Source organism: Arachis ipaensis, chromosome B10, assembly GCF_059453495.1.
Source record: "Arachis ipaensis isolate K30076 ecotype BB chromosome B10, ASM5945349v1, whole genome shotgun sequence".
Taxonomy (NCBI): Eukaryota; Viridiplantae; Streptophyta; class Magnoliopsida; order Fabales; family Fabaceae; genus Arachis; species Arachis ipaensis.
In genome coordinates this window covers 100,834,243-100,906,331 of record NC_142435.1, presented here as the reverse complement: position 1 = coordinate 100,906,331, position 72,089 = coordinate 100,834,243, and the positions used below count along the sequence as shown (strand labels likewise).

General features: G+C 38.7%; 4 protein-coding genes across 4 annotated transcripts; all 4 read left to right on the top strand.

Annotated features, from left to right (window-relative positions):
• Positions 1–16,238: 16,238 nt before the first annotated feature.
• On the top strand, positions 16,239–18,474 carry LOC148581079 (uncharacterized). The gene is made up of 3 exons (XM_088492306.1): positions 16,239–16,527; positions 17,168–17,652; positions 17,746–18,474. The coding sequence occupies exons 1-3, from the start codon at positions 16,239–16,241 to the stop codon at positions 18,472–18,474; spliced, it is 1,503 nt and encodes a 500-aa protein (XP_088348432.1).
• A 10,263-nt stretch (positions 18,475–28,737) lies between these two features.
• Positions 28,738–29,334, top strand: LOC148581078 (uncharacterized). The gene has a single exon (XM_088492305.1). It carries the CDS (start codon positions 28,738–28,740, stop codon positions 29,332–29,334), a length of 597 nt encoding a protein of 198 aa, XP_088348431.1.
• Positions 29,335–40,450: 11,116 nt separating this feature from the next.
• Positions 40,451–41,764, top strand: LOC107620524 (uncharacterized). The gene is made up of 2 exons (XM_016322669.1): positions 40,451–41,359; positions 41,597–41,764. Exons 1-2 carry the CDS (start codon positions 40,451–40,453, stop codon positions 41,762–41,764), a joined length of 1,077 nt encoding a protein of 358 aa, XP_016178155.1.
• Positions 41,765–54,714: 12,950 nt separating this feature from the next.
• Positions 54,715–55,535, top strand: LOC148581077 (uncharacterized). The gene is made up of 2 exons (XM_088492303.1): positions 54,715–55,149; positions 55,446–55,535. The coding sequence occupies exons 1-2, from the start codon at positions 54,715–54,717 to the stop codon at positions 55,533–55,535; spliced, it is 525 nt and encodes a 174-aa protein (XP_088348429.1).
• The last annotated feature ends 16,554 nt before the right edge of the window (positions 55,536–72,089 follow it).

Genomic DNA, 72,089 nt, shown 5'->3' with positions numbered 1-72,089 from the left:
ACTCCTTCATTTTCACACATCAAACACACTACTTCTCCCCCTTGGCCGAACTACTAAAACCCCTCCATCTTCTCTATTTCCTCTTCTTCTACTCCCTTTTTTTCTTCTTTTACTCGAAGACGAGCAAATCTTCTAAGTTGGGTGTGGAAAAAGCTAAAGCTTTTTGTTTTTTCATAACCATTTATGGCACCTAAGGCTGGAGAAACCTCTAGAAAGAGGAAAGGGAAGGCAAAAGCTTTCACCTCCTAGTCATGGGAGATAGAGAGATTCATCTCAAAGGTCCATCAAGACCACTTCTATGAAGTTGTGGCCAAGAAGAAGGTGATCCCTGGGTCCCTTTCAAGCTCAAAAAGGGTGAATATCCGGAGATCCGACATGAGATTCGAAGAAGAGGTTGGGAAATTCTCACCAATCCCATTCAACAAGTCGGGATCTTAATGGTTCAAGAGTTCTATGCCAATGCATGGATCACCAAGAACCATGATCAAAGTGTGAACCCGGACCCAAAGAATTGGCTTACAATGGTCCGGGAGAAATGCTTAGATTTCAGCCCAGAAAATGTAAGGTTGGCACTCAACTTGCCCAGGATGCAAGGAGATGCATGCCCATACACTAGAAGGGTCAACTTTGATCAAAGGTTGGACCAAGTCCTCATAGACATTTGTGAAGAGGGCGCTTAATGGAAGAGAGATTCAAGAGGGAAGCCGGTTCAACTAAGAAGGCATGACTTCAAGCCCGTGGCTAGGGGATGGTTGGAGTTCATCCAACGCTCAATCATTCCCACTAGAAATCAGTCTGAAGTTACTATAGACCGGGCTATCATGATCCATAGCATCATGATTGGAGAGGAAGTAGAAGTTCATGAGGTTATATCCCTAGAACTCTACAAGGTGGCGGACAAGTCCTCTACTTTGGCAAGGTTAGCCTTCCCTCATCTCATTTGTCACCTCTGCAATTCAGCTGGAATTCATAGAGGAAGACATCTTCATTAATGAGGACAAGTCCATCACTAAGAAAAGGATAGAGCAAACAAGAGAGCCCACTCATGGACAAGAGCATGAGGAAATTCCTCATCATGAAATCCCTTAGATGCCTCAAGGGATGCACTTTCCTCCACAAAATTATTGGGAGCAAATCAACACCTCCCTAGGAGAATTAAGTTCCAATATGGGACAACTAAGGGTGGAGCAGCAAAAGCATTCCATCCTCCTCCATGAAATTAGAGAAGACCAAAGAGTCATGAGGGAGGAGAAACAAAGGCAAGGAAGAGACATTGAGGAGCTCAAGCACTCCATAAGATCTTCAAGAGGAAGAACAAGCCACCATCACTAAGGTGGACCCGTTCTTTAATTTCCTTGTTCTTATTTTTCTGTTTTTTCGAAAAATATGCTTTATATTTTATTTATGTTTGTGTCTTATTACATGATCCCTAGTGTCTAAGTGTCTATGCCTTAAAGCTATGAATGTCCTATAAATCCATCACCTTTCTTAAAAAGAAAAATGATCTAAAAACAAAAGAACAAGAAGTACATGATTTCGAATTCATCCTTGAAACTAGTTTAATTATTTTGATGTGGTGACAATATTTTTTTTTTCTGAATGAATGCTTGAACAGTGCATATTTCTTTTGAATTTGCTGTTTATGAATGTTAAAATAGTTGGTTCTTGAAAGAATAATGAAAAAGGAGAAATGTTATTGATAATATGAAAAATTATAAAATTGATTCTTGAAGCAAGAAAAAGCAGTGAATACAAAGCTTGCGAAAAAAAAAGGCGAAAAAAATAAAATAAAATAAAATAAAAAGAAAGAAAAAGAAAAAGCAAGCAGAAAAAGCCAATAACCCTTTAAACCAAAAGGCAAGGGAAAAATAAAAAGGATCCAAGGCTTTGAGTATTAATGGATAGGAGGGCCCACAGGAATAAAATCCTGGCCTAAGCGGCTAAACCAAGCTGTCCCTAACCATGTGCTTGTGGCGTGAAGGTGTCAAGTGAAAACTTGAGACTGAGCGGTTAAAGTCGTGGTCCAAAGCAAAAAGAGTATGCTTAAGAATCCTGGACACCTCTAATTGGGGACTCTAGCAAAGCTGAGTCACAATCTGAAAAGCTTCACCCAGTTATGTGTCTGTGGCATTTATGTATCCGGTGGTAATACTGGAAAACAAAGTGCTTAGGGCCACGGCCAAGACTCATAAAGTAGCTATGTTCAAGAATCAACATACTGAACTAGGAAAATCAATAACACTATCTAAATTCTGAGTTCCTATAGATGCCAATCATTCTGAACTTCAAAGGATAAAGTGAGATGCCAAAACTGTTCAGAGGCAAAAAGCTACTAGTCCCGCTCTTCTAATTGGAGCTAAGTTTCATTGATATTTTGGAATTTATAGTATATTCTCTTCTTTCTATCCTATTTAATTTTCAGTTGCTTGGGGACAAGCAATAATTTAAGTTTGGTGTTGTGATGAGCGGATAATTTATACGCTTTTTGGCATTGTTTTTAGGTAGTTTTTAGTATATTTTAGTTAATTTTTATTATCCTTTTATTAGTTTTTAAATAAAAATCACATTTCTAGACTTTACTATGAGTTTGTGTGTTTTTCTGTGATTTCAGGTATTTTCTGGCTGAAATTGAGGGACCTGAGCAAAAATCTGATTCAGAGGCTGAAAAAGAACTGCAGATGCTGTTGGATTCTGACCTCCTTGCACTCGAAGTAGATTTTCTGGAGCTACAGAACCCAAATTGGCGCGCTTTCAATTGCGTTCGAAAGTAGACATCCTGGGCTTTCCAGCAATATCTAATAGTTCATACTTTTCCCGAGATTTGATGGCTCAAACCGGCGTTCCAATTCAGCATAAAAATTCTGGCGTCAAAACGCCAGAACTGGCAGAAAAGCTGGAGTTAAACGCCCAAACTGGCCCAAAAGTTGGCGTTTAACTCCAAGAAAAGTCTGTACATGTGAAAGCTTCAATGCTCAGCCCAAGCACACACTAAGTGGGCCCAGAAGTGGATTTCTGCATTAATTACTTATTTCTGTAAACCCTAGGCTACTAGTTCATTATAAATAGGACCTTTTACTATTGTATTTTCATCTCTGGAACACATTATGTAACTTTTACGTTCTGAGACCTCCATGGGAGGCTGGCCACTCAGCCATGTCTACCCTATTTTCACTTATATATTTTCAACGGTGGAGTTTCTACACCCCATAGATTAAGGTGTGGAACTCTGCTGTTCTTCATGAATTAATGCAAAGTGCTATTGTTTTTCTATTCAACTCAAGCCTATTTCTTCTCTAAGATATTCATTCGCACACAAGAACATAATGAATGTGATGATTATGTGACACTCATCACCATTCTCACCTATGAACGCGTGCCTGACAACCACTTCCGTTCTACATGCAACAAGCTTGAATGTGTATCTCTTGGATTTCTAATCTAAGATTAAAACCTTCGTGGTATAGGCTAGAATTATTGGCGGCCATTCTTGAGATCCGGAAAGTCTAAACCTTGTCTGTGGTATTTCGAGTAGGATTTGGGATGGGATGACTGTGACGAGCTTCAAACTCGCGAGTGTTGGGCGTAGTGACAGACGCAAAAGGATCAATGGATCCTATTCCAACATGATCGAGAACCAACAGCTGATTAGCCATGCGGTGACAGCGCATTTGGACCATTTTCACTGAGAGGACGGGAAGTAGCCATTGACAATGGTGATACCCAACATACAGCTTGCCATGGAAAGGAATATGAATGATTGGATGAAGACAATAGGAAAGCAGAAGTTCAGGAGGAACAAAGCATCTTCATACGCTTATCTGAAATTCTCACCAATGAATTACATAAGTATTCCTATCTTGTTTTATGTTTTATTCATATTTAATTATCAAAACCTCATAACCATTTGAATCTGCCTGACTGAGATTTATAAGATGACCATAGCTTGCTTCAAGCCGACAATCTCCGTGGAATCGACCCTTACTCACGTAAGGTTTATTACTTGGAAGACCCAGTGCACTTGCTGGCTAGTTGTGCGAAGTTGTGACAAAGAGTTGAGATTACATTCGTGCGTACCAAGTTGTTGGCGCCGTTTTAGAGATCACAATTTCGTGCACCAGTGACTTAAGCTTGGTAAGTTCTGTGGATGAAATAAGAAGAGAATTAGTGATGAATCATGAAAATGATAATGATTATGAGATTGTTAGAGAGAGTGATGATGATGATGATGAGATTGTTGATGAGAATGATGATGCTTATGAGACTGATAAAGAGAATGATGATGATTATGAGATTGTTAATGAGAATGATAACGATTAAGAGATTGATATTAAATATGATACTGATGGTGATATACCTGCCTGGGTAGAAGCAGTGGCATTAATTCCACTTGCTCCGGGTTTGGTTTGAGACTCCTGGGGTAGATACAGTGGTTAGCCCCCACTTGCTCCAAATCGAGGTTGATTTAAGATTTGTGAAACTATCTGAGTTTTGGATTTCCTTGGGTAGATACAGTGGGTCGGCTCCACTTGCTCCAGGTTGAGATCCGAGATTCTATTAACCTTGCGTCGTAAGATGTGGCCGGACACTTAGACCTTTCCGGATGAGCTCTCCCCCATGGATATTTTATTTTATTGGTTATGATTTTGAGCTTGGGGATGCGCACTCACGGGACTGTGCAATGGTTAGCTACCAGGACATGTCGGGTTGGCTTTATAACCGACAAATGATATCATCAACCATAAGGCAAGCATTCATCATTTGCATATGTTTGACTTGTTTGAGTTTGCCTATTTGTTTTGGATTGCTAAACTGTACATATATGCTATGCTACCTGATTAAGTGCTACTTGCTTTACTTGTACTTTAATTGTGTATTACTTGTCTGTATTGCTTGTGTTTGTACAATTGAGAGGTCCCTCATGCTAGTGTCGGTTGACGCTGAGGGCTGTTCTTGTTGAAATGAAATAAATGAGATGATTGATTAACCATGATGAATATTAAATGAGATGATTTGAGCCCCCTGGGTAGACGCAGTGAAGTGATTTCACTTGCTCCAGGTGAGGATATGAGGTATTGATATAGAATTGCTGAGACAGAATAGCTGGTGATGGTTTTGTTTATGATTCTGATTGGTTGGAGAGTTAGAAAGTTGAGAAGCATGAGGAAGATGAATTAGATTTAGCATACCCTTATGACAGTTGCCTATTTATGGATTAGTGAGAACATAGGATGAATATTTGACGAAGTGAAGTTTAGGATGCTTAGTGAGTTTTTATTATAGCGCATTGTATTTATTTGGCACTTTTACCATACTAGGAACCCATGGGTCAGGGGTTCTCATTCTGTATATATCTCTTGTTTTTCAAATGCAGGTCCAGGTGCTCAGCAGTGAGCTGTGGTTTGTCTGAAAGACGGCGAAGACCTCTAAGATCTCTTATTTACATATTGCTTAGATTCTCTCCGCTTTTGTTTTTAAAGAACTCATGCTATGTATTTAATCCTTTTGAAAACTTGCCTATAGAGGCCCTTGTGTATCTTTTGGGAGAGATTAGGAGATATGGTTGTCAAACTATTTTTATACTGTACCCTAGCCGGCCTAAACTTCGCGGGTCGCGACTAGTGGCTAATTATTTATGTTATATATCTATATTTTGTTTTATCTTATTCTTCTCGATGGAATTATTGTTACATCGTCTCAGTTCACACTTCTTTTAGTCAATACTGGAGTGTTACGATTTTGCGATTTTATTTTTACTCCTTTTCAAACTTCTCGATTAATACTCCTTTCAATTATATATATATATATATATATATATAAAACTATGTATTAAAAATCCAACTTGAGAGTCGTACTACCTTATTATCATTGACTTATGACTCGAGCATAAGAATTTGAATATTAGGGTGTTACGAGCTTCTCATGAAAGAATGCATACATGATATGAGGATGAGTGTCAAAAATATAGAGAAATATGTGGAGTTGATTATCAAGCCTCAGGAAGAGGAACAAGCAAATTCCTTCCCAAGAGATACAATGTAAGATCCTATAGAAGAAAGTGAGGAAATCAATCAAAAGAGTTCATACTCCAGTGAAATAGAGAACTCTCTACCCTCACACATGGAAGAAGAGGAAGACGCAAAAACAAAGAAGGAAGATGCCCAAACAAAGGAGGATGATACACAAACAAAGGAGGAAGCCATGCACACTCCATGCTTGCACATTCCAATCATTTTGGAGGAAGTCATACAAGTCCCTTTAATTCTATGCATGCAAGCTCCTAAGAAGAAAAATCTGAATGCACTGCCCACATTTGAATTGAAGTCTTCTCCCACAATACTTGAATATGCTTTCCTTGGTCCTAATGAATCAGAGAGTTGTATGGAAGTTGCTTTTTGATGGGTATCATTTTTCTCTTCATGTCCACTAAAATCATTTCTCTTAACTAACTAGAAGAAGAGGAAGAAAAAGCAACAATCAACCGTCAAGCTAGTGACGTCAAAGAAGCGCTTGTTGGGAGGCAACCCAACAACTAGTATCCTTGGTTTTACAGTTACTTTGGTTTTAATTTTATAGTTATTTTGATTTTAGCATTATAGTTATTTTAGTTTTGGTTTTAAATTACTTTATCTCAATTTTTTTAGAATTCTTCTTGTTTTACATGTGTTTTGGTCATGCAGAGTGATTAGAACAGGAACAGGAGCAATTAAAAGGAAATTTTGACACCCTGGAGTTTTTCTTTGCTTGGAGACAAGCAAACTTTTAAGTTTGGTGTTGTAGAGTGCGCTCTCTGTTTATCTTATCATCAGTGGCACCATGGGGAGATGAATGTTCTTCATGGAGGAGCACAGGTGGAGGAATGAGATGGCCACCAGCATAACTGAGGTGGTTGAGTTCCTTTCATTCTATTTCCCCTTTTGTTTTTATTTTGTTGTCTTCTGTCTTCTGTTTTCTGTTACTTTGATTGCCTGCATGATCTTTAGTACTTTCAATTCTTAGATTTAGTTTCATTCTATTATTTGCTTTTAGTTAAAAAAAATTGACTCATGTACCACTCACTGAGCTTGAATCTAAAAAGAAAAGAAAAGAAGTGATGTATTGCATGAGAAATTGAGTTTATATTTAAGAGTAGTCTTATTTACTTAAATGTGGTGGTGTTATGTGTGATTTTGAATGCATGATATGAACACTTCATATTTAAATTTGAATCAAAGGATGTTGATGCATGAAGAATAGGAATTTAGAGAACTAGTATGAATTCTCTAAATTAAACAAAAGCTTAATCCTTGAAGCAAAAGAAACAGCAAAAAATTTAAAGAAAAGCAAGGTCCAAGGCTCTGAGCATCAATGGCTTGGAAGGTCAAATATGATTAAATTCTCAAAGAGTTGTTTTCCTATCCATATGCTTGTGGTGTAAATGTGTCAAGTAACCCTTGAGACAGAGTACTAAGAGTCAAGATCAACTGCATTTAACAGAGTATGCTAAAGACTTTGAGCACCACTGTCTGGGAGTAATTTAAAGAAAAATCAGAACTAAAAGAGAGTTCCCCAATTAAGTGCTTGTGGTGTTTTTGTGTCAAGTAAAGCTTGAGACAAAGTATTTAAAGTCACGGCTAGACTCAAGGTGCAAAGCACCAAAGAAAAGAGAATGAAAGGAAAATTGATGTTTTCAAGGATTAAACCAAAGTATAAAGACCAAAGAATTCATAATATTATCCGGATTCTAATTCCAAATGACAATGACATTCCTCTTATTCAAAGGATAGTGAAATGCCAAACCTATTCAGAATTACAATGTATAAACTCCACTTTAAGAAGAGATAGGAGCTTAATTGAGTTATCACTTCTCATGCAAATCCACATCCTAAGTTGCAATAGTTTTGGTTGCTTGAGGACAAGCAACAATTCAAGTTTGGTATTGTGATGCGTGAGCATATTTTCTATCTTTTCCTAGTGAATTTGCATTTGAATTATTAAGTTTAATCAAGATTTAAATATCTTTTAGCCACTATGGATGCTACTTTGAGTTGTGTACAATTCTATTTATTTCAGGTAGCATTCGGATAGATTTGATGGAGTTTCTGCAGAAAAAGAGAAGAAAGTGAATGATGCTGTCAACTCTGACCTCCTAGCACTCCAACGGAAATAACTTAAGCTACAGAGGTCCAATTAATGTGATTTTAGTGGCATTAGAAAGCTAACTTCTAGAGCTTTTCAACGATATATAATAGTATACACTTTCTTCCTATTTGGTACAGTGAAGGTGGCGCCTAACTTGGAATTTCCCAACTTCGGCGCCATAGGAAGGGAGAAGCCTCAAGTTTCATTCGGCCAAGGCAGCGCCTAACTTCACTTCCAGTTCAATGGAGAATAATGGTCCCCATGTTTCATCATGGCCTTCACGAGTGTTTTAATTCATTTTGATTAAAACTTTATTTTATTTTAAAATAGGAAAAGATATTATTTAGTTTTAGAAAATATATTTTACATTAATTAGGATTAGATATGAAAGGAAAAAGAATCAGCCCTTCGGGCTCCTCTCTTCTCTCTTATCTCATTCCGCACTTTACAGTTTTTAGAATCCTTGTTTTCTCTCTGAACCATGAGCAACTAAACCTCCACTGTTAAGGTTAGTAGCTCTGTTTATTCAATGGATTAATACTATTACTATTCTATTTTAATTCATGTATTTATTTCAATTTCAAGAATTATTTTCATTCTTTATCTTATGAATCTGGGTAAAACGGAAGTATGACCCTTGTTCTAATTGAGTTCTTGTAAAACTTGGAAAAGCTCTTTGCTTGAACAACAGCTTGAAAAGAATTTCTCCTAAATTTTTAATTATCTGGACTTAACGGGATACGTGACATATAATCCTCTTATATTTGGATAATTAGGATTTCTGTGGCATATAAACTAGAATTGAACTTAACCCTCTAATTGGAATCAAGTGACTAAGGAATTGGCAGTTGATGAAGGTTAGAGGAGACTAAAAAGGTCTAAGGAATTGGGGTTTAGTCACATATAGCTTGCCATGAATTGAATCTTGCATGATTAAAATAGTTGGTAAGAAAAGTTAATCCGGAAACTAAATATCTCTGAAACCTTAAATGTTTTCTCCCATATTATTCAAACACCATTTTCTTTTTTTCTAACTAAGTAAATCACGTAATCATTATTGCTTAGTCCATCAATCCTCGTGAGATCGACCCTCATTCACTTGAGGTACTACTTGGTACGACCCGGTGCACTTGCCGATTAGTTTGTGGGTTATAAATTCCACACCACCAGACAAGGGGGCCAGAATGGGCGTTCAATGCCCATGAAGAGCAACCAAATTTGGCATTAAACGCCACACAGGGTATCCCTAATGGGCATTCAACGACCAAACAGAGCAGCATTGCTGGCGTTGAATGCCAGCAAGGAGGCAGAGACCTGGCATTGAGCGCCAGGAAGGAGGTCCTCTATGGGTGTCCAACGCCCTATGAGGAGCATGAAGCTGGCGTTGAATGCTAGCCAGGAGCAGGAGCTGGGCACAGAATCTCCACCTACCCCATCTTCTTATCTCTTCTACTCACATTCTTCCCTATATACCCTCAACCAATCACATCCATATCTCTTCCCAAAACCATCATAACTCCCACCAACCCCCACCCACTTCAAATTCAAATATTTCCCACCCAATTTCCCCCTCACATTTGAACCCTACCCCATCTCACCCTTATAAATACCTTTTCCTCCAACCCTTCATACACACACCTCATACACTAAAGCCCGAAACATTCTCTCCCTCTTTCTCCCTCTATTATCTTCTACTACTCTTTTCTTCCCTTTTCTTCCATTTTTTTGCTCGAGGACGAGTAAAGATTTTAAGTTTGGTGTTGGAAAAGCCTTGCATTTTGCTTTCCATTCACGTTTATGGCACCCCAAGTCGGAGAATCCTCTAGAAAGAGGAAAGGGAAAGCTATTGCTTCCACCTCCGAACCTTGGAAGCTGGAGAGATTCATCACCAAAACTCATCAAGACCACTTCTATGAAGTAGTGGCAAAGAAAAGGGTGATTTTTGAAGTCCCCTTCAGGCTCAAAAAGAATGAGTACCTGGAGATCTGACAAGAAATCCGGAGGAGAGGTTGGGAAGTTCTAACCAATCCTATCCCGGAAGTTGGAATCTTGATGGTGCAAGAGTTCTATGCTAATGCATGGGTCACTAAAAACCATGACACTAGTGTGAACCCACATCCCAAAAATTAGAACACCATGGTCTGAGGGCGACCCTTGGATTTCAGTCCAGAAACTGTAAGGTTGGTGCTCCATTTGCCAAGAATGCAAGGAGACCCACATCCTTACACTAGAAGAGTCAATTTTGATCAGAGGCTAGATCAAGTCCTTTCAGACATTTGTGTGGAAGGAGCTCAGTGGAAGAGGGATGCTCAAGGCAAGCCTATCCAATTGAGAAGGCTTGACCTCAAGCCCGTAGCTAAAGGATGGTTGGAATTCATCCAACGCTCCATCATCCCTACTAGCAATCGGTCAGAAGTGACCATTGACAGAGCCATCATGATTCATTGCATCATGATTGGAAGTGAGGTAGAGATACATGAGGTAATACCTCAAGAATTGTACAAGAAAGTTGAAAAGCCTTCCACCTTAGCAAGGTTGGCGTTTCCCTACCTTATCTGTCACCTATGCAATTTAGCTAGAATTGTCATAGAAGGAGACATCCCATTGAGGAGGACAAGCCCATCACTAGAAGAAGGATGGAGCAAACTAGAGAGCCTACACATGCACTCCAACAAGAGCATGTGGAGCTGCCTCAACAAGAAATTCCTAAGATGCCTCAAGGGATGCATTTTCCTCTCCAAGGCTATTGGGACCAATTGCCTACTTCTATAAGAGAATTAAGCTCCAACATGGATCATTTGAGGATGAGACATCAAGAGCATTCCACCATCCTCTATGAAATAAGAGAAGATCAAAGAGCCATGAGGGAAGAACAACAGAGACAGGGGAGTGACATAGAAGACATCAAGTGCTCAATTGGATTCCAAAGAGAGAGTAGTAGCCGCCGTCACTAAGGTGGACCCGTTCCCTAAATCCCCTATTGCCTATGTCATTTTTTCTATTTTCCATGAATTTTGTCTTATTGTCTGTTTCTTATGCATGATCATCTTTATCTTATGTCTTAAAGCTATGAAATATTCCATATATCTCTCACCATACTTGAAAGAACATTTTAATTGAAAAAAGAATAGGGAGATACTTAAATTTCGAGTTATATAATAAGAATAGTTCAATTATCTTAATGTGGTAGCATTGCTTTTACTTTCTGAATTCATGAATGAACAGCGCATTTTTTATGTTGGAGTTAAGAATGTTAGCTTTTAAAAGAATGATGAAAAAGGAAAAGTATTATTGGTGATCTGAAAAATCCAAAAATTTCATTCTTGAAGTAAGAAAAAGCAGCAAAAAGCAAAAAGCAATAAAAGAAAAAAATGCATAAGCGAAAAAAAAAAAGAAAAAGAGAAGCAAGCAGAAAAAGAAAAAGCCAATAGCTATTTAAACCAAAATGCAAGAGCAAGGGTCCAAGGCTTTGAGCATCAATAGTTAGGAGGGCCTAAAAGAAACAAAATCTTTGGCTAAACAGTTCAAATGAGCTGCTTCCCTAACTATATGCTTGTGGTGCGAAGGTGTCAAGTGAAAAGTTTGAGACTGAGCAGTTAAAGTCGTGATCCAAAGCAAAAGAGTGTGCTTAAGAACTCTGGACACCACTGGCTGGGGATTCTAGCAAAGCTGAATCACAATCCGAAAAGGTTCACGCAGTTAAGTGTCTGTAGCGTTTCTGTATCCAGTGGTAATACTAAAAAATAAAGCACTTAGGGTCACGGCCAAGACTCAAAAGAAGCTGTGTTCAAGAATCAAAAAGAACTGAACTAAGAGAGTCAATAATATCATTGATGAAAGGAATTTGTTGTGTCAGTATAGAATTTCTCAATTGAAGTCTCGTTGCAAGTATAGTTCTAAACCAACAAACAATCCTCAATCAAAATTTTGTTTGTCACAAGTACAAATCCCAATAGAAATTTACCGAAGTATTCAAATCTCGGATCGTCTCACAAGGAATTGCAATGAAGTGCTCAATTATTGGCTATGAAAATGCAACGGGGGTTTGATTTGTAATTGGCAAGAAAATATAAAAGCAAAAAAGTAAATGACAATTAACTAATAAAGGAAAAGAAAATAACTCTTGGCTAGACATAGGTAATTGAGATCACCATCCTTGTCTACAAACTATATCTTGACAATTATGAGGAACCAAGCTCATTAAATGTACTTCTATGCTTGAAGTATGTCAAATGGCTTGATCAACATCAATCCACAAGTCCTAACCTAGCTACGAATTGACTTAGTAGTAGGCTAGTGTCAATGGTTATCAAATTGACCACCAAAGGTTCTCAAATCACTAATTCATTGAGACCCAATGACTCAAGGTCACTTAATTCCCTTAGCCTAGGCCAAGAGTAAAGAAAACTACCCTAAAACTAGTGCAAACATTTTATCAAACACCTAGAGTGTAATAAATGTAAACATCATAAAATGCAAGAATTAACAAAACCCACAACTAACATAAGCAAGAATTCAACAATAACAAGTGAAGTAAACATCAAAAGGCATAGAAATATAAAATTGGATGAGAAGAAATTGAGATCCAACAATTATTCATAAACATAAAAGAGAGCAAAATAAGAAATTAACAAGAGAAACTAAGAAGATTAAGACAATAGAACACTAAAATATAAAGAGAATTGAAATCAAAATAAGAATTGAAAGATAAATTTGAGAGAGATTAACCTAACTTTACCCTAATTTCTATCCTAAATCTAGAGAGAGGAGAGAGCCTCTCTCTCTAGAATTCTACCCTAAAACATGATGAAAAACTAACCTATGACTACTTAGTTCATTCCCCCTTCAATCCTTGGGTTCAATAGCATCAGAAATGAGTTGGATTAAGCCCAAAATGTCTTAGAAATCGCTGGCCACGAGTTGCTCAAGATGGCTCACACTGATCCTGCGACACGTGCACGTGGAACGACGCGTATGCGTCACCAAACGCAAGGCAACTATGGCAAATTTTAGAATAAATGACCATTTGTACCCATGAGAGATGAAAACGCTGACATTTGTACCCATGATAGCTTGAAACTAAAGTTATACCCATGATAGATGCTCTCCGTGTGACAAAAATGCCCTGACTTAGATCTGAGCTTAGTTCGTGGAAATCCGATCCTAGGTGGCACTCCCTTCCTTATCTTCAACCCCTCTCTCTCTCTCACTCACACACTCTCTCTCTCTCTCTCTAACTCTGCACTTCGACTTCCCTTTCTCCACCATTCACACCTCCGCACTCTTCACTCTCCAAATCCCACTCTGGCCCCTTCTTCCTCAACACTCGCTCCCTCACCATCCACTCTGCCCTTTACGCCGACGAAGCCATCATCTTCTCCCTCCCCACCACCTCTAACCCCATCAAGGATACCCTCCTCACTCTCATGCTTTCCAACCACTATTCCTTTATCCTCACCTTCTCCACCTCCCCTTCTTCTTCCGTACTCCAACGGCTCTTTCCTCCACAAATCTGCAACGGCTCTTTCCTCCACAAATCTGCAACAAAACCCACCCACAAATCCTCAGCATCCCTTCTGAGCTCTTCGAAAAATATGACTAGGAAAGGTTTGATCTTTTGGTGCTATCGCCGAGTTTCCCTTACAGCGGAATGGAGAATCCAAAGATGGTTGTCACAGGGTTTTGGAGGTGAACCAAGGAAGAGTAAGATTTGAGCTTTACCTCTCACAAAATTAGGGTATTCAGGGTTTTGCTGGAGCCATTGTTGGCATTGTTGATCCCAATCGGAGATCTTAGGGCCTAGGGAGAAGGCGGCGGTGGCGTTGGGACTGAAAGGGGTGTCGTTGTCGTCGGGGTCGGAGTCAGAGTGGATCTCAGCGAGAATGCGGTTGGTCTCCTCGATGAGGCTCTGGTTGCGGCATCAGCATCGGAGGAGGAGAGGTTGACACCGATGGTGCTGGAATGAATGAGAGAACTCATGCTTTATCTGTGAACTAATACTATATATTGATACCCTTTATTGTAAAGATTCTGTTTTTGGTTTTTGGATTTGGATTCTCTCATTTATGAGTTCTCCGATGAGAATGGTTGTGTGAAATACTGAATATGGTTCTTATTTTTGTTTCAATCACAGATTGCTTTCGTAGAACTAGTTGATTTTTCGAGAACCAAGACTTCCATTTTTGGATAAAAGCAAGTCTCTTTGAATTCTTTGCCTTGAGTTTTTTACTCCGAAGGATTATAAGAACTAGAAAAGTATAGGAATTGGTCTAACGAGAAGGTAGATAGAATTCAAGAGCTTTAGCCATGTCTATGGCATTACAATGGGTTGTTACCTCCACCAGCTTAGAGGTCTCGAGCTCCATGGGTTTTCTTGACTCTGTCCGAGAGGTGAGGCTCTTAGATTCTTCCAAGTTTATGTCCCGGGACTTTGGTTCAATTCAACCAAAGAGGGGTTGAAGAGTATCAGTGAGAGAGAGAGGGGTTAAAGATAAGGGAGGGAGTGCCACGTAGGATCGGATTCCCACGAACCAAGCTCATATCCAAGTCAGGGTACTTCTGTCACACGGAGAGCATCTATCATGGGTATAACGTTAGTTTCAGGCTATCATGGGTACAAATGTCAGCATTTTCATCTATCATAGGTACAAATGGTCATTTGTTCGCAAATTTTATATCATTTTGAAGCCACAGATGTTAGCTTTCCAACACAACTAGAACTGCCTCATTTGGAGCTCTGTAGCTCAAGTTATGATCGTTTTAGTATAAAGAGGTCAAGATTGACAGCTTAGCAATTCCTTTATTTCTTCATGAGTTCTTCCACTTTGCATGCTTTTTCTTCATTCCTTCAATCCAATCTTTGCCTTCTAAATCTGAAATCACTTAACAAACATATCAAGGTATCGAATGGAATTAAAGTGAATTAAATTTAGCTATTTTAAGGCCTAAAAAGCATGTTTTTATACTTAAGTACAAATTAAGGAAGAATTACAAAACCATGCTATTTTATTGAATAAATGTGAGAAAAGTTGATAAAATCCCCTAAATTAAGCACAAGATAAACCACAAAATTGGGGTTTATCAATCATCTGGATTATAAGTTCCTAAAGATGCCAATTATTCTAAGCTTCAAAGGAAAGTGAGATGCCAAAACTATTCAGAAGTGAATAGCTACTAGTCCCGCTCATCTAATTGAAATTGAGCTTCATTGAAAACTCTGAGATTTATTGTATTCTTCTCTTCCTTTTAATCCTACTTTGTTTTTGATTTCTTGGGGACAAGCAATAGTTTAAGTTTGGTGTTCTAATGAGCGGATATTTTATACGCTTTTTGGCATCATTTTCATATAGTTTTTAGGGTAAAAAACCTAAACAAGCCAAAGTCAGAACAATTTAACACAAATAAGCCAAAGTAAAATCTGATTCATCAATCAACCAAAGCACAATTACATGTAGTTCGAACCTAGCTGCTTCGAACTCAGTTTACATGTAATTCGAACCATGTAGATTCGAATTAATCATTGACACCCAAAGCCACATAATTCGAATTCAGCTGATTCGAATTACACAGCATCATGTAATTTGAATCATGTTGATTCGAACTACTTCTATGCACGCCATGCAACGTAATTCAAAATGGCTTAATTCGAATTACATAAAGTGTATTTCGAACCAGGCTGGTTCGAATTATAAAAGAGCAGAGTTGTATATATATGGTGTGGACGTGAGTTGCTCTCATTAGAGGGGTAAAATGGCTAGTGAGGAGAGTTTTGTAGTGTTGGTTCACCACAAAGGATCGATTAAGAGGAAAACATGTTCTGGAGTGAAGTTCCTCTCTGTATTATCGTGAGGCCTACGACTAGGTATGATGACCTTGTTAGCTCTGTACTGCTGAAACTTGGTCTGGAAGGTGTAAAACGGATTAAGAAATTTTTATATCGCATTCCAATCACAGTGCTCCAAGAAACCGTGAAGTATGATTGTTTCACGATCGGGAGTGATGAGGACTTGCAGGTCATGTTTCATTGTCGCCGGCAGTTTCCGGAAGCGAGGACACCAGAGTTGTTGGCAAAGTTGGTTGATGTGGTATCCAGCTCGGGGGATTCGAACTGAAATACCCCCATGGTAGCCGTTTCTAGCTCCAGACCTGCCGTTGCTTCTTCCTCCGTCCCTGTGTACGAGCCATCCGTCCAGCCTGTCACCTCCCCTTCGTTCGCTGTTGATCTCAAGGGTAGTGTAGGTGACGAGGTTGGAATAGGAGAATTTCGGCCTACCTCTTTACAGTGTGCTGCACCGGCTGGGGTTGGAGATGGATTGTTGGATGATCCAGAGGATGATGATGTGGAGCCGGATATGATTGCTGATGACAGTGGCGATGATATCGGACCAAGTGAGCCTGCAGGGGCGGGAGGTGGTTCTAGCTCTGGCACACAGCAGTACCCTCCACATTTTTCATCTTTGGACTTGGATGCCATGAGGCAGAAACGGGGTTCCTGGGCAACCTGCTGGATTTGGCGCTAGAGATGCGAAAGGGTTTGCAGGTCTGACAGAGTTCCTGGTTGGTCAGCAATTTCAGGATAAATATGAGGCCCTGTTAAGTGTCAAGACTTACAGCATCCGTCGAGGGGTACAGTACAAGGTAGTGGAGTCTGACTATCGCCGGTATGTGGGCAAGTGTTCTGAGTTCGGGAACGGGTGCACATGGTTGATTCGGCTAAGTCTCTGGCAGCGCAAGGGGGTTTGAGAGGTCAAATGGTACAATGGACCGCATACGTGTCTCGCGACCTCCTTCTCTAGCGACCACAGGAGTTTGGATTATCATGTGATCTCGGCATTCATTATGCTAATGGTTAGGGCTGATGCATCTGTCAGCATCAAGGTGCTCCTAAATGCCACGGCCGCACACTTTGGGTTTAGGCCGACGTACAGGAGGGTCTGGTTGGCGAAGCAGAAGGCTGTTGGGCTCATCTATGGTGACTGGGATGAGTCGTACAACGAGCTCCTTAGGTAGGTGTTAGGAGTCCAGTTGACGATGCCTGGTACTATTGCAGTCCTTAGGACGAGCCCTGTTCGAGTTGGTGGACAGCTGGACAAGTCTCAAACTTATTTTCAGAGACTGTTCTGGACGTTTCCATCGTGTATCGAGGTATTCTATCATTGCAAGCCGTTGGTTAGTATTGACGGAACCCATCTGTATGGCAAGTATGGGGGAATGTTGCTTGTCGCGATTGTACAGGACGGGAACTCCAACATACTCCATGTTGCATTCGCACTAGTCGAGGGTGAGAATGTCGAGTCCTGGTCCTTCTTTCTCTCCCACCTGCGTCAGCACATGACACCGCAGCCGGGTCTGCTGGTTATATCGGATAGGCATAATGGCATCAAGGCCGCGCTTGAGGCTCCGGACGGAGGATGGCTACCTCCTTCTACATACCGGGCATTATGCATTCGACATGTAGCAGCAAATTTCGCCCTAACCTTCAAGGGCAAAGACGCAAGGAGGCTTCTTGTGAACGCGGCATATGCTAAGACCGAGGTAGAGTTCGATTACTGGTTTGATATTCTGCGGTCTGAAGACCCGGCGATGTGTGACTGGGTGAACCGGATTGAGTATTCCTTATGGACACAGCATTGTGATGAGGGCCAGAGATTCGAGCACATGACGACGAATATATCTGAGTGTGTGAACTCAATCCTCAAGGGTTTCAGAAACCTCCTTGTGTACTCGCTGGTGAAGGCAACATACGGAAGGTTGGCCGAACTATTTGTCCGCAAGGGGAGAGAGGCTGAGGCCCAGCTGGGTACCGAACAACAATTCAGTCAACACTTGGTGAAGTGTATCGAGGCCAACTTGAAGACAGCGAGGTGCTTCACGGTGACTTTGTACGACAGGGATAACTCGGAGTTCACCGTCGTAGAGACGACTCCGACTGGTTTGTTCTCACTGGGTAGCTACAGGGTCTCACTTGGATCTCAGACATGTGACTGCAGCTACTTCCAGGCACTTCATTTCCCGTGTCCGCACGCACTGGCATGCTATGCCTACTCACGGCTTACTTGGCATCCTTACATCCACCTGGTGTATCGTCTTAGTTCGATTTTCAGTGTGTATCGGATGGGATTCACACCTCCCATTCCAAAGGGTTTCTGGCCACCATATGACGGGCCGACAGTGATCCCAGACCCGAACAAGAGGCGTGCGAGGGAGGGTCGTCCGAGGTCCACTCGGATACGGACCAATATGGACGAGGCATATCCGAACCGGCCAAAGAGATGTGGCCTTTGTCGGCAACCCGGACACACACGTCGGTGTTGCCCACAGGTCGGAGGACCAGAGCATACAGGGGGACATGAGTAGATATCTTGTTAGCTTTGGGACTTTTTTTATTTCACTTTGGCATTTAGATTCCACTGTTATAGGTTTCCTTAGTTGTAGTTGATAACTGATAGAATTTGCTAAAGTTAATGCGATGTACTTTGCATGGGATAATAAGTAATGAATATGTTCCGTTTCCGAATTTTTGTGTGAAATGTCCGTTGAATACAAAAGACATTAAATAAATCCACAAATTAAATGAATACATGATGGGGAAAATATCCTAGAAACTGAAAGAAACGATGAACAGCCATTTTCAAAGTATTATATCATGATAAAGCAACAACATACTGAAACATAAATAATCAAAGTACAAGTTGGATCATAGAAGTACATCAAAGACAATAATAAAAGACAATAATAAACATTGCTAACATACAACAATGAACATGAACAAAAGTCATACAATATACATCAATCATCTAAACAGATGCGAACCAGTGAAGCAACGACGGGGAACCCGTGTCCTGTGGCCTCTCCGGATAAGCGGCTCCTCGTCCTCGATCTCATCTTCGTCCTCATCCGGGGCAGGCTGTGCAGGTGGCCTAGGCTGGAGGGGTGCCTCAGACGGCCCAGCAACTGAATGTGACGCAGTAGTATAGGCGGAAGGAGGGGTACCACCCAATGCAAAATGGTCAGCAGCAGGCATCGTAGGAGGCTCGTTTAAATCGACATCTAAAGGTGCATGTGTGCCGGAGCTCTGACCACGCCGACGGGCGGCATCATCCTCCTGCATGATGGCAGTAATCTCATCTAGAAAGTGTGACCCTCCGAAGTCCGCATCAAACCCATCACCTGCTAGGAAGTATGAAAACATTGTCCCCGGGCTAACCCATGGCGTAATCTCCTAGCGGCCCTAACCCAAGTCCATCATCACCCTGGTCAGCCCCGTCACCCATACCGGACCCGTACCACTCGCCTCTATGCCTGCCCTAATGGGGACTAACACCCCAACTGCAGCATGCCCACCAGCGTCCCCCCCCCCACGGGCCCGTGCTGATCTCCATCGTCGTCATCACCGTGAACATCCGCCGCATCACACCCTCTTTGTCTACCTCCGTGCCCACTTCGTCTTCCTCCACGTCGACCGTCCGTGTCACCCTCGTCCATAGCCTGGTCCAGCCACCTCCACTCACGCTGGCTACGTCGTGTCCCCACACGAGCTCTCCTCTCGACCCGACGCCTATCCGGCACGTCGTCCACATGATCCATATCAGGAAATCGCCCAGCACCCCTCTGCGACGCCTTCACAAGAATAGGAACGGCTCTCAGATTCCCCAAATACATCTCTGGTGATAAGAACCTCTTTCTATGTTGACTCCACCAATCCAAGAAGTCATGTGAGAGTCCAGGGTCTGCAACAACATCGAACCGGAGAACATGGTCCGCACGGCTCTCCCAATGAAGATGCCAGAACTGCAAAGTGGATGGGAACCAACGATCACCGCCTCTCCCGTCCTTCGACATCAGAAAGTCGATGTTCAGGGCCGGCTGTAGACGGGGCTGGACTCCGCCGAACTACGGTAAAACCCTATCTATCTGATGCCACTCTATCACGGAAAAGTATATCAGTGACATCACAGCCCGCCACATCGCCGTATGACGAGGCTCCAACACCTCTGGATGCACAACCTGCAGTACCTCGGGGGAGCTATACGGCATCCAGATAAACTGCAAAAAGATTCCAACATTGTCAGCCCAACTCATGCTCCAAAGTCATAAGGTTTAATTAATTAAATAAACATAGTCGGTTGGTATACTCACATCCCTGGCCTGTAACATGTCTATCCTCAGTCTCCACATCTGCACTCTAGGTCCCTTCTCGCTACCGGAAGGGTTGTAACCTGACCACCAGCATCTCACATCGGTGTTATAGCTAATTAAAAGTGTGACAGATTTGTATAACATAACAAGCATACATGGAATTAGCTATTTTAACTTGAAATAGAAAAGTCCGAGTAAGGTACCTCGAGGCCAACGGCCAGCTGCACGTATCATACCCAGTAGTGCCTAAACCTAGGAAAGCGCCAAAAGATTCAGGACTAAAGTAACTGAAGTGGGCTCGCTAACTTCACCACATGTCTGTTTGCCACTCGGCACATGCACCGATACAACCATGCTAGTGCTACAGACCCCCAGCTGTAGGTACCCATCTCCTCAAGCCTATCTACATAGGGAAGCCATCTGATGTGAATGCAGTTGCCGGACTTGTCAGCAAACAGCTGAGTACCCAACAACATCATGATATAGGCACGAGCAAAGCGCCGCACAGTCTCCTCATCGGCTCCAGCGGGGCACTCCCCAAAAGTCTCCTGGAACCAGTTGCAGTTTACAGCGAACTTCTGAACTTGGCTCAGAGGAGGAATCACTCCAAGCAACTCCTGGAACCACACCCAAGCAGGACGGCCACCCTGGATGTATATCTAGAAATCTATAAGGCAACCACTGACATAGCGCCCGTCCACTGGCAACCCCAACTGGTACACCACGTCCTGAAGTGTGATCGTGCACTCTCCGAACGGCATGTGGAAGGTGTGCGTTTCCGGACGCCACCGCTCGACGAATGCACTGACAAGGGGCTCATCTAATCGGAACCATCTATCGTTCAGTCTCGCAAGATGGTATAATCCGGCCATCTGCAAGTACGGAATGTATCTCTCATCTAGTCGCATGCCCTGCTGCCGTGCATGCTCGAGATACAACACTGAGGCTGCACATTACATGGACCGCATAATTATAACCACTTCCAAAATCACAAAAAAAAACAACTAACAACATAAACCACTTATGGAAACCACTAACAAAAACCACATACAAAAGCGATATAATAAACTACTACCAAAACCACATGCATAAACCGCTAACATAAACCGCATACATAAACCACGTGCAAATCCACTTTCAAAAAACACATGCAAAACCACTAACATAAACCGCATACAAAACCACTAAATAAACCACATCTAAGACCACCAACATAAACCGCTAACATAAACCATCAACAAAACTTATTTACAAAACCACTAAAATCAACCGCACGCAATACCACTGACAAAAACCACTAACAGAAACCGCTAACTTAAACCGCCAACCAAACCGCAAACAAACCACTTCAATAAACCACATGCAATACCACCAACAAAAACCACATCCAGAACCACAAAAATAAAGCACCAGGAAAAAAACCACTAACCTCGTCGTTGATGACCCCGGCAATATGAGCCACTCCATCCAACCGATATAGTCTACCTGGATCGTCCCCCATCAGCTAAATAGTCTGCTCGAGCCTTTGTCAGAGCGAATCTGGGTCATTTTCTCTAAGATTTGGTGGGGTCTGAGAGTGGGGAAGTGATCCGAATGGGGTGGATTCAAACTCCTTTTATAGCCAAATCTAGTGTAATTCGAAACAGGTCAATTCGAATTACTACTAGTGGCAACACAAGGGTAGTTTGAATCAACAAGGTTCAAATTATATAGGGTTTCATGCTCAAGCTAATTCGAATCACTTTGTATCGAATTAACAAGCTGTAATTCGAATTGCATCAATTTGAACTATGTTGAATTCACGTGTGCATGTAATTCAAATTGCATCGATTCGAATTATGTATGTTTCACGTCTGCATGTAATTCAAAGTAGCTTGTTTCGAATTACATTCAATTCAAGTTCGACATATGCTGATTCGAACTACATGAATTTGTGCAATGGTTGATTGGTGAATTAATTTTTATTTTGACTGATTCATGTAAAATGTTTCTCCCCATGGCTTATTTATGTTTTTACCCTAGTTTTTATTATGTTTTGTTTAGGTTTTATTATATTTTCATAGGTTTTAGTGCAAAATTCATATTTTTGGATTCTACTTTGAGTTTGTGTATTTTATGATGATTTCAAGTATTTTCTGGCTGAAATCGAGGAGTTTTGGCAAAGTCTGATCAAATATAGAGAAAGGACTGTAGATGCTGTCAGATTCTGACCTCCATGCACTCGAAAGAGAATTTCTAGAGCTACAAGTCCAAATGGCACGCTCTCAATGGCTATGGAAAGCTAACATCCAGGGCTTTCTAGAAATATATAATAGTTTATACGTTTCTTTAGAAATAAAGGCCCAAAACTGGCATTCAACGCCAACCACCAACCCCATTCCTAGTGTCCAACGCCCAAAAGGGAGCAGCTGGTGTCCAATGCCCATTTAGGAGTCCAAAGCTGGCGTCCAATGCCCAAGAGGGAGTACCAACTCGTGGCTTCACTCAAGGTCAGCCCAAACACTCACCAAGTGAGCCCGGAAAGTGGATTTTTGCACTACAAGACTAGTTTATCTTATTTCTATAATTCTTAGTTATCAGATTAGTATATATAGAACAAAGATCACCCTTGTTCAGGACTTTTAACCTGATCTTCTTCCCCCACTTTTACTTTCGAACATTATTATACAGTATGAGTCACTAACCTCCTAGGTTAAGGTTAGGAGCTCTGCTGATTCTTATGGATTAATAATATCACTATTCTATTTCAATCTATGCTTGATTCCATTCTAAGATGTATCTTCATTCTTCATCCTAATGAATTGGGAGTGTAACTTGACTGTCATCCATATTTTACATGGGTTCTTGCGAGTCTTTGACGGGATAGTATGGAACCACAAGCTTGATTATACATCTCTTAGACGGCTAATCTACGACTTCGTTGGGTACTTGGAGACATCAGTGCAGCCGAGGTACGAGGCGATTAGGGCCTTTGTAGTATAGGCTAGAACCAGGACACAGCATTCTCTGATCCGAAAGATTCGACCTTGTCTGTGGCGCTTTGAGTAGGATCACCAATGGAATGGACTGCAGGAGCTTCACCCCCCTTCAGATTGGATGACCGCTGACCCGGCATTTGATCTGAAGCAGAGGAGGCTAATGACCACTAACCTGGCGTTAGTCATTTACAGCCTGCCATGGAATGAATCATCAGAAGTTGGAGTAGATGGTGAGAAAAGTTTATCTATAAGGAAGAAGCATCTCCGAAGCCTCAACCATTCTCTCATCACTGATTTCACATCTATCTAGTAACATTTTTTTTATTTATCTATTTTATGCGTTTTTCACAACAACTATCATCTTTTCGAATCGCCTGACTAAGATCTACAAGGTAACCATTGCTTGCTCAAACCAACAATCTCTGTAGGATCGACCCTCACTCACCTGAGGTATTATTTGGACGATCCGGTGCACTTGGCGGTCTATCTGTGCGAATATTATGGAGTCAATTTCGTGCACCATTACCAAAAAAGGTCTATTGTAACATTTCTCATAATATTACTATAGAAGATTTATTGTAACATTTTTACTAAATATTATTAAATCTTTAGAAAAATATTAGTAAAACTCTTTAGTAACATAGAGTATATTTAACATTTGTTAAAATGTTACTAATGTACATAAGTAACATTTTAATATGATTTAGTAATATTTTTTAAATGTTAGTAAAAATTAAGTATGTAGTAGTGTTATTAGTAGATATTCCATTATGGAGTAAGACAAAAATATCTGTGATTATACACTGTGATAGTCAGGCTGCTATTATTAGAGAAAAGAATAAGATTTACAATGGTAAAAGCCGACACATAAGAATGAGACACAACATTGTGAGACAACTTATTGAAAGTTGCGTAATATCCATGAATTTTGTAAGATCAGAAAAGAATTTGGTTGATCTTTTGACGAAACCACTTGCTAAGACACTAGTGAGTGAAACATTAAGGGGATGGGACTGATGCCCATTGAGTAAAACTATATGATTAATGCTCAACCACTCTTATTAGATCTTCTATGAAGATGGTTCAATTTGGTCAACGAAGTCATACAAGTTTTAGGGGTACTGTTGCTTCGTTTGTTTTCTGCCATACATATGAGATGTTTGGTGATGAGTTCCTCCCTAAGATGTAAGACAGTACTAATACAGTTATAATGCTTTATTGTTTCACCATTCATTTGAGATGATTGGTGATGAGCTCCATAATCCCAAAATATGGGGGTAGAAATGTTTACTGTAGTGCATTGTTAATGGATAAGAACAAGTGACAGTGGAGATGAGACCGTCTCTTATGAGTTTGGCCATTTAACTCTAGAACTCTCATGTTATTAGGATATGGTGCATGGTTGTTAAAGCGTAAACCACCAATAGCAGCATTACCTAAGAGAATGTTTTGTGGACTTGTGGATGTACTCTAATCGTTATCTCAGAAGTATAGGTTCAAAGAGTTACTCTACCACATTTATACAAGTTCAAATCCTTTTGGATAATTCATTGATGCAAAATATTCTTAACCTCTTTTTGTTCTAGATTTCTCAAAGTTTGAAACATGTGGGAGATTATTGTGTTTCTAAATTTGTGTTTCAAACTTAGTCCCATATAAAAAGGAGTTATGAAATTTTAAGCGTTTATATATTAGAATTGATTACCTATAAACAAATAAAATTTAATCAAATTGATGGGCCTTCACACATATGGACTAAACTTGCTTATTCTTGGATTTTAATTTTGTAAAATAAACAATTGATTATTGGTCTCCAAATTGTAAGAATAACATTCAATTGTAACATTAAAGTGGATTAATCAACAAGAACCCTAGTGAAACTAGTAAAATTAGCGAAACTAGATGATATAAAAAGAAATAAGCAAACACTACACATATAGTCATTGACACACACAAAATTTCTATCTCTCAACTCCATCTCTCGCTCTCGGAAACTTCAAGGCAAGCTAAACCTTTATTCATATTAGCAAGCTTTGCTTGTAAAAATTTTAATTAAGAAAAAGAACGAGATTGTGCTACTCCCAGTGTTTTAAGAATATTAGTGTGGATTGTATTCTTGATGATCCACGTCTAATCTTAGAAGATTTCCATCGAAGCCATTCCACCTAAGGGTAGGGCAGTAATAAATCCTTATGGACAATGCCTAGCACGATTTGTGGTAAACTCATTCTAATATTTCTTTAATTTATTTGACTACAAAATTTTATGTGTATTTAAAGTAGCTAAAATATTATTTTAGAAATCCATTTTCAAATATTTTGCACCATCAACTCTCCCTCTTTCTAGCTCCTCCATCATATTTGAGTATTCGTCTATCACACAGCCATACCACACCACAGAACACGCCGCCCAGATCACTTTTGTCAAGAAGACTTTTCATACTTCACTTTGAATACTCCATAAACCACCAGACTAATTAACCATCGGCTCTAATACCACTTGTTGGCTCACTATGGGGAGCTCTCAACTACCGGAGAGACTTCGGGAAGGATCTAAATGAGAGAACACAAGATGAGAAAATATCACATCCAACTCAAAACCTTAAGGTGTCAAGTTAATAGCTCTCTCATCTTATAAACTTCTCACTTTTTTTGTTTTTTTCCAATGTGGGAGTAATTCATTACACTCTTCACACTTGCTACTTATGAGTTACTGCTTCAATCCACTGAAGTTCTATATTTCAAACTTTCTGTTGATCAATTATTGGTAGAACAGGGATGAATTCAGGTTGGTAACAACGAAGAAAGGTGACCTCAAAAGTATCCCCGGTTATTGTTGGATTGCGAAACCTCCATAACCAGTATCATTGTAGAGCTTTGCTAGATAATCTATAGTGTGCCACCTGTAATTTTTGGACCTCTAGTACATTTCTAGAATTCTAAACTTTTTAAACAGAAAGGATCTACCAATAACCACAACCACCATCGAAAATAGAAGTAGTCTCATATGCTAGAATGTGATTTAAATTTCGTTGAATTACTATTAGCTTTAGATTAGAATAAAAAACTCTTGATGAATTATTCATGTTTGTTTAGGTTTGAGTTGCATTTGCAATTGACTTTTTCATTACAGAGTCTTTCAATATTAGCACTAGCATTAGAAAAGATACGAATTTAAAAATGTATACAATTGATTGTATGAATTGAAGTTGAAAAAGGTATGTTGATTGACTAGAATGAAGAAAATGAATTAACAAAATGCAATTTTCTTTACTTCAAGTGAAAGCAATAAAACTCCTAATGAATTAAAATTTATCCAATCTCTATTTTCATTTTTTTCTATTACTATTTTTCTCATTACTAATATTTAAATTGTCAGTTACTTCCTAATTACTATTATTTTTGTGTAGTTTGATTCTAGTATAGTTCGTTTTTCGATAATTATCTTTTGATGAATTATACTTTGGCACTAAAAGAATAAAAAAAGTAGGTACTTGCAAAAGATATTCTGACGCTCAAATCAGTGTATAAACAATGAGTTCTTTCTTAAAAGTAATTCTCAAATCAGTCTCATACCGTTTCTTTCTAGTTACTCCTTTATATAATCGGAGTTAGTATTAGGATTTGTTCACCATTTCTAAATTATATTAATAATCAATAAATTATATTAGAACGTTTTAACATTAATTGATCAATCTCATAATATTTAGAGCTGAGTTATAATATACAATTGATGGCTGATCTATAATATTTAGAGTCGAGTTATAATATGTAACCCATCTATAACGTTGACGGACGTTTAGGCTTATTATTCATTGTTAACGTCACCTTGAAGAAGCCCAAATTTCAATTTGTTACCTACCCGCCTAAATATGTCTTTTCGACTTTGTTTCTATTTTCTAAACATCATTATACCTTTCTAATTGACTTTTCAGTAATTTACCAAAAAAAATTAAAGTGCAAACTACTATAAATTTACCAAATTCAGTGGTCATTAAAGTGCAAACTACTATAAATTTACCAAATTCATTTATGTGGACCTTTAAAGTCTTCATGCCACATTTCTATCATAAATACCAGAATAAACATTTAATTTAAATTAGTTTTCAAAAAAAATTTATTATTCTAAAAGTTTTCAACAATTAGAAATACCTTCAAATTTTTGCTAACAACTAATTCTCCATATCTTAAAAAAATAATACTAGGTATATAAAAAATTAATCACTCATATAAAATATATATTAAAAATAACTTAAATAATATACGTATTCATATATAAATACACGGTGATTGATTTAGTGACCATTTTTTATGTAAATAGAATTTTTTTTTCCTAAAATAACACTTTGGAGATTAATGTAGATCATGGAGTCAAAATTCGAACTCCATTTTGGATTAATTGAAAATTCATGGGCTGGGAATTATGAGTAAAATTTTTGGGATTATTTTAGTCTTTTACTAATGTTTGTACATTTTTTTTAACGAAAAGAAGTTGAATTTAAATATTTCTAAGATAAACACTTGTAGTATATAAAGAGTTTTGAATTAGCAGATATTTTATATTTAATATAGTTTTGAATTCAAATCAACATATATTTTTGTTTCGAGGTGTACTTAACGAGTCGTGAGTAAATAAGCTTTGGAAATGAAGTTGGAGACAGAGTCGAAAATAGCTTCAAGTTGGCTTTGGGACGACGGATTGATGGGGTATTTTTAAAGGACTTTGATGCTTAAATTTGTAAGAGTCTAAGCAAAATAAATGTAAAATGGATCGAAAAATACCTGAAGTGTTAAGAGTATATTTATAGAAAAAAAAATCATCGCCTAAAGAGATCTTATCTGATAATAAAAAAGTTATTTTTTTTGAAGGGTATTTATAAATTTTATTAATTAATAATATTAATATTATTGATATTATTATTAATATTATTAATATTAATAAACGGTTACTAACTGTTTAGTACTATTTGGTTGAAGGGACACAACTTTTTAAGAATTGTGTATGTTTAAAATATTGTGCCTATTGGCTAAAGGGACACTACTCTTTAAGGATTTTGTATGTTCAAAATATTGTGTTTATTGGCTAAAGGGATACAACTTTTTAAGAGTTGTGTATATTCAAAATATTATATCTATTGGCAATAGAAAAGACACAACTATTTGTATACGTAAGTAATCATAATTGTTACGTGCAATATGTATAAATAAGTCCTTATCCACTATTTCAGATTTGTAGTACTAAGTGTACAATTTACTCAACCATTAAGAGGTTTTCTTTGTTCAAGAGAGTTGAGAATTTCTTACTATTACTAATTAAGAAATTCTTAGGTTTCATTGTATCCTGGGAGAGTATTGTCATCAACCCTATAGCAACTAAGTGTGGGGACAAATATCTCTCTAAAGAAAGCGATCTAATCGTGCCTTGAAACCACTATACAAATATAAGATTTTGTCATCTTACCATCTTCATATACCCAATAATTTTAGAGAGATATTTCTTGAAGATGGCACAAGATCAAAACACTACGTTTAAGGTCATGAATCAAGAGTTTGTCAAATTAGATCGCTTTGATGGAACGAACTTCAACCGTTGGAAAGACAAGATGATGTTTCTTCTTTCAGTTCTCAATCTTGCATATGTGATTGACCTAAAGACTACACCAATTGCCGATGCCGCTGAAAATTCCACACCGGAAGAGAAAGAAAAGATTGTTCAACTGAAAAAGAAATGTGATGAAGATACTTTTGCATCTCGAGGCCATATTCTCAATACTTTGTCCGACCGACTCTATGATCTCTACATGTCAATTCAATCACCATTAGAGATTTGGAAATCTTTAGAAGAAAAGTACAATACCGAACGACAAGGAACAGATAAGTTTATTATGATAAAATATTTTGAATTTTTTATGAATGATACTATGCCTGTCATGGATCAAATTCATGAATTACAAATCCTTGTAAGTAGACTTCGTGATCTACAAGTGGTGATCCCTGAATCATTACAAGTTGGAGCAATTATTTCAAAATTGCCTTCATCATGGAATGGTTATAGGAAGAAACTTTTACATCTTGGTGAGGACTTCACAATTGAGAAATAACTAAGGCATATACGTATAGAGGAGGAAATTCGAAAACGTGATGTTGTGTATCTTTCTCAAAGTTCTAAAGTAAATCACATTGGTGAAAACAACACCAATAAGAAGAAAAGAAAGTTCTCTAAAGATTCAAAACAAGATAAGAAGAGACAAAGAGAGTGTTATCATTGTTACAAGAAAGGACACTATATCAAAGAATGTAGACTTCTGAAAAAAGAAGCACCAAAAACCAACTTAGTGGAAGAGAAGGATCTAATTGCTATGGTTGTAGAAAAAGTACAAAACATGCATATTGGCATGGTTACAGAAGTTAACATAGCAACACAAGGAAAATCACTTGAATGGTGGTTAGATTCAGGGGCTAATGTTCACGTTTGCAATGATCACAACCAATTCAAAACATATGAAGAAGTGAACAATAGAGAGGTCTTAATGGGCAATGACAACTCAGCCAAAGTTTGTGGTCAAGGAACTGTTGAATTGAATTTTACATCTGGAAAGAAATTAAGTCTAATAAATGTACTTCATGTTCTAGATTTGAGAAAAAAATTTAGTTTCTGCTAGTCTCTTGAGTAAGAAAGGATTCAAAGTTGTAATGGAATCTGATAAAGTAATCTTGCTTAAGAATGATGTATTCGTAGGAAAAGGATATTGTACTGAAGGCATGTTTAAACTTAGTATTACTAAAGTGAATGTTTCCTTGTATGTTATTGATTCTTGTGATTTATGGCATAGTAGATTAGCACACTTAAATTACAAATCAATTGAATATATGCAAAAGAATAACTATATTGATCTTAGTAACAAGGATTTTAATAAGAAATGTGATATTTGCATACAATCCAAAATTACTAAGAAACCTTTTCCTAAGGTTGAAAGAAATACACATTTATTAGAATTGATTCATAGTGATATTTGTGAGCTAAATGGCAATATTACTATAGGAAAAAAAAGATATTTTATAACCTTTATTGATGATTGTTCTATATTTACTTATGTGTATTTGCTTAGAAATAAAGATGAAGCTTTTGAAATGTTTAAGAAATATAAAATGGAAGTAGAAAATATGCATGATAAGAAAATAAAAGTTCTTCGTAGTGATCGAGGTGGAGAATATTTTTCTAATGAATTTGATCACTTTTGTGAATTACATGGTATTGTGCATGAATCTTCTGCTCCATATACTCCGCAATAAAATGGTTTGGTGGAAAGGAAAAAACCGTACCTTAGTAGATATAGTTAATTCAATGTTACTAAATGCAAAATTGCCTTACAATTTGTGGGGTGAAGCATTATTGACATCATGTCATATCCATAATAGGATACCATCAAGACATAGAAAGGTTTCTCCTTATGAAATTTGGAAAGGAAGGAAACCTAATTTAAATTATCTTAAAGTGTGGGGGTGTTTAGCCTTTTATCGAGTTCCTGATCAAAAGAGAATCAAATTGGGGCCAAGAGCCATAAAAGGCACTTTTATAGAATATGCTCAAAATTCTAAAGTATATAGAATATTAGACTTAGTGTCTAATATAGTTGTTGAATCAAGAGAAGTAAAATTTATTGAAAATAAATTTATCAATGATTCAACTTCTAATTCAGAGTATCTCCAAAATGATACTAATATTTCACAAGAAATAAATAATCAAAATAATAAACGTCTAAGTGACAAAGAGTTGATTGAATCAAGGAAGAACTTGAGAGTAAAAAAAGAAAAGGACTTGGGTCCAGATTTTATTTCTTCTCAGGCTATCACCTTTTTGGTAGAAGGAACTAGGAATTCTGTAACAAACAAGATTCCTATTGTTATGAACATAGAGGGTGATCCTCAAATATTCAAAGAGGCTATGGCTTCAAGGGATTCTGCTTTTTGGAAAGAAGCAATAAATGATGAAATGGACTCAATATTATCTAACAATACTTGGGTCTTGGTTGATTTGCCTCTAGGATCAAAGCCTATAGAATGTAAGTGGGTATTTAGAAGAAAGTATAATACTGATGGTTCATTACAAACCTTTAAAGCAAGGTTAGTGGCCAAGGGGTTTAGACAACAAGAAGGTCTAGACTATTTTGATACATACGCACCTGTGGCAAGAATGACTTCTATTAGGGCTCTTATAGCATTAGCATCCATACATAAGCTTCATATACATCAAATAGATGTTAAAACGGCTTTTTTAAATGGAGATCTTAATGAAGAAATTTATATGGAGCAACTGGAAGGCTATGTGCTACCCGAAAATGAAAAGAAAGTTTACAAATTAATTAAGTTTTTGTATGGGCTAAAACAAGCGCCTAAACAATGGCATGAGAAGTTTGATTCAGTGGTGTTATCAAATGACTTCTCACATAATAGTGCGGATAAATGTATTTACTCAAAATTTACTAAAGATTATGGAGTAATCATTTGTTTATATGTTGATGATATGTTAATCATCGGAACAAATTTAGAAGGAATTCGTATAACGAAGGAGTATCTAATTTCTAAATTCAAGATGAAGGATTTGAATGAAGTTGATACAATATTAGGTATAAAGGTGCATAAGAATGAAGTTGGCTTTACTTTAAGTCAATCTCATTATATCAAAAAGGTATTGGAAAAGTTTGATCATCTCACAATTAAAGAATCCAATACGCCGTATGATCCTAATCTTAAATTAGAAGGAAACATGGGAAGACCTATAGCACAATTAGAATATGCTAGTGCTATAGGAAGTTTAATGTATGCAATGCATTGTACTAGACCTGATATAGCATTTGCTGTGTGCAAATTATCAAGGTTTACAAGAAAGCCTAACAATCAACATTGGAAAGCTATAACAAGAGTTCTTGGTTATCTCAAGAAAACCATAAACTTGGGATTACATTATAGTGATTATCCCGCAGTTTTAGAAGGTTATTCCGACGCAAGTTGGATTACAAATCTTAGTGACAACAAATCCACTTCATGATGGATTTTCACCATAGGTGGTGGAGCAATAAGTTGGGCCTCAAAGAAATAAACATGTATTACACATTCTACTATGGAGGCTGAGTTTGTAGCTTTATCAGCCACAGGTAAAGAAGCGGAATGATTAAGAAATCTGTTATATGATATAAAGCTGTGGCCACAGCAGACGACAGCCATTTCAATCTTCTGTGATAGTGAATCAACCATGTCTCGAGCATATAATAAGGTTTATAATGGAAAGTCTAGACATATAAGTTTGAGATATGAATTTGTGAGGCAACTAATAGATGATGGTGTAATTACCATTACTTATGTAAGATCTCAAGGAAATTTAGTAGACCCTTTGACTAAAGGTTTGTCAAGGGATAAAATCAAAGAAACTACTGCTAAAATTGGATTAAAAACTATTATTGCTAAATTATGGGAACCCAACCTTATTCTAGTAGACCACTAGTTTCAAGGTTTAATGGGTAATAACAAGTTATTTAGCAATTGGAGCACTAAGGTATAGGATTTAGTGCTATTTACAATAAATTAGGAGGGTAAGTTTAAACTCTTAATGGAATGATAATATTATCTATCAAAAGATTCCACCTATATGACTATAAGAGTGGTCTAATCGAGAATTTTAGAGGTTTTATTCTCGTAAATATTCATGAAACCAGGATGAGCACAAGACCATATAAGTGCTTAAAATTGTAAACTCTTAAACTTGGAGGGTATAAGTAATGTGTGTGATTTTTATAGGTTTAATCGATTAGACACCTATTACTTCGTTAAAACTTTAAAATTTACACTAAAAGAATGTTTAATCTTAGTGACACATTCTTTATGCATATACTTGTATGATATTTAAATTTTGTAAATAGTGGAGATTGAAAGGTATTTACAAATTTTATTAATTAATAATATTAATATTATTGATATTATTATTAATATTATTAATATTAATAAACGGTTACTAACCGTTTAGTACCATTTGGTTGAAGAGACACAACCTTTTAAAGATTGTGTATGTTCAAAATATTGTGCCTATTGGCTAAAGGGACACTACTCTTTAAGGATTGTGTATGTTCAAAACATTGTATCTATTGGCAATAGAAAAGACACAACTATTTGTATGCGTAACTAATCATAATTGCTACGTGCAATATGTATAAATAAATCCTTATCCACTATTTCAGATTTGTAGTACTAAGTGTACAATTTACTCAACCATTAAAAGGTTTTCTTTGTTCAAGAGAGTTAAGAATTTCTTACTCTTGCTAATTAAGAAATTTTAAGTTTCATTATATCCTAGGAGAGTATTGTCATCAACCCTATAGCAACTAAGTGTGAGGACAAATATCTCTCTAAAAAAAGCGATCTAATCGTGCTTTGAAACTACTACACAAATATAAGATTTTGTCATCTTACCATCTTCATATACCCAACACCCCTGTTGCATGCGAGGTTACATACTACAAAGTGGACAATTACCACACTATAATATACGTAACCGAAGTAGTAAAAAGGGAGTTCTTACTTTCTCTTCAACTCAAGTCAGACCCAAATCGCAGGACTCAAACTCTTATTTGTCCAGATAGGTCAACTCGCATGCCTTGAAACGCCCTGGCCATGGTTTGGCCTCATGCATGAACTTGAGCGAGGCCCATACATGATGAAAAAATTCTATCTTATCCCTTTGTAATATTTATTTAGGTCAGGACATGAATAATTTTCAATATCAAAAACTTCAATTAACCAAATAAAAATTAATAAAACATAACAATATTTTCTTGATAAAATTAAATAAAAAATATCATTTATTAAAAAATTAACAGCAACGCTCAACTTCAAATTTTTCCTGCTTGCCCTAAATTAAACCAGAAAAAAAAAACAAATAATTCAATATTAATCCAACCATCTCCAAGATTCTAAAACACTAAAAGGAATATTAGCCGTTCAATTACTAAGCAAAAGAAATATTCTAACATTAATAAAAAATATTAGCTCAAAATATTAGCTAATATTAATATAAGTATTGGTCTCTTAATATTTTTCTTTAAATATGTTTTGAAATAAATATCTGTAATTAGGATTAAAAATAAGTTAAATTAGTTTATGAGTCGACTCAAACTCGTTTCATTAAAAATTTGATAAGCTGAATTTATAAACTAAATTTAAACTTAAATAAGTTTAATTCATTAATTCGTAAACTAGCTGAATTATACATATTACTTTTAATTATAATAAGATAATTCTGCACAAACACATAATTACAATATTCATGTTTATTAACAATGAAGATGCATTTTTTTGTCATATCTAAATTATAATATTTTTATTTATTTTATTTTAAGCTGAATAGATAACAAGTTTAGTTGAATTATTATTTAAGATAGAAAAGAGTAACATGTCTATATGTTAATATTTTAAAATAACATTTTAACATGTTAGAAACAAGAGACTAATTTGAAGAGTGTATTCAAATTGTCTAAAATGATACGATATAGAATTGTATTTTTAGGGACTAAAAGAATCGTAATAATAAAGACGTAATATTTTATAATAAATATTCAGATATACTAAATAATTCTAATTGATCCTAATTGATCCTAATTATATTCTAACACTTTATATATAATTTTGATATCCAGAAGACATAAACTATAAGATGTATGTTATAGTGTCTATAGTTACAGTGGTTATGATAGTTATATAATTTTAGTAATATTTAAAAAGTATTATTAAAATCAAAATAATATTTTTTAATTTAAAAATAAAAATAAAAAATATTAATATAAAATAATGTAACTTTAATTTTAATAATATTTTTTAATTTTTTTAGCCCCTGTAAACATCATTATTATAAGTATTATAGACTCCACTAAATATAATTAATAGATAGAAACGATATATATATATATATATATATATATATATATATATATAATTGATAGATTTTTATATATAAGTCATAATTTATTCATATAGAATTATATATTATGATCATGTTATTTGAGTCAATTTTTTATAAATTTTTAGTGAGCCAAAGTTTTATTTTCGTCGATTCTTAATAAATTGAACTAATTTTTATGAGTCAAACTTAAATTTAGTCTGATTCAACTCAATCAAACTTAGTTTCAATTTTACTTGCAATATATAAAGAATTTTGAATTAACAAATATTTTACATTTAATATAATTTTAAATTCAGATTGACACATACATATTTTGAATTTTAAAAACTTCCATCAACAAATCAACAAATAAAAATGAATAAAATATAACAATTTTTTGTTGTCGAAATTAAAAGGAAATATCATTTATTGAAAAATTAACACGCCACACGCAACTTCAAATTTGTATTGCTTGCCCTAAACCAAAAAAGGAAAAGGAAATCAAAGCAAATAACTATGATGCACGGACACGGAGATGGACATGAACACAGACACAAAATACGAGATACGATATTACACAAGATACGTTGACATACTAATTTTAAAATTTTATAATACACAAAGACGCGACATACATATATATAAAATATAAAGTGTTTTTTAGATAAATCGTGATAATATTTTGATATTTTATTGATATTAAAACATCATGTTTTATTTTAATTATATAAAATATTTTTTTGTTAATAAATAATAATATATACTATTTCTAAATTTATTTAAAAAAAATACATGTTAAGAATAATGTTGGACACACTGACACGTGATGGTATTTAGGTGTGTCCAAGTGTGTTCGGCAAATAATTTCTTAGTTTTATTAAGACACGGTTGGACACAACAGACATGCGTGTCGGACGAGTGTCGATGAGTGTCGTGTCCGAAATGTGTCCGACACGCGAACACGGCAACTCAGCGAAATATCCGTGCTTCATAGACAAATAATTTAATATTAATCCAACTAACCATGCTTTAGGCTACATTTGTTTATAAAGACAGGACACTGAAACAGAGATACAGAAACACAAAATTATGTTTAGCAGATAAGATATGAACAGAAACACTGAATTAATATATTTTGTGTTCATCCTGACAAAAATGACATTAAAACACTAATGAAAGACATAATTTATTTTTTATAATTTTTTATTATTCTTATTAATTTTTTATAATTATACTTTTTATTATTATATATTTTTTTTAAATTTTTTAATAAACAAATGAGAATAAATTAAACTTTCATAATTTATTTTAATTTATCATCAAACAAAATATAAAAATACTAATTTTTATATTTCTATCCTTTATATCTTAGCTTGTTGTTATATCTTATCTTATCTTATTCTCAAAACAAAACCAACCTTAGATCCTAAAATACTAAAAAGGAATATTAGCCATTTTGTGCAAATAACCACTAAGCAAAAGAAATACTCTAAACCACATGTGTATGTGCTATTAAAGTCAAAGCATAGAAGCCAATGCTATCATACCAATTCATTGTCGTACAAGGTATGACATATATTGATATATAGCTTCAACCAACTTGCCAACACCTTCCATCATTTAAGTTCGTTTAGTTTGTACGAGTTACACTTCAACCACAAATCAAAAAGTTGTTTCATAAGCTTAATTACCCAAAATTATGATCCTTAAGTGAGTATGTGCTTTAAATTTGTAGGACTATAGTCTATATGTTGATATCATCAATATTTAAGTTTATTGCTACCGTCCACATTGATAACCCAATTTCTATAAGAAGTTGTGCCTATTCTTTAACGAACTTTCTTTAGTATGGTCATTAAAAAGAGCTACCTATAAATCAAATAAATTCATCACGTGGAAATAATTCTCTTCACATAATTTATCTTTTTCTTTAAGTTAATTAATCTTCTTTTGTGTTTATCATATCACAAAGTACATAAGATATATACATCTGATATAAAAGACCTCTAACACAAATATTTAGAGCTTTCATATAAAATAACAGAGTCTGAAAAACTTGCACGATCAGTAACGAAAAATGTATTGTTATGTGTAGAAGATAAAAAAAAATTAAAAATGAATATTTTATGTCTTTTTGAGGCATGAAACTTTTTTGTATCTCTATCCCTATTTTCACAACCAAATCGTAAATTTATATCTCTACTAATTTTATATTTGTATCTCAGAAATAATATTCAAACACAATCTAAAAAAATTAATCCTGCATATAATAATAATAATAATAATAATAATAATAATAATAATAATAGTTTCATTTAAAATAAAAAATGCAAACTGCTATGAAGAAAAGTGTGCCAAAGTAATTAATACTATTGTTAGATTTTATTTATTTTTTTTTGATAAATACATAACAAACACTTAAATTTTGTAATTTTTCATGTAAACATTTTTAATTGAGGAACTTAACAAGTATCTTTAGCAAAATCCCTTAAATTATTGTTGATTGTTGTTTCTGCAGCTACACGCCTACACCCCCTTAATTTCTTCTGACAGTTCCCTATTATAGTGTCTCAACGTGTGCATTATTATTCATCAATATTTTTCTGCATTAAGAATTCAAGCCATGTATCATGGCACTTTTAGAGTATTCTATAATAAATACTTGCAACATAGAGTACAAAATTTTAATATGTAATTTTATTATTGTGATTTTTTTCATAAAATGATTCATAATATTTACACATAACATCTTGTATAGAGTTTCGAATAAGTGGAGCGTTTCAAATCTAGTTAAATTAATTTAGTCTGAGAATATATATTAAATTGTATTCAGAGAATGAGAGAGCGAGAGCGAGAGAGAGAGAGCGAGAGAGAGAGAGCGAGAGTCTGGGTGGGAAACATTGGGAGGGGTAGATCTAGGGAACATGACAAGGATCCTAGGGTTTGGAATCGAGAGGAGTATTGGCGATTGGAGAATGAGTCCTTCACCGTTTTTGTGAGTAATCTCCCTGAAGACATATCAAAACGAGAATTGTTCCATTTGTTCAACTGGACGGGACGCATCAATGATATATATTTATCCCAAAAACGAAAAAGCGAAAATATTTACATGTTTGTTTTCATTTGATACACAACGAAAGGAGGGGCGTTGAAAGCTATAGCGGAGATGAATCGATTGCGGCTGAGAGGTAAGAATGTGTTCGTAGGGGAAGCAAAGTATCGAAGATCATCAGGGGTAACTACCACGAGAAGTGGAGAGAGAGGTGCGGGCACACAAAATCCTTTGGCTCGGAAACCACAAAACGAAGTAGTACCGAATGATGCTGGATCATCTGGCCGTGAGTTACGGATGAAGGAAGCCGATAAAGACCCACACAATAATGGATGGACGAAGAAGCTAGAGGTAGCAGTGGCAGAAGAAAATTTTGTTTGGCTGCAGCGAAGCCTTGTAGGGGGGACGACGAAGCCTATTAAATTTGACTCTCTGAAGGAAACGATTGCGAAGAACATTCCTAATGTTGTCCAGGTCAGGAAAATGGGAGCATACAAAGCTCTATTGACTTTCGATAGTGCTGTACATGCTGAAGAAACCTACACGTTGAACATGAATCGCCTACTCCACTTGTTCCACAGTGTTTGGAGGAAGGAGGAGTCGGAACACAGTGAAACTCGTAGAGTATGGCTTGAGTGCTTCGGACTTCCATTACATACATGGTCTGTGGATACTTTTAAAAGGATAGGAGGCCAATGGGGCGAAGTAGTTAGGTGTGCCAGAGAGACAGAATCGTGCAGTTCTTTCACAGTAGGTCGTGTACAGATCGATACGTGTCTAATGGACATAATCGAAGAATGGGTCCATATCAACGTTGGCACCAGGGGATATGATGTTTTCGTAAAGGAAATTGGATATGAGCCGTGTGACCTGCACTATACTGAAAGACTTGGTGATCAAAAGATAATAAACAGTGAACAAAGAAATCACGGCAGAACGAGCAAGGTGCCAGGAGTGGATTTGGTGCAGCGACATCAATATGGTTCATTAGATGAGGGCGATCATGAGGAGGAGTTGATGTTACTGGTAACACGAGGAGAGGAAGATGACAATGGCAGATTAGAAATTCCACACAATTTTTTGAATGAATGGACTGATGACAATAATTACCATAATTGCTTGAAAATCATAACTGATCAAGTAATTACTGGCGATAATCAAGGAATGGCATATTTGGGGGGAGGTACCGTTACAGGGGAGGAGGCAGGGTCTGAGAGGACAGTCACGTGTGTTTTAAATGGATTAGCACATGGGTCCACTAAGGCCAAACAGAAAGCAGCTCCACCAAATACAGTTTGGGCCAGCAACAAAATTAAGATGGTTAAGGGGGTGAAGGGCCAAACAGGCCCAACATCAGCTGAAGCAAGCGAATCTGTAACTGGGCCTGAGTTGGGAGTTCCGGGTCGGGTGCTGGCCGAATCACGTAACAACGCAGGCGACTGGTGTGGTTGCAGTGCCAACAGCAAGTGAACCCTCGAGGATGACGCAGGCGGGGGCGTTGGGGCTGGGCACGAGGGACGTCGACAGTCTCCGCTCCTTGACAACACCCAGCGCCGTGGTGTAGTTTCTCCCACTCTCACTGAAGAACTCGGGCTGGGAGGGCTGGCATGTGAAGACCCCGTCTCCAACGATGGCTGCAAGACAACAGATTTGGCGGCAAGAATTGCTATTAGGGCGAATAAAGATGAGGAACAGAATCTGGGGGAAGCAGGAGAAAGGATAGACTTGGCTGTGGATAATGAAGAGAAAGGTGTGAAGGTAGTTGGCAGCGGCACTCAAGGGAGGCATGTGAGTCAAGAGGGGTGTGCGGCGGCTTATGTACAATTCGAAGCCGACGTTGATAGAGGTCAGGTAATTGCCCAAAGTGGTAAGGAGGTGGCTGTAGGGCGCGAGGAAGACGGTAGTGAAGGGAACGAGTGTGGGGAAGAGCTAGGAATGGCATGCGCAGAAGACGGTGATGCTCACTCTTCAAATTTGGAGGAACAGATGCTAGAGAACAAAAGAACGTGGGAGTTGGCAAAGGAGTCAGGTGCCATGATATACAATGAGGAGGATGACATTATGGCAATCCTCCAAGCACAAAATGAAGAGATAGATCGTAAAAGGAAAGCAGCAAAGCAGAAGGAGAAATTGAGACGCTGCAGACCCAAACATAAAAAGCAGGTGTGTTAGAAGCTTTTTAAATGATCTTTTGTTCTTAGAATGCTAGGGGGTTGAGGGGTGATGGAAGTTTAGCATGGTAAAGAACCTCAAGAATAAACATAGATTAGATCTGTTGGGCTTGATTGAGACTAAACGGGAGATAGTGACGAGATATGATGTGGCAAGAATATGGGGGCAGGATAGTGCGGGTTGGGAATATGTAGGATCTGAAGGTGCAGCAGGTGGAATTCTATTAATATGGGATGAATCAGTGTTTAAATCGAATAATTGCTATAAAGGGGAGAGATGGCTATGTGTTGAAGGGGTCCTGGTGAAGAGTAGTTTCAACTGTGCGTTTTTCTTGGTATATGGTGCACATGACAGGGATGCGAAGTTGAAGGTGTGGGAAGAGCTGAGCTATATAGCTGGGTTATGCCAGGTGCCGAGTTGTTATATGGGAGATTTTAATGAAATAGTAAATGTGGAGGAGCGACAAGAAGCAGATGGGTTATCTCGGTTTGCGGAAGAATTCAAGGATTGGATACAAGATATGGAGTTAGTGGACTTGCTGCTCAATGATCGTATGTTCACATGGTTTTGGGGACGATCTTGTAGTCGTATTGATAGAGCTCTGGTTAGCCTGGAGTGGTTAGAGCAGTTTCCGGAGACGCGGATACAAGATGGACCGAGGGGATTGTCAGATCATTGTCCTATTATATTAGAAGACAAAAAACAAAGGGGAGGTCCAAGGCCATTCAGAAGCTTAGATTCCTGGTTTACACATGAAGGGTTCCTCAGAATGGTGAAAGAGGAGTGGAGAGGATTGGGGCAGATTCAGTTCACAGATAAATTGAAGGCGTTGACAGTCCCGTTGGGGAGATGGCATAAGGCCAATTTTAGTGATATGGACAAGAAGATTACGACCTTTGAGGAAGAAATTAAGAAGATAGATGATATGGTGAGCAGTGGAGTGTATGACGGTACGATGGAGGCTAGACGAAAAGTACTGGTCACTTGTTGTGAGAGGTGGTATGTGAGAAAAGAAATTTATTGGAAGCAGATGTCCAGATCGTGACAAGCCAAGGAGATTGACAAAAATACAAGATATTTCCACAATATAGCTTCAGCAAGAAGGAGGAATAACAGGATTGATACATTGCTAATCAATGGCAGACTGGTCAGGAATCATGCTAGGATAAAAATTGTTATTAGAGATTTCTATAAGGATTTATATCAACAGGGAGAGTCTCCTATGATGGGATTTAGGGATGATCTGGTGAGGAGGATAGGTCAGGATGATGCGAAAAAGTTGGAAATGATGCCGTCTGCTGATGAGATAAGGGAGGCTGTGTGGGACTGTGGGACTGTGAGTCTTCTAAGGCACCTGGCTGTGACGGGTACAACATGAATTTCATAAAGAGGTGTTGGGATGAGATAGGGCCGGAATTCACGACAGATGTGATTGGGTTTTTTCAGACATCCAGGTTACCGGCAGAGTCCAATATCACTTGGGTGGCGCTGGCTCCGAAGTTCGTTGGTGCAAAGGAGATTAAAGACCTGCGGCCTATTAGTATGGTTGGGTGTGTATACAAGGTAATTTCTAAGGTATTGGTTAGGAGGATGAGACAAGTAATGCCAGAGCTAGTAGGGGAGACCCAGAGTGCCTTTGTGAAAGGGAGGAAAATACATGATGGGGCACTTATTGCGTGTGAAGCTGTAGGCTGGCTTAAGAGGAGGAAGAAGGAGGCAGTGATAATCAAGCTAGATTTTCAAAAAGCTTATGATAGAGTCAAGTGGAGCTTTGTGGACTTAGTACTGCAAAAGATGAGTTTTGGGCTTCGATGGAGATCGTGGGTTATGGAGTGTCTGACGACAGCTTCTATGTCAGTATTGATAAATGGTTCGCCATCCAAGCCGTTCAAGATGGAAAGAGGATTGAGACAAGGTGACCCACTTTCACCTTTCTTGTTTGTACTGGTTGTAGATGTGCTACATCGGATGATTGGAGAGGCAATCAGGAACGGTCGTAAATCTTTGTTGTTAGTCGGGAGAGATAGTGTAGAGTTATCACATCTTCAGTTTGCGGATGACACAATTTTGTTTAGTCCACCAGAAGAAGAGACCATAAAAAACTACAAGCGACTCTTGAGGTGCTTTGAGTTGATGTTAGGGCTCAGCATTAACTTTGACAAGTCGAGCCTGATTCCAGTAAATTGTGAAGAGCAGTGGGTCCACCGCATGTGTCGCTTGTTGGGTTGTAAAGGAGGCTCCCTTCCAGTTAAATACTTGGGAATCCCTTTAGGAGCAAATCCGAGCATAGTTGTAAGAACCGGACCGGACCGACCGGTTCGACCAGAAAATTGGTGAACCGGACCTATAACCGGTCCGGTTGAGTGATGTAACCGGATAAGGAAGAGAATCGTTTTGGGCCGGGTTGAACTGGCCGGTTTTAATAAAAACCAGAAAACCGGCGGTTTCTGGTTAACTGACCGGTTCGAAAATGTTTTTTTTTAATTCCTTTTCCAAAACGACGTCGTTTTGGTTTATTTTTAAAAAAAAAAAGAAAAGCCCTACGGGTACCCCAGCCCCAGACCCCACCCCCAGTTTCCGCTTTCCACGTTTCTGATTTCCCCCCAACCCTAACGGCGCCTAACCCTCTCCGCCTCACCTCACTCTTTTACGGTGTCACCCAGCCGCCAGCCGCCAGCCGCCTGCCACCTGCCGTCATCCTCTTCGTCTCACCGCCGGCCTGATCTCTGAAGGAACTAAGGAAGCAGGAACAGCCGAACAGAACAGACCCGCGGGTGTCCATCATCGCCGTCGTCGTTGCCCCGCCGTCGCCGTCGCCCTTGCTGCGCCGTCAAACTCGCCTTTGCTGCGCCGTCGAACTCGCCCTTACTTCGTTCTTCTACTCTGTCAAACAGGTTAACTCCAGTTCTCCTCTGTAGTCTGCTCTGTTCTGCACTTCTTGCTGTTACAGTGTTATGAATATGCTTGTTGAAATTTCTGGGATAAATATGCTTGTTGAAAGCTTCAATCTATGAAATATGAATTATGTTGTTTTGTTGATTTGTTCTGTGTTTCACATGCTTGTTAAAAACTTGAAAATTTGTTGTTTTGTTGATTTGTTCTGGAAATATGAAATATGAATTATATGCTTGAATCTATGAAATATGAATATGCTTGTCTTGCTGAATAGGAAATTTAACTATTTAAGATTGCTTGTTGACTAATGCTTGTCTAGGTTTCTAGGATGAATATGCTTGTGCTGTGAATTTATGAAATATGAATTATATGCTTGAATCTATGAAATATGAATATGCTTGTCTTGCTGAATTATATGCTTGAATCTATGAAAATTTTTTTTTATGTGAAACCGGTTTTATCGGTTCAACCAGCGGTTTATCGGTTGAACCAATAAACCAGTGAACCAGTAACCTGACCGGTTCGATTACCGGTCCGGTTCTTACAACTATGAATCCGAGGTTGGTAAAGACCTGGAAGCCCATAATAGACAAAGTGGAGGAGAAGCTCAGCCTGTGGAAAGCAAAGGTACTAAACAAAGCTGAGAAATTGGTGCTAATCAAATCAGTACTAAATAGTCTACCAATATACTATCTGAGCTTGTTTAAGATGCCAAAAGCTGTTGCTGAAAAATTGATATCCCTACAGAGGGGATTCCTGTGGAGGAAGGATGATGGAAGTAATGGGATGGCACTAGTTAAATGGGAAGTGGTGCAGGCCCCTAAGAAACTGGTGGGTTGGGAGTTGGAGATGCTATGATTCGTAACACAGCTATGTTGTTTAAGTGGTGGTGGCGCTTTTTCAAGGAGGACTGCCCATTGTGGAAGAGAGTGGTGTGCTCCTGTAACAATCTAAGTCCTAATGAGCTACTATCAACTCAAGTGCTACCTACTAGGGGAGGTCCCTGAAAGGATATATGCCAGCTACAAATAACGAATCAACATATAAGGGAGAAGCTAGTTGCAGGGTTGTCCATGGAGGTTGGTGATGGGCGGCGTACTCGTTTTTTGGAGGATGTATGGTTACTCTGTGGATCGTTGAAGGATCGGTTTCCCAAGCTTTTCTCTGTTTCAAACCCATGTGGATCTGTCATAGGGGATTGTGGGTTCTGGGACGGATTAGAGTGGATTTAGAATTTTCAATAGAGAAGAGAGCTTTTTCAATGGGAGTTGGAACTTTTGGGTCAATTACATGAGGTGTTGAGACCTGTGACACTAATAAATAATAGAGAGGATCGAGTGGTGTGGAAATTTGATAGAAAAGGTATTTTTTCAACTAACTCATTTGTGCAGGTTTGGCAGGAGGAAACAATCCTAGAGGCGGTCACCAGTTATAGCTTCACCAAGACTATCTGAAAAGGTCTAGTTCCACCTAGAGTGGAACTGTTTACTTGGTTTGTGCTGATAGGTAGAGTGAGTACAAAAAGTAGACTTAGCAGGTTTGGCATTATTAGCCAGGAAGATAATATCTGTGTTTTTTGTAATAAGGAGGTGGAGCATGTACATCACTTGTTTTTAGGATGTGGATTCGCCTGGCAGGTGTGGAGTGCTTGGATATCGATGTTTTGCCGACAGTGGTCTTTTCCTGACTCCATGAGAGAACATTTCTTATGTTGGACAGAGGAACCGAGGAGAAAGGAGGATTGAGATCAACGATTGAGAGGCTTCTGCGCCGTTGTTTGGAACATCTGGTTGGAAAGAAATAGAAGAATATTTCAGAATGAGAGCAAAGGTGTGGAAGAGATAATCAACATGACGATGATGAACTACAACGAATGAAGAGGTGTAGATCCCTTTGGTTGTTGATGGCTATGCCAGAGATAACATGAGGACTTTTCTTTGTGTTGTTGTCGCACTGTTTATAAACTTTTGTGCTAATGTGCTCTGTGTCAGTTAGTACTGATGCTCCACTGTTTTATGTTGAACTTTTGCTTTAAAAAAAAAAAACTTATATTTCGAGTTTTAAATATTTCCATCAAATGAAAGCATTTAACATTTTAATTAGTAAAGCAAAACATTTTTTTATGGACACATGTATGTGGTTAGGTTTTTTGAGATAAGTTTCAAATTAAATAGTTATTTGGATTCTCTCAAATTCTTTTAGCTATAGGAATTTCATTTAGAAATCTTCACATTATTTTATAACATGCAGTGATACTTTTGGACAAAAATGACTAAGCTAAGTTGTTTGCCACTAAATGGATTCTCGCTTAATAGATTAGATGATGAAATTATTAAAGTTCTATTCATTTGTTTATACATACATCCTTCTAAGTGAGGTTACAACTTACAAGCAATGTATGGGAAAAGGAAATGGATAAGGCACGTTTGCTGATTCCACATAGATGTAACATCAACACCAGAAAAACAATAAACATCAGTTTTTTTTTTTTTTTTTAATTATTTCCGGTTGAAAAGGTTAGGCGGGAACCCAAATTCTTGAAATCTAGAAAGACAAATAATACATTTTTTTTTCTGAGTTTGTCAAAAAAATTGAAATTGAATTTTTAATTAACTACGGATGAAATTCAGATAAAAATCAGCCCACTTCCACTGAAATTACTCTAAATGTTTCTTTTTAAAAATTTAGATACTAATGAGAAGATTGATAAAATGATAAATTAAAAAATTAATTATTATTAATTAAATTTATAATTCTATTATATATGAATTTTATTATTTTAATTTAAAAATAATTAATTTTTTATTTTATTAATTTTTTTACTTTAGAAAATTTTGATTTTTTATTTTTTTTTATGATCACAACAAACATTAATATTAAATATAATATATGGCAAAATATAAGTCTCGTTGATTATTATACAAAATTTACTTGTGTGAAATTTAAATGGATTATCTATCCTTTAAAAAAATAATCATGCATCTTTATATAAATAGATTAACTCTAAATGATTATAATATTATTTTTTTGAACAAAAAAAACTCAACACACTAGAGTAAAGTAACAAAGTCAGACATTATAAAAATAAAAAATTAAAATTAGAACACACATAATATTAATTTATTATCATTTTTAGTATTGTCATCAATAATCCAAATTGATCAATACCATTTTACTCCTTGTAACCCAAAAACCTTTTCTTTTTAATGACTCAACACCTTCCTCAAAACATGGTAATAATTTATAAGTGTATATATGAGATATTTCTTATTTCTTGAACTAACTTTTAGAATTAAATTAGATAAAATAATTCAATCTGAATTTTAATAATGACATAAAAGTCTATTAAGTTTAATATTATCATGTCACTCATTAAGAGTAACAAACGGGTTAGACTCGTTGAACAAAATCTATCACTTAAGTAAAATAGGCCAATCTATGACCCTACCTAAATGTTTAATTTTTAAAATGTATTTGATATAAAATAAAATTTGAGTAGAAACAAGTTTTTTCTTTTATTTTAAAAAACTAACACTAAAATTTTTTAATTTAACCTAAACTTAAACTAAAAAATTTGATGAATACCAAAACGTAAGATGAAAATAACACCAACTCTAAGATTCAATTGTTTATATATTGTATTTTAATAACAAAATAAAATATTTAAAAAAAAAAGTGATATTCTTACAAAGTTCAATAACTTAGGATTCAAAATATTTTAAATAACATATTTAAATTTAATATTACAAGTTTACAACATTTTTTTAGAAAAAATGGTAGGTGTTCATACCCTAACCCAACACTAAGGTCCAAGTCTAAATAAATCAAAAAGGCCCAATTTAAAGATTGGCCTTTGCTACCAACTGACCTCCTTATAAAGAGGTTGGACTGAATACAGACTCCACTCCAAAGAAGTCGGGATCGAAGGATAGCTGGCAGATAACACTTATTCAAATAAGTAACTGCCCTTAAAATCTTTCAACCCACTTCCAGGAACCATATCTCAACTTCTCTAAGATAAAGGGACGGTTATCCACCTTAAAAGATGGAACTACTCCAATGGCGGTTATTGGTTCACCACTATAAATACACTGACACCCCTCAGGTATCTCTAAATTCCAATACTCTAAAAACCTGCTAAATTCTTTGCCGACTTAGGCATCGGAGTGTCTTTGCAGGTACCACCCCCGCCATTCCTTCATACACACAAGTCGGACGGCGGTGGCTCCCAGACGCAAACCAAGTTGGAGACCACCTCCTCCTGACGTTTGGGCTAACCTTACAAGTCCAGCCCATTAATCTCCGGTTACCCATCGTAACATTGGCGCCGTTGCTGGGGACCCGAGAGATCAACCAGTGATGGTGGACGACTTGAACGAGGATGGAAACACAGCGTCTGATTTTGAGAAAAAGAATCAAGACATTGGTAACGACGATAGAGCTATAGTCACCCACCAAGGGGGACTAACCAGCACAGAGAAGGCATCTCGGGGGTGAAAGACTCGAAGGGAAACTCATCCGAAGGGCGCGAATAAGGAAAAAAGGGACAACCCCATGCAGCTGACTTCATGGGATTGTTCCACGGCCACCAAGGGCGCCTGGAGCAGTTGGAGCAAGAGCTTGAGCGATAGCGAGAGGCAGAGAGAAATTTGAGGAATGAGATCGAGCGATGAAAGGAGCTTGAAGAAAAGCTCCTAAGACTAGAGTCCGCTCTCTGAGGTCGAAAATCTCGCAATAACCGAGAAGACTCTCCGTTAGGAGGAGAAGATCCGTTCAGTGAGGACATAATAAGGGCAAAAGTTTCAAGGAATTTCAAAATCCCTGATATGGACCTCTATGACGGAACTACTGACCCAAAGCATCACTTAAGCAATTTTAAAAGTCGGATGTATCTAGCCGACGCTTCTGATGCTACTTGCTGCAAGGCTCTCCCGACAACCCTAACGAAAGCAGCGATGAAATGGTTCGATAGCCTCCCCCCAAGGTCGGTCACTAGCTTCGACGACCTCTCACGGAAGTTCCTTATGCGATTCTCCATCCAGAAGGACAAAGTGAAGCACGCACCGAGTCTCCTAGGAGTAAAACAGGAGGTCGAAGAACCTTTGAGGGACTACATGGAAAGGTTTAACAAAGCGTGTTTGAAAATTCAAGACCTGCCCACGGAGGTAGTGATTATGGGCCTAGTAAATGGACTCCGAGAATGCCCCTTCTCCCAGTCCATCTCGAAAAGGCATCCGATCTCTCTAAGTAATGTACAGGAGAGAGCTGAGAAGTACATCAACATGGAGGAAAATGCCAGACTGTGAGAGCCGAACTAGCGACCTGGGCACTCTCACTCATCAAAAGAGAAAGAGAGGGAGCCCAAGAAAAAGGAGGAAGTTGGCCCTGAAAGGCCCAGGAGATATCACTCCTACACTCCTCTACGAGTTTCCCTAGTTGATGTCTACAGAAAAATTTGTCATATTGAAAGACTACCTCCCCCTAGGCCCATCAAAAACAAAAAGGGGGGAAGTCGTAGCGACTACTGTAAGTACCATAAACTATATATTCACTCAACAAATGATTGTTACGACCTAAAGAATGTGATAGAAAAGCTATCCAGAGAAGGTCGGCTTGATAGATATCTCATGGAAAGGTCACCATCATGGTAAGAGAAAGCGAGATGACGAGGACCGAAGAGACCCGCCACCACAGACCCCGGAAAGACATATACACATGATCTCAGGAGGGTTTGCTGGAGGTGGTCTCACAAATTCATCTCACAAAAGACACCTGAAGGAAGTCTACCAGGTCGGAGGCGAAGCTCCCGACCTCCCAACCATCTCTTTCACTAAAGAAGATGGGCAAGGCATCATTCCAGGACAAGATGATCCAGTTGTGATAACCATGATCCTTGCCAATTCCCATCTACACAGAACCCTAGTGGATCAGGAGAGCTCAGTCTATATCCTGTTCAAGCCAGCGTTGGATAAGCTAGGACTAGATGAAAAGGAGTTAAGAGCTTACCCCGATACCCTATATGGGCTGGGGTGTAACGACCCAATTTCTGGTACGTCATGATCATACTAGAAACTGAGCGCTACCAACTTGTCTTCCTAATTATTATCTATTATTTATTATATGAGCCTGAGTCATTGTTAAAAGCGTAGTTAATTTGCGGGTTTTTTTTTTTAAACGTTTGGATTAATAAATAGAATCATTCATAAGCAATTCACAAATAATAATAGATAAAACGGTTATAAACAACCACACATAAATACATCTCAAGCAGTTGAAACATTCCGTGATCCAGCTTTATTAGAGTATAGCCTTTTAGTTAGAACACCCCTAGATATAGCTAAATAATATATATATATATATATATATATATATATATACAACATCCCAGGCCCTGACCTGTTCAAGAAGTCCCTAAGCTGGCACTCAGGCTAGCCTAGACTCTATACTCACCTAGTCCCTCTAAACTACTAAAGCGAGGGAAAGTATGTTTTAAGTCTTCAAAACTCAAGTCAGGTGGAACGTCATCAAAAGGTGGAACATCATCTTCTACTCCTCTGCACGACCAGATATTGCCATATGACATCACTCCAGTACCTCATCAAGTAGCCACATAACAAGAGTCTTGTACATAGGATTTAGGTTAAAGTTCGCATACAAACGGGGTGCAGACGTTGGCCGGTCTCACCGTATATACATATGAACAGAGAACGGGATTCAACCTAGACTCAGAAGACTACCTAGAGCGGAATCCTCTTTATGAACGGTCATCAGCGAACTACGGAAGGGTACCCAAGCTTCCATCTGAAGGGGGAATGGAGAGAGAAGGGGTAAGAACTGGGGAGTTCTTAGTAGGGTCGGGGTTATTAGTTAAGTTCATTAATTCCGTGTTGTTTAGCAGATAAATAGCAGAATACTGAGAAGCAGTAGATAGAAGATACATATAAATAGAGGAAATAGAGAAAATAGAAAACAAAACACAAATAGAAAAATACAAGAAAATACAACACAGACACAGAGAATAGAATACAAATAAGGAAAGCATACATTCATACAACAATCATAACGGAGGAAAATGCACAGCCAAATATGATGCATGTCTAGCCCTAGTGCAGGTAATGAGCTCATTTGTCGGTTACATACCTGCTCCCAACGTTACCCAGCAACCTCTGTCTGGATAAGGCTTTCCTGTTGGCAATATCCACTGCAAGCAACCTTTGTCTTGCAGGGTATCCACTGCAAGCAACCTTTGTCTTGCAGGGCGGCACTTATTAGCCGATATACGCTCAACAGACTCACTATAAGCAACCTCTGTCTTACAGGAGCAACAACATACTCACTGTAAGCAACCTCTATCTTACAGGAGCACACTTATCTCGATACCTCTGTAAGCAACCTCTGTCTTACAGCAAAGCATTATAGCAAGGTATCCCAGGAAAGCGTTCTCAGTGGTCGTACCACCATCTATCTGACTGCCTCTCTGCAGCAGATTCTTACATAATCATTCTCATTATCATCATTCATTAACATTCTCATCATTCATCATCACTTTCACATTCTTATGTAGTACTTCTTTCTTTCTCTGTTCAATCATGCTATACAAACTCTACAGCTTTTACTTTTACAACATCTTAACTCAAACCATTTCTCTTTATCACAATACTCTTTTCTCTTTGTCTTTTTACTTTGCTCTGATTACTCTTTTCTCTGTATCCCTTTATTCTTCTCTGGTTACTCTGTTCTCTGTGTTTCTTTACTCTGCTCTGATTTCTCTGTTTAACGTATGTATTTAAAGCTTATATAAATTTCGGTATGAATAGTTAGTCTGTCCCAAGTATAGATTCATTAAGTCTATACTGAAACAGTTTAACTTTTCATATAATACCTAACCCTATTCGCAATTCCAGAGCTAACTATGTTGCCCTAGTTCGTTCATTAGTCTCTGTCTGTTTTTCTGTCATTAAAACTTTACAGAGTTTTCTTTGGTTCTTATATTTTCTTCAACTTTTTATCTTTCCTTTATCTTTACCTCACTAATATGTTCTTACCGCTCCCTAAGTGTTTTATGAAAGTAATTATGAGATTCTGTGTTTAAAGTTGTCTTTCTAAAGCTTTTACAGAAAACTGCCTTTTTTGTATTATTTTATTATTTTTATTAAAATATTATTTTTAATTAAATATTATTATTTAATATTTTATTATTTTTTATTATTTTATCATTAAATTTTCGAAAATTAACTTACTTTTACTTTTAACCTTTAAAATTCACTTTTTACCACCCGTAACTTTTAATATTTCTACTTTAACCACCCTGACTTTCAGAAATTACAAAATAACCCCCCAAACACCATATTAATTACTTCCTTGCCCTTTTATGAATCAAAAAGGTGTTCTTCATTGTTCTTCATCACACTCAAAGTGTTCTTCATGTTCTTCATAAATTCTTCAGATTCCTTCTCTGTTTTTACCCGTTTTTCAGTCTTTTCAGCAACCGATTTTTACTATAATTCATAATAAATTAGCAGCCACTAAAACCCCATCTTTTCTACATGATTTCAACACAAATTGAACCTCAATTTAAGTTTAGGGTTTCGTTTTTCCAGCTGCCCAAGAACATGAACTTTAAAGCTTGAATTTCATCAAATTTCATCAAAATTTCACCAAATTTTCACCAAGAATCAATCATATATGCAACCAAACCAATTTTTAGCACAGCCAATTTATACAACATTCACACAACTCAAACACAAATAATCAAGATTAATTTCGTGACACCCTACCTGGTTTTGCTGCTCCTAATTCAATTAAACTTTCAGGTGGTCCTTAAGCACTTTTTCCTCCTAAATCACGTCAAGAAAACACATATTTAACCATGTTTCCTTGAAACCGAATCAAAAGAGAGATGGTGTAGCCAACTCACCTTGATTCCAGCCTTGATAAGTCATATGATCATGTAGAGAAAGAAGAGAGGATCATTTTGGTCGGATTGGAATTTTCATTTGGGTTTTAGTTCAGCAAAAATCAAGCTTTGAAGATTTGGAACTAAGAACTTTTCTCTCTTTTTCTCTCTACCTATTTTCGGCCACAAAGTGAAAATGAGCCAGCCTTGAGGGTTTTGGGGGTGTAGGGTGAGTTGTGATTGGTTGGCTTGGAGGTGGATTAAAATAATATTAAAATATCTCAGGTGTATAACTACTAAAACTAGATGTATCAGAACACTTGCAAAAACATCTCTAAAAATTATTTTCTGAGCTACTAGCATAAATGACACTATAACATATTTATTATGATAATAAAACATGAATAATGAGGCCTTAGCATTGCTAAAGTCATCAGAGAGTGCAGGTGCTAAGCTGCACCAGTAAATTGTGAACCCGGTTAAACCGGTTTTCTGTTTTAAACTAAAACTGATCAGGTAACCTTATAATATCATTCAATAAGCTTATAATACTAATATAATGATAATATCATCCTATTATCTCTCTTATCTCATAAATCAGGTCCGGTTTGTCAAACTGAGACTATTTACAAAAAACCGAATCAAAACTCCTAACCGATACGGTTCAAAAACTAGGTTCTTCGTGACTGCGTTATTGAGCTTGCCTCATAAAAGGTTCTAACTTAAAGATGACATAATGACAATAAGGATTGATATACTTGATGTTATAGCAGAGGTTCTCGCCTTACTGATCTTCCGGAGAAATCCGTATTTTCAAAAAGATCTCACGTACTCGAAAATCAGGGTTGTTACATGGGGGATACACCAATAAAGCCACTAGGATTCATTCCCCTACACACAACTTTTGGAAAAGGGAAAAAATCCAAAACTCTGAGCATCGACTTCATAGTCATTGATGTGGGTTCAGCCTACAATGCTTTAATAGGCAGAACAACCTTAAATCAGCTCAGAGCAGTGGTGTCCACCCCCCACCTTTGCATGAAATTTCCAACATCAGAGGGAATAGCAACCATTAGGGGAGACCAGAAGTTGGCAAGAAAGTATTACAATGAAAGCCTGAACCTGAGAGGAAAGGGCAAGGAGGTGCACACAATTGAGCTCGGAGGAGTCAGAGCTAAAGAAGAGTTGCGACCACAACCTGGGGAAAAAGCTGAAGAGATACAGGTCAGAGAAGAGGAAGGAAAAAATACCAACATAGGAGCCAACCTGAAAGAAGATTTGAAGTAGAAGGTTATAAGGCTCCTACAAGAGAATTCCGACCTCTTCGCCTAGAAAGCCTCCGACATGCTAGGGATAGATCCCGAACTCGTGTTGCATAAACTGTCAGTGTACCCCGGATCGCGACCTGTTCAACAAAGAAGACGGAAGCTCAGTCCTGAACAGGCCTAAGTCGTGGAAGAGTAAGTACAAGCCCTCCTAAAAGCTGGCTTTATCAAAGAGGTTAAATATCCGGCGTGGCTGGCAAATGTGGTGCTGGCCAAAAAGTAAAACGGCAAGTGGATGATGTGCGTCGATGACACCGACCTGAACAAGGCATGTTCCAAAGACCCATATCTACTTCCAAACATTGATACGTTAGTAGACTCCAACTCGGGGTATCAATACTTGTCGTTCATGGATGCATACTCGGAATATAATCAAATTCTGATGTATAAACCGGATTAAGAAAAGACATCTTCCATCACGCCAAGAGCAAACTATTGCTATGTGGTCATGCCTTTTGGGTTAAAAAATGCAGGAGCCACATATCAAAGGCTAATGAATAAGGTGTTTGCACCTCACCTTGGGAGTCTAATAGAAGTCTATGTGGACGACATACTAGTAAAAACCAAGGATGAGGCCGACCTCTTGACTGACCTCTCGCAAGTCTTCAATACCATTAGGATGCATGGGATGAGGTTGAATCCCGCAAAATGCACCTTCGCGGTGGAGGTAGGAAAATTTTTGGGATTTATGCTTACACAAAGGGGGATTGAAGCCAACCCCGACAAGTGCAAAGCAGTCCTAGAAATAAAAAGCCCGACTTGTTTAAGGGATGTCCAGCAGTTGAATGGCCAACTTGCGGCTCTCTCCAGGTTCTTGGCAGGATTAGCGTTAAGATCCCTACCACTCTTCTCTCTACTAAGAAAAGGATGCCAGTTCGAATGGACCCTTGAGTGCGAAGAAGCATTCCAGGAGTTCAAAAGATTTTTAAGCCAACCTCTCATTCTAACCCGACCTAAAGTTGGGGAAGAACTCGACCTATATTTGTCCGTAGCCGACAAAGCTGTAGCATCAGCTCTAATACAGGAAGACGAGAACGGGCAGCATCCTGTATACTTCACCAGCAAAGTTTTACAAGGCCCTGAATTGAGGTATCAAAACTTGAGAAGTTTGCGTATGCCTTAATCGTAGCCTCTCGAAGGCTACGGCCTTATTTTCAAGCACACACAATAAGAGTTCGAACGAACCAGCCCGTGAAGCAAATCCCTTAGAAAATGGATATTGCGGGTAGAATGGTTCAATGGGCCATAGAGCTATTCGAGTTCGACCTTAAGTACGAAACTCAGACAGAAATTAAAGCCCAATGCCTCACCGACTTCGTGGCAGAATATGCAGGAGATCAAGGGGAAACCTCCACTGCATGGGAGCTATACGTGGATGGATCCTCCAACAAAGTCGGAAGCGGTGCAAGCATAGTATTATTCAACCAAGAGGGAACTCAAGTAGAAGTCTCCCTCAAATTTGAATTTTCAGCTTCTAACAATCAGGCAGAGTATAAAGCCTTGATTGCAGGGTTAAAGCTGGTCGAGGAAGTCGGAGCGACCAAAGTAGTCATGTTCAGCGACTCTCAGGTGGTGACCTCCCAAATAAATGGAGAGTATCAGGCTAAAGACCCCAATATGTATCTTAGGCGTTTTGCAGAGACCGAGGTCAAACACATAACTCGGGATCTCAACAGCAGAGCATACGCCCTCTCCAAACTAGCAAGTACCAAGCCAGGAGGGAATAATAGAAGCCTGATCCAAGAAACTCTCCAAGAACCCTCAGTTACAAAAATAGAGGGCAGACAATACGTCCCTGAAGTATCCGGATTGGACCTTGGATGGATGAACCCACTAATTGAATACATGAAATTCGACATCCTACCCAAAGATGAAAAAGAGGCCAAGAAAATCCGGAGGGAAGCACAGAACTACACCCTGATAAAAAATATCCTCTATAAAAGAAGAATATCCACACCACTGTTGAAGTGCGTCCCGACCCCAAGGACGACGAAAGTACTGGAGGAGGTCCACAATGGTATCTGCGAGAATAATCTTGGAGCAAGGTCGTTGGCTAGGAAAGTCATCCGAGCCGGGTTCTACTAGCCGACCTTGCAGAAAGATGCGATCGAGTTCGTGAAGAAGTGTCAGCCATGCCAAATGCATGCAAACTTCCACATCGCTCCCCCCGAGGAACTCATTAGCATAACTTCTCCATGGCCTTTTGTAAAATGGGGATTGGACCTATTGGGACCCTTTCCCCAAGCGCCTGGACAAGTAAAGTACCTAATAGTGGGAGTAGACTACTTCACGAAGTGGATCGAAGCAGAACCATTGGCCACCATCACCGTCCAAAGAAGTCAGAAGTTCCTCTACAAGAACATTATCACAAGGTATAGAGTCCCCCACTCCATTACCACTGATAATGGAACTCAGTTCACTGACTCCACCTTCAGAAACCTGGTAGCCAGTATGAAGATCAAGCATCAGTTCACCTCGGTAGAGCACCCGCAAGCAAACAGGCAAGTTGAGGAAACTAACAAAGTCATACTGGCTGGGTTGAAGAAAAGGTTGCAAGATGTAAAGAGAGCATGGGCTGAAGAACTCCCTCAAGTACTATGGGCTTACCGGACTACACCTCAGTCTGCCACAGGAGAAACACCCTTCCGACTTGCTTATGACATAGAAGCCATGATACCAGTAGAAATCAATGGGCAAAGTCCAAGGGTGAGCTTCTACGATGAGGTTGGAAACATACAGGGGCACAAAGAAGAGCTCGAGCTACTCCCTGAGGTCTGAGAACAAGCCCAAATAAAAGAAGCAGCGTTGAAGCAAAGGATGACAAACAGATACAACAAGAAAGTCATTCGAAGAATCTTCACCACAGACGACTTAGTCCTAATTAGAAATGACATTGGCGTCAACAAGTCTGGGAATGGAAAATCGCTGCTAATTGAAAAGGGCCATATAAGATAAGCGAAGTCTTAGGAAAGGGATACTACAAGGTAACCGACTTGAGCAGTACCGAGCTACCTAGGTCGTGGCATGTTTGTAATATGAAAAGGTACTATAGTTAAAAGCAAACTCCACTCCCTGGTGTACTCTTTTTCCCGACTTCATGGTTTTTTTCCAAAAAGAAGGGTTTTTCTTAAAGGGGTTTTAACGAGCCATCAAAGTGGAGACTATGGGGCAATAATTTTTAACCCCTTAGTAGCAAAAAAGTACCTTCATTAATAAATAAAGATCTTTTCACTTACATCTCTTTATAAATTCCTATATTTCCATTACCCTACGAAATGCACCAACTTAAACTCGAAAAAATGTGAAAATCCCATGCCCGACCTGCATAGTCGGCATGATAAAATGACGAGGTACAAGTCGGTGTAATGAGGTTATAGGGACGATCATAATAACTTGGAATCCCAAAACCTAGAACGACTACCTTGTCGGAGGAACCGAGAAAAAAAGAAATGCATCACAAGAATAACCTAAGTTACAAAAACTCAATAAGTGAAAATTGAGTACAAGGAATACAAAAAGAGATAAGAAAACCCATCAAAAATCAAAGGCAGAAGCTGCCTCTGAGTCTTTGAAAAATCCAAATAACCTAGACAAAACACGGCTTGCCAAGATAAAAGTTTTCTCCCAAAACAAAAAGATCAAAGGGGTTTTTTTTATAAAATACCTAACAAAAGAAAAAATTGCAGAAAGCATGCATGCACAAAATATATCTTAAAGCCCTTATCCAAAAAGAAATAAAAATTAAGCGCATTTTTTGTTAACGGCCGTAAAAGGCCAGAAGAGTCAAGGAACCACCACAAGCAACAAAAATAATAAAATTGTTCAAAAAATGGGACCCACAAGCCCAGCCCTAAATAGCTCAAATCAATTAACTGGAGGAAGGATTGGCATTACCAGTAGGAAGGGAGGTCGGATCTGCAGCAGGGGAAGACGGAGCAGTCTCTTCGGTAGCAGGGGTCGGAGCATTTGAAGACATCGGTTGAGATCCCTCCTGTTGATCCTCACGAGGAGGAGATTCTATAAGCCTTTGTCCACGGGTCTTCAGCTCGGAATTCATCTCAGGACGAGGAGGAGAAACAATGGCCCCATTTACAACAATCTTATCAGGGTCAAGAGGAGAAAGGTCCAGGTCAGGAGCGATAACTCTGACCTGTTCCTTAAAAATCCTCCAGGCCTCCTCTGAACTCTCCGCCACTGAGTCCTCCAGGTCCGGAAAGGCCTCCCGCCCTCTTGCTAGCTCCCACTTCAAATCAAGGTTCTCCCTAAAGAGCCTGACATAGTTCTGCTTCGCTTTCTCCTTAAGGCCCTCCGCCATGGCGTTTTGGCCCATCAACCTCTTCTCCCTCTCTTGAAGTCGGGTCTACTCCTCCTTCAACCCAGCAACTTTCTCTTGGAGCCTCTTCTCTTCTTCTTGATAAAGAAAAATCGTCCCCTCCTACTCTTCAACCTTTTGGGTAGAACCCAAAGAGCTAAGGAGAGTCCTGTCCAAAATATCAAAAAGTTTTGTGCATACCCCAGCAACCCGAACACTCCCCTGAATCATAATGTTAAGATGGTTTCGAATGGAAGCATAATCCATACTAATTTTAGTATGGAAAAAGATGTGATTCCAAACAAATTTGGGACCATCAAAAGTGGAATCCCCAGAAGAAGAGCCAGACCCCGAGGTCTTGCACTTTTTCTTCTCGGGTTCAAGGGAAGGTCAGACTAGGGGGATGGGAGGAGGAAGAGAAGAAGCAGAGGCAGAAGTTACCATGATGGGATGAGAAGAGGTTCCCAAATCACAAGGAGGAGGAGGAGGAGGAGGAGGAGGAGGAGGAGGAGGAGGAGGAGGAGGAGGAGGAGGAGGAGGAGGAGCGCCTGCAGCCCTTGCAGCATCAGCCTGGGCCCGAGCTCTTCTCCTGGCATCTTGAACTTTCTGGTGAGCAGCACTTGAACTACCCTTCACCATCTCTGAAAAGAAGAAGAGAAACAAGTAATCAGTCTATAATTCAGAAAAAGCACCACAAGTCAGAGAATTGCGGAATTCGACAAAAGACTACCTATCTGGGTCCGCACGAAACTCGGAGAACCCAAGAGAAATTTTTTGGTATCCAAATTGGGGGCTCTCTGAAGAACTGAAGATTGATGGTTTAGAAGTTATAGTAAACTCTCATTGCAAGTATAGTTACTAAACCAAGCAATCAACCTTTCTTACAAACGTTTTGGTTGTCACAAGTAACAAACCCCTAAATAAATTGATAATCGAGTATTTAAACCTCGGGTCGTCTTCTCAAGGAACTGCAGGGAAGTATGTTCTTATTATTGGTTATGAAGATTGTAAATTGGGGTTTTGAGAATGAGGAACAAGTAATTTAAAATGGCAATGGAAATAAATAAATAACTGTAAAATAAATAAATAACTGTAAAATACACTTTTGGCAAGGTATGAGAAATTGGAAGTCCTATCCTAGTTATCCTTATCAATGATGATGAAAATTGAATCTTAATTCCGCTTTGTTAACTCTTACTAAAGCAAAAGGAGGTCAAGGGACTAATTAGTTTGATCTTCGAATCCTATTTATTTCCTGAGAAAAGATTGAGATTATTGAAGTTCAATTCAATTAGCAAAGATAAAAATTATCAATCATGTTTGAGTTTGATAACTCCTGAGTTACTGATTTCTTAACCAAGACCAAAAGGGGGAAAAGTAAATCTACTGGAATAAAAATGTCTTCAGATTGGGAATAACAGTAACATAAATAAAAGAAAGCAATCATAAACTGAAATACCTCAAATAACATTAATTCAAAAGAGTAATATGTAACATGGAAGAATTCATAAATTAAATTGGAAAAATAAGTAATTAAAAAGGAATATTGAACCTGATAAAAAGAGATAATCCTGAAAGCGAATAAAATCCTAAATCTAAATCCTAATCCTAAAGAGAGAGGAGAGATTCTCCCTCTCAAACTAAATCTAAATCATGAAAACTAACTAATTGGAGACTCTCCTTGAATGGATGCATTCTCCCACTTCATAACCTCTGATCTGTGCCTTCTGGACTTGGATTTGGGCCAAAAGGGGCTTCAGAAATCGCTGGGAGCATTTTCTGTAATTTCTAGTGCGTGGCCTCTGTCATGCGGCCGCGTGGGTCACGCGGTCGCATCATTTTGAGTTTTCCATATCACGCGGTCGCGTTGATCACGCGTCCGCGTCATCTGCGTTATGCTCAAGGCACGCGATCGCGTCAGTCACGCGGTCGCGTTGCTGTTAATTCGTGCTGGCATGCGGCCGCGTTATCCATGCGATCGCGTCACTGCCAGTTTCTTCAAAAACTCTGTTTTATGCTTTCCTTCCATTTTTGTATGTTTCCTTTCCATCCTTTAAGTCATTCCTGCCTTAGGAGATCTGAAATTACTCAACACACGAATCACGGCATCGAATGGAAATAAAGGGTAATTAAAATAGTTATTTTTAAAGCATATGAAACATGTTTTTCACATACATCACATAATAAGGAAGGGAAAGTAAAACCATGCAATTAATATGAATAAGTGGGTGAAGGATTGAATAAATCACTCAATTTGAGCACAAAATATATCATAAAATATGGGTTTATCAACCTCCCCACACTTAAACAATAGCATGTCCTCATGCTAAATCCAAGATAAAGAGTAAGGTAAGGTTGAAGTGGTGGAATCTCATGCAATGCAATCTATTCTAAATGCAACTACTTAAATGCATCATGTAATTCTAATTATTTTTATTCACTTGTATATAAAGTTTACATGTGGTTGAATTATTTCACCTTCTCAAGGAGTCATATATATATAGCCAAACCTTAGATAATGATAAAGCACTTTTACAATTGAGATAGGAAAGAAAAATATTTTATAGACTTTCAAGACAATTAATAATTCAAGCAGAGATATATGTTAATGAGCTATTGAACCCTCACTGGATTTTGTGTTTACTCTCTAGTCACTCAGTGTTTATTGGGTTAATCACTCTATTCTTCTTTTTATCCTTACTTTCTATAACTTTGTTCTTCATCTAACCAATCAACAATTATAGAATATAGGCATACAAAAGTCATGAGGTCTGTAATTAAGGTTGTAATGGGGCCAAGGTAAAGGTAAGGATATATGTATAAGGCTAAGTGAGCTAATTAAGCGAATCCTTGATTAGTCTAAGATCTCACCTAACATACATACTTTGTAAAGCAAAGCTTCTTTACCTATTTTACCCATATTTTCCCACTTTTGATGTTACATACTCATATTTCAATTTTTTATTTTATTTTTATCCCATGTGCATTGCTTTATTTTGTATTTGGGGAATTCTTTTGTATTCCCCTTTATTCAAAAAAAAAAAATAAATATTATTTTTATGTTTTTTTTTAATGCACATGGTAATTCAATTATTTTGATTTCACATGAGCATGCTTCTCAAAAAATTTTATTTTGAATTATTTTATTCTTTTCAACTTTCTACCCTTTGTTTTTATCATCCATGTTCCTAATAGGTTTCCCACACTTAAACAATTACACAATTTCTATCTTAAGCTAACCAAGGATTCAACTTGGGATTTTTATTTTGTTTTTCTGCTTAAGGCTAGTAATGTGGTTTGTAGAATAAGAGGGGATTTAAATGCTCAACAGGGCTAACAAGGGTGATGTAAAATGTAGGATAATTTGGGATAAGTGAGCTAAAATCAAACAATGGCCTCAATCACTCTCTTGGTATGTATTTCTATTCTATAATTGGACATATAGATTAAAACAAAGTAAAGAACACCAGAATAAAAAAAGAAGGGCGGAACACACAGAAATAAAAATTATGGTTTGAATATAACCATACAATTAAGCTCAAAACTCACAGGCTGTGTATTCTCTAAATCAAAAATCATATATCAGTTATGTATGTCATGCAAGTAAAATTAAGAGTTCCCATTATTCTCAATGTAAATCTTAAGGTGGCTTTAAAGTTTTAGTGTTTCTCCTTGATGAAATGTTGTTAACTAACTAACATGTAATGCTATATATACAAGATGTGTGGATTGCTTCTATTATGTTCAAGTCTCTAGTTTACTTCCTTTTTATATTTTCAATTTAAACTAAGCTATCTTATGATAAAAAGGGTAAACTATACTAATTAATCCACAATTTCTATAACTAATAATTTAGAATTGCAACTAAACTAAATGGCTAAAATATGAACTAAGAGTGCAACATGCAGAAATAGAGTAAAAATACATGAAAATAGCAATGTATAAGTACTAAAAAAATAAAAATAAAAATAAAGAGAAAAAATACAGAAAAATAGCAAAATAAAATGAAAGAGTCTGTAGTAGTTCACCAAAAAATACGCCAGAGATGGCGACCTCCCCACACTTAAAATGAAGCATCGTCCCTGATGCTCACTCAAGTAGGGTGTGAAGGGGTGTCATCACTGGAAGGGTGGGTAGCTGGAATCTCTGTGGTGGTGGTCTGAGGATCTGCCTACTGCAGAGGAGGTGCTGACTGAATAGCAATCTCTGGGTCTGCAGCCTGGATTTGATGCGGTGTCTCCTGCTGTGAAGCAGCCTGCTCCGGGCCTGCCTGTGCAGCCTCGCTCTGTGGATGGTTCTCTGCCTCGTGATCATCCGCCTCCTCCTCAGATGGCTCTGATGGTGTGTCAGGCTCGGAGAGGATACCGCCAGATCGTATCATCAGCTTCAGGTGCTCATAGCGTCGCTTGCTGCGACGCTCAGCTCTCTCATATCGGCGCCGGTTGCGGCGCTCCATCTGGTCTAGCTGTCGAAACAGGTGGTGCATTAGGTGATAAACTGGCTCTGAGGCAGGTAGAGGTGCAGTGGTGGTAGCAGGGGTAGCTGGGGTAGCTATAGAGGAAGAGGGGCCGGCAGATGGTGTGGCTGTCTCAGCAGTAGCAGTGAGGAATGGAGGTCTGTAGCCCAAAGTCAGAAAGTTCCTGGTGTGAGGGATAATCTTCTTGCATTCTACAGCAGGTGGCTTCTCATCAGTATCCTCCCAAGGCACGTCAGCTCGACGGCCTAGCTGTGTAATCAGATAAGGAAAGGGGAGAGTGCCTCGGACGTGGACCCTGGCAATATAGTACCGAATGAAGCGTGGCAGGTACAGGTCCTTATCCTCTAGCACACACCATAGGAGGGTGATCATAGCGGCAGGTATCTCAGTCTCATGAGTACTCGGCATAACAAAGTTGCTAAGTATCTGATGCCATAGCCGAGCCTCATCATTTAAGTAAATCCGCTTGATTCCCTTTGGCATGGTGGTGTTCTGACCCATGATCCATGGAACGGTTGGGTCAAGGGCTATCCTGGCCTTGACTGCATCCCAATCAAACTTCATGAAGCGCATATCCTCCTCAACTTTTTGATAACCATCCAACTGATCAGATTTAGGCAGAAGCTTCAGAACATCCTCTATGGCCTCTTCAGTGACTAGTATCTGCTTCCCTCTTAGGTTCAATGCATCTAGGGAAGTTTTGAAGTAATTGCAGTAAAATTCCCTTACCCAAGATGCATTGACCTCAGTCAGGTTTCTCTCCAGGAAGAACCAGCCTCTTTGTTTGATCTGATCAGAGGTGTATTGCTGGAGTTCTTCTGGGATTTTCAAAGTCCTCTCCAGGTACAGTTCCTGGAGGTTGCAAACACCGGATACTTCAGCTCGCAGTATCGGTTTGCAAATCTAATGGGATCAGTAGCAGGGAGTAGCTGGTCAGCCTTCTCCTACGTGGTAAAGTGTTTCTCCCGCCAGGAGTCATCGTGCATGATGTCCAGTATGGACATAGAGGATTCTCCTCTTTTCCGTTTCCCTGTTGTTGCCTTTCCTTTTCCTTTTTTTTGGGTGTCTGACATCCTGAAAAACAGAAAATTAGGATATAATAAAAATAGGAAAACAGGTAGGCAATTAATCAAAAGAAGCATATAATGGCAAAGGAGCAATAGAATAATGAAAAGGAGTTAAGTAATTGTGCATTAAGGATTGTATAGGAGTTAAAAGTCTGAGAATAAAAATTCACAATCCAAAATGTAAAAGGATTCATGTTAAGTAGGAAAAATGTCCGTCATGCCTTGGTTAGAATGTTAGAGAGAATAGTGAAAAACCAGAAGAGATGTTTCGAAAGGTAAGGGGGTTAGGAATGAAAAAGAGGGTAGGAAGTTAAAATTAGTGAATTAGTAAAAAGTGGGTTAGAGTAAGTAGCATGATGAGCATTTTCTAAATAACGAGAATTCACAAATTAAAGCAACAGATAACTTAAATTCAAACAAGGAAGTTAAGGATGAATCAAATGAAAATAGCAAAAAGTGGAATTGAATCATCCAAGATGCAATTTATAAACCAGGAAATTAAAAAGAATAAGAAAGCTTGCCCTGTCATTCATGAATTGGTTTGGTAAAAGCTGAGTAAAGCAGAGTGCAAGTTTGCCAAAACCAAAACAGGAATGAAAATCAAAACAATTTACAGAAATTTGGACAGCATCCCGGCTAAAATTGGATGTTCTCGGAAAATAAATAGCAATCAGAATAGCTCATATGAATTAAAATATAGCTGCAATTACATAAAGGGAATATGAACATGGAAAATCAGTGTAAAAAGCAGCATGAAACAAGAAATTACAGCATATGAACAATACTAACATCACAGCAACAACAGATTTGTGAAAATTAGAAAACAAGAAACATGAACAGCGCAATTAAACAGGCCTAAATCCACTAACCACATCCTAGGCTACCTAACAACCTAGAATCCACTACAACATGCATAACTAACTAGCCTAAATATGAACATAAATAGAAAAATAGGAAATTAACGATGAATGGAAAGAAGGGTGACGTTCAGCGAAACCTGGAAGGCGTAGGGAAGAAAGTGGGGCAGAGAGGTGGCCGGGGGATGGTGGTGGTGGCGGCGACGCGGTGGTTGACAGCGGCACGGCGGCGGTGGCGGCTGTTCGGAGGCAGGGGGTTTCAGGAAGGGTAATAGGGTTAGGAGGTGAAAGGGGAAGGAAAGGAAGGGGGCGTTGGTGGCGATTGGGGGCGCGGCGGTGACGGTGGCACGGAGGGTGTGGCGGTCGCGGAGGGGTGGCAGTGGTGGTGGAGGGAAGAAGAGGAAAGAAGAAGAGAGAGGGGGGAGGAAGGGGGAAGGCGTGGCGGCGGCTTCTGGGTGGTCGTTGGGGGTTGCGGTGGGCGGTGGTGGTGGCTGGAAGTTGTGGGTGGTGGTTGTGGAGAGAAGAGAGGAAGGAGAGGGGGGTTGGGGGGTGTGAATGGGTAGGATTCGCGTGACTACGGGGGTTAGTAAATTTGAATCCACGCGATCGCGTGGGGCACGCAGTCGTGTGGCTGGGGTGAAATGGGGGTCGACGCGATCGCGTGGGTGGCGCGATCGCATGGAATGGGTAAAAGAGTGAATGACGCGGTCGCATGAGGCACGCGACCGCGTCGCTGGAAATTGTGCTGAACGCACAATTCCAGCATCGTTTCAGCGCAACTCTCTGTCTCCTTTGAGGTGGTGTGCAATCCACGCGATGCGATCGTGTTGCGCACGCTGTCGCGTGGGATTGGTGTTGTGCAAGTGACGTGATCGCGTCAGGGACGCGACCGCGTGGGTCGTTGATGAGCGGATAATTTATACGCTTTTTGGCATTGTTTTTAGTATGTTTTTAGTAGAATCTGGTTACTTTTAGGGATGTTTTCATTAGTTTTTATGTTAAATTCACATTTCTGGACTTTAATATGAGTTTGTGTGTTTTTCTGTGATTTCAGGTATTTTCTGGCTGAAATTGAGGGACTTGAGCAAAAATCAGATTTAGAGGTTGAAGAAGGACTGCTGATGCTGTTGGATTCTGACCTCCCTGCACTCAAAGTAGATTTTCTAGAGCTACAGAACTCAAAATGGCGCGCTTCTAATTGCGTTGGAAAGTAGATATCCAGGGATTTCTAGAAATGTATAATAGTCTATATTTTGCCCAAGTTTAGACGACGCAAACTGGCGTTCAACGCCAGCTTTCTGCCCAATTCTGGCGTCCAGCGCCAGAAGCAAGTTGCAAAGTGGAGTTCAACGCCCAAAATGGCACAAAAGCTGGCGTTCAACTCCAAGATTGACCTCTACACGTGTAACATTCAAGCTCAGCCCAAGCACACACCAAGTGGGCCCCGAAAGTGGAGTTATGCATCAATTACTTACTTCTGTAAACCCTAGTAATTAGTTTATTATAAATAGGACTTTTTACTATTGTATTAGACATCTTTGGAATCATCTTTGGATTATCTTTTGATCTATTGATCACGTTTGGGGGCTGGCCATTCGGCCATGCCTGGACCTTCATTACTTATGTATTTTCAACGGTAGAGTTTCTGCACTCCATAGATTAAGGTGTGGAGCTCTGCTGTTCCTCAAAGATTAATGCAAAGTACTACTGTTTTCTATTCAATTCATCTTATTTCGCTTCTAAGATATTCATTCGTACTTCAACCTGAATATGATGAACGTGACAATCATCATCATTCCCTATGAATGCGTGCCTGACAACCACGTCCGTTCTACATTAGATTGAATGAGTATCTCTTAGATCTCTTAATCAGAATCTTCGTGGTATAAGCTAGATTGATGGCGGCATTCATGAGAGTCCGGAAATTCTAAACCTTGTCCGTGGTATTCCAAGTAGGACTCTGGGATTGAATGACTGTGACGAACTCCAAACTCGCGAGTGCTGGACGTAGTGACAGACGCAAAAGGATAGTAAATTCTATTCCAGTATGATCGAGAACCTCCAAGATGATTAGCCATGCAGTGACAGCGCATCGGACCATTTTCACTGAGAGGAATAGGATGCAACCAACGACAAGGGTGATGCCTCCAGACGATTAGCCGTGCTGTGACAGAGCATTTGGACCATTTTCCCGAGAGGATTGAAAGTAGCCATTGGCACCGGTGACATCCTTACACAAAGCCAGCCATAGAAAGGAGTAAGACTGATTGGATGAAGACAGCAGGAAAGCAGAGGTTCAGAGGAATGAATGCATCTCCATACGCTTATCTGAAATTCTCACCAATGATTTACATAAGTATTTCTATCCTTATTTTAGTATTAATTTCGAAAACTCCATAACTATTTTATATCCGCCTGACTGAGATTTACAAGGTGACCATAGCTTGCTTCATACCAACAATCTTTGTGGGATCGACCCTTACTCACGTAAGGTTTATTACTTGGACGACCCAGTGCACTTGCTGGTTAGTTATGCGAAGTTGTGAAGATATGTTTAGACCATGGTTCTGTGCATCCGTTTTTGGTGCCATCACCAGGGAATCAATTTCGAACAATAATTCACAACCTGAGTAACAATTTCGCATACCAGTCGTTTTGTGCGAAATGCACAACGGCCGCACGATTCCAGCCTAACTTTCTGGATGTTGGATGTTTACGCCAATCTCCAAATCATGCGGCCACGTGAATGACGCAGACGTGTGGGACGTGTTTTTCGCAACTAACGCGATCGCATGAATGATGCAGTCGCGTCGCGCACCCTTTTTTTATGCAGGTATGAAACTATGCAGTATGCAATGCGAATGAATAATATTCAGGTTCAATTGAAATGGAAATAAAAATAAATAACACGAAATAAAACTGAAAAAGAAACGACCATACCATGGTGGGTTGTCTCCCACCTAGCAATTTTAGTTAAAGTCCTTAAGTTGGACATTGGATGAGCTTCCTGTTATGGGGGCTTATGCTTAAATTCATCCAGAAATCTCCACCAATGCTTGGAATGCCAATAGCCTCTGGGGTCCCAAACTAGGCATGTAAAGCTTCTGAGCAGCTTCAAATAGATTCTCAGGCTTCCGGGGTGACGAATGTCAGAATAGATTCCAGGATCCCAAACTTGGCTTTTAAGTCCGCCTTCGTCTTGATCTATATTATTCCATCCGGGCGGTTTAGAAATTAGGTTCTCACCAAGGTGACCAAACGTTCTTCGAGATCCATTCGATTGATTGTGATGCCAATCCGTGCACTTTGAGTTGAAGCGTGGAACCTTATTGAACTATGTACACCAGCTCTGAGTACGAGCCATTTCCCTCTTACTCTTAAAGCCGCAGAGAGCTCTAAGCTGGCCATCTGTTTCAAGCAAATCATATTCAAATGGAAAAATAAAGTTAAAGGTTAAGGATTGTACCCACTTGAAGCTTGTATTGGGTGGTAATGGCCTTGGAATAGGTGTTTCCAGTGGTTCTGTGAGTTCTACTCCCTTGTGCTCTTCTGTGAATTTCTCCACTTCCATGCAAGATTCTTCAAATGCATCCATGTCCTTATCAAAACCTTCTATGTCTTCCTCATCACTTAAGTCATAAACTGGAGGTTGAGAGAAATCTACCTCCGTATCATCTTTGTAGTCACTTGGGGAAGATTCTTCGTTCTCAGAGAATTCACCCGCAGATGCAAGTTCATTACTAGGAGAACTTGACTTGAGATTATCATCATCAAGGAAACTTGCTTCTTGGATTATTCCGTCTAGTTCTTCATGAAATACCTGCCTTGGGGGTTGTGCACTATCCTCCTTAGCATCAATTGTAATGTCCGTGACAGAATTTTCCACAACTTTGGATTCCCATGGAAGTTCAGCGTCTCCTAAGTCTTCAACCAACTCTTCTTCTTTTATAATGACAGCTTCCTCTACTTGTTCTAGTACGAAGTCATACTCTGTCTTGTCCACTGGAGTTTCTAGTATCTCCTTCATGCTACGCTCTTCATTAGATTGTCCACATGGGGCTCTAGGAGGCCCTTGAATGTTCGAACGTCTAGAAGATAATAGACTTACTGCTTGCTCCAGTTGATGAAGGGTTATTTGAAGTTGATCTACTGTTTCCTTGAGGCGAACCTCTGATTCTTGGGGTGATAGATTTGGACGTGGTATATGGGGAAGTCATGGTGTTTGGGAGTAATTGGATTGGAATTTGGGTAAATGAGGATCATACGGTAGTAAATGGTGAAAAGGAGCTTGTGAGTGTGGTGGTGCAAAGTTATGTTGAGAGGATGGCCTATAAGCACAGGGTGGGGCTTGTTGGTAACTGCAAGGTTGTCCACCATATCTATTGCCTTGGTATGCATTGTAGAATGGTCTTTGTCCATGGTATCTTGGAGGGTATTGTTGCCTAAAGGGTTGATCAGATCCTCTTGGCTCCATCTATCTGTGATTGCTCTGACCTTGATGCATGTTCCTGTTATAACTTTCATTCCTTTCAACAATATTAGAACCAAACTCAAAGCGAGAGGGGTGAGAATTCATAGTGACTAATAAGAACAAAAGGGGAAAATAAAGACAAATAAACAAGTAAAAGAAAAATATTTACAATAACCAATAATAAGGCACACGATTGCAGTTCCCCGGCAACGGCGCCATTTTGAAGAACTGAAGATTGATGGTTTAGAAGTTATAGTAAACTCTCGTTGCAAGTATAGTTACTAAACCAAGCAATCAACCTTTCTTACAAACGTTTTGGTTGTCACAAGTAACAAACCCCTAAATAAATTGATAACCGAGTATTTAAACCTCGGGTCGTCTTCTCAAGGAACTGCAGGGAAGTATGTTCTTATTATTGGTTATGAAGATTGTAAATTGGGGTTTTGAGAATGAGGAACAAGTAATTTAAATGGCAATGGAAATAAATAAATAACTGTAAAATAAATAAATAACTGTAAAATACACTTTTGGCAAGGTATGAGAAATTAGAAGTCCTATCATAGTTATCCTTATCAATGATGATGAAAATTGAATCTTAATTCCGCTTTGTTAACTCTTACTAAAGCAAAAGGAGGTCAAGGGACTAATTAGTTTGATCTTCGAATCCTATTTATTTCCTGAGAAAAGATTGAGATTATTGAAGTTCAATTCAATTAGCAAAGATAACAATTATCAATCATGTTTGAGTTTGATAACTCCTGAGTTACTGATTTCTTAACCAAGACCAAAAGGGGGAAAAGTAAATCTACTGGAATAAAAATGTCTTCAGATTGGGAATAACAGTAACATAAATAAAAGAAAGCAATCATAAACTGAAATACCTCAAATAACATTAATTCGAAAGAGTAATCTGTAACATGGAAGAATTCATAAATTAAATTGGAAAAATAAGTAATTAAAAAGGAATATTGAACCTGATAAAAAGAGATAATCCTGAAAGCGAATAAAATCCTAAATCTAAATCCTAATCCTAAAGAGAGAGGAGAGAATCTCCCTCTCAAACTAAATCTAAATCATGAAAACTAACTAATTGGAGACTCTCCTTGAACGGATGCATTCTCCCACTTCATAACCTCTGATCTGTGCCTTCTGGACTTGGATTTGGGCCAAAAGGGGCTTCAGAAATCGCTGGGAGCATTTTCTGTAATTTCTGGTGCGTGGCCTCTGTCATGCGGCCGCGTGGGTCACGCGGTCGCGTCATTTTGAGTTTTCCATATCACGCGGTCACGTTGGTCACGCGTCCGTGTCATCTGCGTTATGCTCAAGGCGCGCGATCGCGTCAGTCACGCGGTCGCGTTGCTGTTAATTCGCGCTGGCATGCGGCCGCGTCATCCATGCGATCGCGTCACTGCCAGTTTCTTCAAAAACTCCGTTTTATGCTTTTCTTCCATTTTTGTATGTTTCCTTTCCATCCTTTAAGTCATTTCTGCCTTAGGAGATCTGAAATTACTCAACACACGAATCACGGCATCGAATGGAAATAAAGGGTAATTAAAATAGTTATTGTTCCGTGGGTTACCTGAAACTGGAGGTCGATCTCGGATGAGATCTTCTGTACTGGTCAGAGATGACGTGTCTGGCTGGCTGATGACGGCCAGAGCTGTTGGGTCTGACTCGTTGGACTTGCTGCACTGCTGATCCTTGGCCCCCGGAGGGTGGGGGGTACCTGCAAGAGACTCCGATGCTTAAGTTAGCACGGGTATTAAGCAGGTTTTTATGTAGAATCAGAGTATGAGTTATACCTGGGTGCTCCAGTGTATTTATAGTAGCGTGGGCTGACCTTTCTGATAAGATAAGTTAGTTATCTTATCTTATCTTATCTTATCTTGAGTGAAGTCAGCTTATCTTTCCAGGGAACCGCCTTTATCTCTATAGGCTGGGATTGCCTTTGGATTTTGGATCGTGTTCCTCTATTTGGGCCCTTTTATTGGGCTTTGCTGTCGGTATGACCGAACTCTTTATAACGAAGTCGGTCCTCTTTGACCTTAACAGGTCGGTCGCTTCATCGTTGATCATCCCAGGTCGGATAGCTCGACCCAGGGTATGAACAGTGCCCCTGCTTGAGCTCGGTCTTCTTTGTCGAGGCCGAGTTCCTTGACTTCGGTCTTTCTTGTAACGAAGCCGGACTCAAGCATTTTTTCGACTTCTTTTCTCAATACCTTTTGAATGTAGAACGTTTTCCTCTACAAGCGCGCGCTTTTATATCGGTGCTTTGGGAACGTGCGAGGGTTTAATGCCTTTTAATATTAGCATTAATTGCCCCGTTTCCTTTTTGGCTCTTTGTTTTAATTTTGAAAACACAGAAACGGTTTCTCTTCTTTCGCCTTTTCCGTAACTCCTTCGCATTTCTCCCTTCATTCTCTCGCTTTCAACTTTCTTTGTGTTGCGGCCTTTTGTTTGATTTTTCTGAAGCCTCTGCCTGGAGTTCGTGGTTTCGCGTTTTGGTCCAGCGACGTTTTTCTTTGGCTCGCGTCTTTCCTTTTGCTTCGCGGTAGTGATTCTTGGTTTCGCCGTCTCTCTTCACCTTTCCTAAAGTCTTACTGCTTTTTTAGGTTGGTACTAATTTTTTTGCTTTTTTCTCAGTTTCGTCTTCAGTCTTTTGGGTGAAGCTTTTGCCTTTGCATGTTTTGAAAGTTTGATCCTTTTCGTGACTCCGCATCCGTTCATCGCTGTAAATGTGTTTTCTTGGCTTTCTTTTGTGCGTTCCTCTGGCGTTTCCATTGAGGCTTTATATGGTTTTTGTTGCTTCTGATTTTTTACTATTCGATAGGCACTTCTTCATCTGTTCCGTGCTTTGCTTGATTGCTTTTTGTCTGATTTCTCAAAAGTTCGTACCTTTGATGATTTTCATTTGTCGTGTTTTGGTTTTGTATTTTTTGGGAATGCTTTTTGTTTGGTTGACTATGATGACTTATGCTTCTGAGAAATCTTGCTTTGTTTGAAGTCTTTTGTTTGTAAGGTGCTGGGGTGAGAGCTGTAGATTTTCCTGGAAACCTTGCTTTGTTACTGCCTCCAAAGGATTGCCCCAAGATTTTGGTTTGAGTCTTGGGGTTTTCCTTTTCTGTGTGATCTCCTGCATCGTATTGAGTTGTTTTCTCCCTTGTCCGAGATATTTTTAGTAATCCCCTCTTCTTTTCTTACTTGTAGGATTTAGTTGGCCTCATGTCTTCTCGCAATAACATTGTAGAGATGTCTTCCAGAGTTCCCGAGGGGATGTCCGATTGGCTGGACTCCCTTGTTTTATTGTGTGTTTCTATTGTGGATGCTGAATTTTGCACAGAGCTGAGGAAGCGCCATAGGATTTGTGCTAACAGTTCCTGCGAGGGTGATTATGAGCTTGTTG

Excerpts from the sequence above, each read along its gene's own strand:
- LOC148581079 (XM_088492306.1), top strand. The coding sequence starts at position 16,239 with ATGGTAGCCGTTTCTAGCTCCAGACCTGCCGTTGCTTCTTCCTCCGTC. Across the intron at positions 16,528-17,167 it reads TGAGCCTGCAGGGGCGGGAG|TCCTTAGGACGAGCCCTGTT; the intron begins GTGGTTCTAGCT and ends GTACTATTGCAG. Across the intron at positions 17,653-17,745 it reads CGGCATATGCTAAGACCGAG|CATTGTGATGAGGGCCAGAG; the intron begins GTAGAGTTCGAT and ends TTATGGACACAG.
- LOC148581078 (XM_088492305.1), top strand. The coding sequence starts at position 28,738 with ATGGCACAAGATCAAAACACTACGTTTAAGGTCATGAATCAAGAGTTT.
- LOC107620524 (XM_016322669.1), top strand. The coding sequence starts at position 40,451 with ATGGTAAAGAACCTCAAGAATAAACATAGATTAGATCTGTTGGGCTTG. Across the intron at positions 41,360-41,596 it reads CGATGGAGGCTAGACGAAAA|GGAGAGTCTCCTATGATGGG; the intron begins GTACTGGTCACT and ends TTATATCAACAG.
- LOC148581077 (XM_088492303.1), top strand. The coding sequence starts at position 54,715 with ATGGATATTGCGGGTAGAATGGTTCAATGGGCCATAGAGCTATTCGAG. Across the intron at positions 55,150-55,445 it reads GGCGTTTTGCAGAGACCGAG|AAGAATATCCACACCACTGT; the intron begins GTCAAACACATA and ends CCTCTATAAAAG.